The sequence below is a fragment of the Periplaneta americana genome, chromosome 15, assembly GCF_040183065.1.
Source record: "Periplaneta americana isolate PAMFEO1 chromosome 15, P.americana_PAMFEO1_priV1, whole genome shotgun sequence".
NCBI lineage: Eukaryota > Metazoa > Arthropoda > Insecta > Blattodea > Blattidae > Periplaneta > Periplaneta americana.
In genome coordinates this window covers 184,893,541-184,965,629 of record NC_091131.1, presented here as the reverse complement: position 1 = coordinate 184,965,629, position 72,089 = coordinate 184,893,541, and positions in this window count along the sequence as shown.

Below are 72,089 nucleotides of genomic sequence, written 5' to 3'. Positions count from 1 at the left end.
TATAAATTACATAAAATATTGTAAGTAATTTTAATACGTAATCAATTGATCGCAGCTGCTCTTTACGTTGCCTGATTTATAGGAAACAGATATTGACCTGTTTGTTTCTCTTCATCGCAAGATGCTATTACGTACTTGCTTAATAATATTTCTTTCGCCACTCCGTGCTACAGTGTTCATGTTGAGTTGACAACACTGGACTGCAAGTGCAAATAAACTGTCCCGCAAGAAGGCTCAAAATTGTGAGTAGTGGGAGAGAGAAAGGGAGAGAGCTAGAAAAGAGAGAGATAGGAATGCAGGGAGAGAAATGAATTACCGAGGCTGAGAAGGAATTACGGTTCAGTTCGCATATCTTACGGGGGCACAGATCAGATGGTCCGACAATATTTTCCTCTACCTCAACATCCTCACAAACAAAAATAACATCTTCACAACCACATTCCACAACAGCATCTAAATCTCCCCTGTAGTTGCAATCATCTCCACTCCCATTTTGAAGGGATTCTTAAAAGTAGACGTTAGTCGTCCATTACATATTTCTCTAGCATGTTCCAGTTGATTCTATTGTTGTCTGAAATGAGAGTGGTACCTCGAAAACCGCACTGATTCAGGATATTTACAATTGTTACTGCAAACTCGTAAAGCTTTCCTGAAGTCAAATTTTTTACGGGGAAAAGACTTTATGATGTATCTTTATTGTTTGACAGAGTGACGTAATCATCAAAGCTCGGAACTTGGGGACGTGTCGTGCGCATGAGTAAGGTTACAGATACAACGTACACAAAGCTCACGCTGCAAGTCAGGGATAGTCGTGTGTACTAAGAAAGTGGTCACATCGAATGACAGGAAGACGGACGAGGAAACTGTGGCATGTCGAAGCCAATGGCATTCAGAGAATTACAAGTAAACGGTCTGTTTGAGGAATTAGAAAATACGTGTTATTCGAATGGGTATTATAGAAGTTTGAAAATACATTTCTTAAATTTTAGGTACAGAATTTCGTTTAGGATTTCGAAGGATATACATTATTTCTTCGAATGGAGAGTTTATATTTTGTAAGTTGTGCCACACACAAACTAGAGACTGGAAACCGGCATTCATTGAAAAACATTGCAGTCCCTTAAATTGGTGGAAGATTTGTCCATATCCATGGATCAAGTAGCAGAGGAACCTACCGTAGAACAAATTGAAAACTATTTTTGAGAAAAGTTTAGGATATACTTATCCTTCTCACATACGAGATCAGCTAGCAATTACTGAAAATCAAACAGAAAACAGTGACAGTGAAAACATTCAGTATTTTAAGTTTGCTCCCGTCACTTCATGAGACTTGGAAATAAGTTTTTCTCGTTTCATATCAGCGAAGAAGTTATGGATCCGAAAACCTTCGAATGTACGTAGTCATACACTGTAATAAAATGTACAGAGCAGAACAGTAAATTTGATATATTTCTCATGTTTATTTTTATTATATATGCTATAAAATTAAGTGTTTCAACCTACCATAATACTATCAATATGTTGTTCCAGTCAGAAACCACTTTTATAACAGACCTGACAGTACCTCCGTGCTGGAAGCGGGAGTTTGTTGACATTGAAGTCCTGTCGCTTAGCCACGTGCAAAGACACAAGTCCCCAAGTTCCGAGCTTTGGTAATCATAAATGCTTGCACTGTGGTAACAGGTTCAATTTATCTGCGAAATCCTGTATTTTGCCACCCTTGTAAGAAATTGCAGGTTTAACATAAATTTCATCCAGTAATAAGTTAACAACTTTCTCGTGATCTTCTAATATCTAAGCTTTTTCAGAAAGATATTTTAATCAATAGGGATTTGAGCATTCTAGACTCAAGACGTGGGATAGCTGTCTTAGATAGTTAGGATGAGGATGGTGGAACTCCATAATTGTCTACAGCAGCCGTGGCGAAAGTGTGGTAGTGCGCCGAGCCACTGTGTAACCTGCAACGTGCATAGCACCTATGGAGGGAGTCGGACACCCGAAGGGGAAGTGAAGCAACTGTCTGACTTATTAACGGATTTTCATTTTCCTTACGTCAAGCACTTAAATATAATTTTATACAGTACAGGGCTTCAAACTAATGTTTAGCACGTGTAACGAAGAAAGAAATGAACAAGGAAACATTATCACAACCTAAAATTAACTGTCTTCAGAATGTTCTGCGATAGAGTTTCAAAATCAGGATTTAAGTCACTTACTGCCAGTCGTAGTTGATCACGATCACGATCACGATCACGTAGTCTGTCAATCGTGATCTAAATTTGGTTTTTACTATTTTTATTGTTGAAAATAATTTTTCACAAACGTAAGTTGCAGCGAACATGGCTTGAACAGAGCAAGCGAAAGAACGAAAATTGGGATATTTATTTTTTGGCAAGATTTGAAAAGTTCAACATTTGTGAAATCCTTACATCTAGCTTACATTTAACATCACATTGTAAATCTGTTAGTTTAAACTGAAGATATAACCTCATTATTCGTACATCTGCTGAAAAAGGTTCGACGTACAGAGATAATAATAATAATAATAATAATAATAATAATAATAATAATAATAATAATAATAATAATAATAATAATAATAATAATAATAGTAAAAACACTTAACCTTTTAATGTTTCATCAGTAACATGTAGTAAAATGGCGTTTTATGTTATACAACCGTTTTCCTCGTAATACTTGTGAACAATTCATATATTTAATATTCTCATCATATTGGCAGAAAAAAAATCTTTCGTTTTTGTAGAGGTACATGGTTTCGAGAGAGACACTGCGATGATACGCCACTCGCAGGTCAGAGACAAATACAAATGGAACGGAGTTTGACTCCAGTGAGTGAGAGGGTGGGGGTTGGGGAAGGCAGGAAGCAAGAGAAATGCACAGATATCATTGCGAGCCACAATGTGCTCATGAGTCATATTTTCGATGGCGGATTTGAAAAATAATTCAAGGATGCCCGTACTAAAATATCAATCGAGTATTACGGCGCTTTTGTTGTTAACAGTGATACTTGCTCCCATAGGTTGAGAGAGAACCGTTTTCTTGGGGGGGGAAGCAAAACCATAGAATCCCCAATATAACAGAGTTATGGGGGACATCATTTACTTTCGGGGCATTTGTTTCTTACATTTACATCCATATCCGCGATGTTTCAGACGGAGTTGTATAGGGCTTGAACTGTAGGTCTACTACATATTATAATAGGGCATAACTTAAAACAATCTCCCTCTTTTTGTCTTTCATACAGAAATACATGCATACATCAATAAAATTACGTAACAGTGCTAACAAAATTGTTTATATGAAGCTTACTTTCCTGAAGATATCATAACAATTAATGTAAATTCCAATTATTTTATTTATCTCGTCTTTAAGTTTACACATTATACCGGAATCACTTTTCTTTTTTCTGCAATGTTGTGCAGTATGTTATTCATATTTCTCCAAGTGGCGGCCTGAACACCTACAGACTTCTAACACATGAGTACAGGCTGTTACAAAAGATACATTACAATGCTTTCATTCCTCTAATGAATGGGAATATTGAGAAACCCCAAATGTCCACTTTTTTATGAAATTGAGTTACATGCCATTTTGTATTCTACACACCAGAACGCATCACTCTGAAGAGAGACACTACCAGTGGCGACTCGTGATATTTTTTGTTTGTAGGATATGAGATTGACGACTGATGACCAAGACAGAAAATAATAATAATAATAATAATAATAATAATAATAATAATAATAATAATAATAATAATAATAATGACAATAATAATAACAATAATAATGGCAATAATAATAATAATAATAATAATAATAATAATAATAATAATAGAGCATGCGCAACTAATTTCTTGCTCCAGTTAAATTATTCTAAATGATCAAATACAACTCAGATATTCTTTCGGCAGTCCTGTCATCTGAAAGTCCTGTTAATTCTTGTGTTTTATTAGCCTACAGCTTATTTTTTTATTTTTATGTAATTTTGGTTTTGATTCATTTTATTTTTTATGTTATATCATTTTAAATTATTATTTCGTTTATTCTGGTCTTTTAAAGTGACCAATGAACTGCAATTAAGGAGGCTACAAGGGTACTTGAAATTCGTATTGTAGTCTCTGATAGGGTTTCCACACCACCACCCAGAAAGAAGGGTCGTAGTATTAGGATATACGGTCATATCCTCAAATGCGGTTAAAGGCAAGCCATACCCCGCCCTCCGCACTCACCCCTGTCCGTAACTTCACTGCTAGAAAAAACCGTTTGCTGTAATATTAATTGTAAGATATTTGGATGGTTCCTCGGAAAGTTTTCCTAAGGTCTGTGATGTGCAGTGGCGACAACTCACGACAGAAAGTGAAAGTTTGAAGAAAATTATTACATCGGGAAGCATTAAAAATAAATTATGTAATTAAAATGTTTTCTATTCTCAGAGGCACGAAATTAAACTGTAGGATCATCCTCATATCCTTTATGGAGGAATCGCCACTGAACACTACATCTTCCATCATATCCTATGCCAGAATTCAGCTCAATTTATTTCCAATATGAAGAGAAACCACACATGTTCAGGACTTGTGGGGTTTCTCAATATTTTAGATTCTTAGATTGGCAGCACATGCATAAGATTTACCATCAATTAATTAAAAATAATTATTACGGTTTGGTAACATTGTATATTAAATACAATTTTCCCCACCACAGGGGAGGTTTGAAACAATCACACATTACTTCCCCATAAGAGGCCATTCCTTCCTCCCCCAGGACCGTGATTTTGGCGTTATGGAATGGAAACTGAAAAGGACAATCTAGTTCAAAAAGTAACTTTAAGTTATAGTTCCAGAAAGAACTGAAATATTGATTTTAAAAAATGGTGGCTCACTATTATCGCAAGAATACATAGTCTCTGGAAACTCAAGTGAGAGGAACCCCACGTTCTCAGTAAGAACCATTTCAAACTGAATTCCATCAGTCTCATTACTCCAGTGAAAATCCCGGAGTTGTGAAAGCAAAAGTACACATAGATAGAAGAATAATGGAACATACTTTTGTATTATCAGAACACTCATTGATTCCTCATACCATATAAAGGAAGTTTGCCAATTAAAAAAAAAAAAAGAAAAAAAAAAGACGAATCATCTGAAAAAGTCCCACAGATTCCTTCCAGAAAACGAAGGGGTGCAGGAAGTTTACAGTATGATTACACATGAAAATGATTGAATATTATAATATGATATTTATTATTTGTGAAGGATTTGCAATATGTACCCTTTGTTCTGAGGAATGCGCGCTTCCCCCCCATGAAATTTCGGCTAGTGTAGGCCTGTGGGACCGATGTGCACCCAGCATCGTGATGTACTTGGGGAGCTGCGATAGGTAGCGAAAATCCGGTTTCGCAAACCAGCTATAACGACTGGGGGCATCATCAATCTAACCACACGATACCAGTCCACACCTGTGGGTTAATGATTAGCGTGTCTGGCCGCGAAACCAGGTGGCCCGGGTTCGATTCCCGGTCGGGACAAGTTACCTGGTTGAGGTTTTTTCTGGGGGTTTCCCTCAACCCAATATGAGCAAATGCTGGGTAACTTTCGGCGCTGGACCCCGGACTCATTTCACTGGCATTATCACCTTTATGACATTCAGACGCTAAATAACCTAAGATGATGATAAATCGTCGTAAAATAACCTACCTAAAAATACCATACGATACCTCTATTCTGGTTGGATGATCGTCTACCTCTGTTTCAGCAACCGGCTGGTCGGTCTTGGTCCTTCATATGTTGTAGCGCCACGGATTTACTTTTTTATTATTGTTTTAGTAGCAATTACAAAATGTTATTCGCTAACAGACGTAATTAATAGACCTAACCTCAACTCCTCTGCTTTCAGTAATGTCAATATCCTATGACGTCATGTTTTAAACAGCTGATAGGGGAATCCGATGAGGCGATGCCGTTACAGTGAACGCACTGCACTTAAAATATCCGTTGCGTGCGATTCGTACGAGGAGTGCGATACGATGTAGTGAACGCTTACCTTTACTGTATAGTCCTGGACTTTCGTCAATTTCAACGCAGTAGTTGCGCAACAAGTTTGAAGCTAGTTCAATTTTATGTTTTGGTGATAAATTCCAAATTTTGTAAGACTTCAAATGACTCAAAAGAGTGTCGAATTTAGACCACTTTGCGAAGTACCCAATTAAATTTAGAACTAGCAATGGAAATGTCGTTGTTAGAAATATTAATTCTAAGTTCGTTAATTACTTTTAAACTCGCGATAATATTTGGCACAACAGAAGTACTGCCAATTTTAAAAAATACAACGTTCAATATCATTTACTATTACCGTGAACCCATCAATTTTCATATTTTCGATCCTACTTCTGTACTGGTTAAAATCTGAAATCACGTCATTTGCCAACCACTTGCTAAACGCATCTTCATCTCTCGCCTCTGCTTCTTTCCTCTTTCTTCTGGTTCTTCACGTTTTTGTTTGCATTCAGAGGACAAATATGATGGTTGATTTGGAAGTTTTGAAGGGACTGCATCATCTGTGAGTTTAGGTATTTTTCTGGTCACTACAAGTACACTACCGTCACTTCGAACTGCTCTTCCAGATTTTAACCAGTTCAAAATTAGGATCGAAAATATGATAAGTGTCTCTGGTAATCGACTTGGATACCACGAAACCTGCGACATGAATAGCACAAAGGAAACTGGACTCTATTCACTATGTGAAGACGGTTGTGCACCACTCAATGACAGTGAAACGGTGTGTGAACTAGATCCATTTAATGAGCATCGCCACAGATACACTTGATTGTACTTGTCAGTATATCTTGTAACTAGAAAGTTATTGAAATTTATATTTTCCCCGCCATTCATAAAATATTTTGATATGATACTTCTTGCACAAAAGGAGAGATCTATAACTGAAACTCGATTAATATATTTCAGTATTATTTGTATTTATCCTGGTAATAATGAACAGTCTGACTCGTAGACATTTTGTTTTTTCTGCCTTAACTTCCCATGATTTTACGAGAAGATTCGAAGAGAACGGCAGTTACGTAGACTTTCAGCTCCCCACTACTTCCATTAATGCACAACACAATGTCAATACGGCGGTTGCCGTCGTCTGCGATACAACGAACTTTTCTGTTGGTTTTCGAGTTTGGCATTTTTTCCGGTTATTATATGCTCATTTAAGTTGTGTTAACTCTCGCTAGTGGTTTTATATTTTATTTTATCCGTCTTAGTATTTATTTTATTATTGTAAATATTTTTGTTTTATCACTATTATTATTATTATTATTAATGAATTATTTTGTATTACAATCTTTGTATCATTTCTGTCACGATTATTCTATTATTATTATTATTATTATTATTATTATTATTATTATTATTATTTATTATTATTGTTACTATTATTTATATCATCAGCATTATTATTTGAACCCTGTAAAATTTATGTAGACTACTGGACTGTACCCGAGCACGAGCATTATGCTCATTTCGGGTATCTATTCATATGTATTCAATTCAAATGTAAATTGTAAATAAATTTGAAATTTGAAATTTGAATTTGAAATATTATGAAATTGGAATTTGTGGAATACTACTAAAAACGTGTTATAAATGCTCTACGCCAACTAGCAAAATCAAACAATCTAGGTTGTAGGGGGGGGGGCTAATGCACAAACTTATCGACAACCTCCAGAATTACTTTGGTATTGCTTTGAGGGCCAATACTGGCAATGTAGAAGATATGTGTAGAGCAATCTGGGCTTCCTTGTTCCTTATCGCAGCAGATGATAATCAGCCTCTCCATGCTAAGTGTCCAGTGGGTCAAGGGAGTTGGTGTTCTTACCAAGTAGCGGAAGCCAAAGGAGAAACATGAAAGGACCTAGCATGAAAATAGATATCTAAGAGCGATTAAACTTCTATTTATTTATATGTATTTTGTATTTAACATGTATTTTTGTAGTTTCCTGATTATAATAATTGTAAAATCGCCCATACATGATTGTTTCCTAAATAAATTGGAAAAAAATAATACTAATAATAATAATAATAATAATAATAATAATAATAATAATAGTAATAATAACAATAATAATAACATAGAACAATAAGGTTAAAAATAATAGTAACCTACCTAAAATAATAATATAATAATGGTAATAATAATAATAATAATAATAATAATAATGATAATAATAATAATTAATAATAATAATGATGATGATAATAATAATAATAATAACTAATAATAATAATAATAAAAAGCAAAATAAAATTAACTATGTTAATATTAATTTAAAAGTGATCCGCAACGGAACCAGTTTCTGAAACACTGGCATAATATCTTACAATAAGTTTGTAATTCATTTTGAATCTTGCGTACACTATTTTAACACTTGAATATAAGCAATTGATTAACTAGCGGACTTACTCGTGTTAATTATGTAAGTCTGTGGGGCTTACAGCTGTTTCGGTGCTTCATTACACCATACTCAGAGCCTACTAGATTGTTGAAAGGTGTTGAAAAATGGAGTGGAGTCAAATAGTGTGTGTGTACTGAAATTTATCTATTTGACTCCACTTTTCAACACCTTTCGACAATCAAACGCACCCACATAACAGGCAGAGAAGTTCAAGATGACGCCGAGATCTAGTAGGCTCTGAGGATGGTGTGATGAAGCACCGAAACAGCTGTAAGCCGCACAGACTTACATAATTAACACGAGGAAGTCCGCTAGTTAATCAATTACTTAAGTCTGTAATTATTATTAAATCTAATACAAATTCAAGAAACAGTTACGAAAATCTTCATTAATTTCTAATTTAACAGGAATATATTGTACGAATGAATAATTGCTTCGAAATGTTTGTAATTTTTCACCACGTTACGAACTCGCAATATCAGAGGTCTTACAGGTGGCCACGAACTGATCACAGATCCCTCGAATAACGGCTAAATTGACACGAACTCATCTTTCTTCTTTGGTGCTCCTATTATCGAAGCGGTCACAACGTTGATAGAAATTGAAATAGATCAAATCCCTTAAATCCTTGTATCCCACTTGGTCTGATCACTTGTTTGGATCACATAATCCCGTAGCTTATCATGGATTCATTTTGCCTTAATATCACCTCCATTCCACCAATTCAGCCAGCGCTGAGGGACCTCGTTAAATAACAGGTTTACAAGTTGCCGGAAAGAAAAAAAGAGCATACTTTTTAACTTTCCACGTTCGAATGTGGAAAGCTGCACTGTGTGTACTGCATTTTCGGCACTACCTCCGAAATCGTGGAAAGAAAAAAATATACGCACATTATAATCTGTCAGCCAGAGTGTAATCATCCCTAACACACAAGTCCCTTTCCATACTCCATCCACTTACGCCAGTTATCACTAGCTGTGTTAAAATAAATTCCAAGCGTTCCGAAAATTTTAGGAGGCTTTTACAAATCTTTCAGAACTTTCGAAACAATTTCAGGAATTAAATGTATGAAAGTAATGTATGAAGTTTCTTGCAATATTACAGAGTCATTTACCTGCGACAGAGAAAATTTTCAGAGAAAGTGACATCTAAATGTTTCATAGAATCCACTCATTTAGGAATAAGACTAATTTAAACGCGTCAATCTACATCTTGGGACACTCAACTTTAGTTCTGTTCTGTAGTGAGGCAAATTACGGCTTTATAGCCCTTAAAACTTCTCCATCCTCGATTACTTACTTACTTACATACTTACATATTGGCTTTTAAGGAACCCGGAGGTTCATTGTCGCCCTCACATAAGCCTGCCATTGGTCCCTATCCTGAGCAAGATTAATCCATTCTCTATCATCATATCCCACCTCCCTCAAATCCATTTTAATATTATCTTCCCATCTACGTTTCTGCCTCCCCAAAGGTCTTTTTCCCCCCGGCCCCCCAACTAACATTCTATATGAATTTCTGAATTCGCCCATACGTGCTACATGCCCTGTCCATCTCAAACGTCTGGATTTAATGTTCCTAATTATGTCAGGTGAAGAATACAATGCGTGCAGTTCTGTGTTGTGTAATTTTCTCCATTCTCCTGTAACTTCATCCCTCTTAGCCCCAAATATTTTCCTAAGCACCTTATTCTCAAACACCCTTAACCTATGTTCCTCTCTCAAATTGAGAGTCCAAGTTTCACAACCACAAAGAACAACCGACAATATAACTATTTTATAAATTGTAACTTTCAGATTTTTTGACAGCAGACTGAATGATAAAAGCTTCTCAACGGAATAATAACAGGCATTTCCCATATTTATTCTGTGTTTAATTTCCTCCCGAGTATCATTTATATTTGTTATTGTTGTCCCAAGATATTTGACCTTCTCCACCTCTTCAAAAGATAAATTTACAATTTTTATATTTCCATTTCGTACAATATTTTGGTCAAGAGTCATAATTACATACTTTGTCTTTTCGGGATTTACTTACAAACCTATCTCTTTACTTGCTCCCAGTAAAATTCCCGCTTTTTTTCCCTAATCGTTTGTGGATTTTCTCCTAATATATTCACGTCATCCGCATAGACAAGCAGCTGATGTAACCTGTTCAATTCCAAACCCTCTCTGTTATCCTGGACTTTCCTAATGGCATAATCTAGAGTAGAGATAAAATGTAAAGGTGATAGTGCATCTCCTTGCTTTAGCCCACAGTGAACTGGAAACTCATCTGACAGAAAATGATCTATAGGAACTCTGCTGTACGTTTCACTGAGACACATTTTAATTAATCGAACTAGTTTCTTGGGAATACCAAATTCAATAAAAATATCATATAAAACTTCTGTCTTAACCGAGTCATATGTCTTTTTGAAATCTATGAATAACTGATGCACTGTACACTTATACTCGCATTTTTTCTCCATTATCTGTCGAATACAAAATATCTGGTCAATAGTTGATCTATTACGCTAAAACCACACTGATGATCCCCAATAATTTCATCTACATATGGAGTTAATCCTCGATTAAAACTTTAAAATTCATTATTCCACATTTCTGAAATTTTCTAGGAACATCAGGAGCCCATGGAGTTGAAAGGCATCGACGCTAAGAATGACCTGCAGCTCAAGGAGTGGCAGTCTGCAACAAACCCAGTCGAACATCTGGCTACAACAGAATACCAGACAATGGAATGGGATACCCAATGGAAGTAATGCTAGTGAAGTAATCGTTTCGCCAACAAGGTAAGACCTTGCGGCTTTCATCTTCTTTATTAGGTCACATAACTTAATTAGCATAAACTATTACTCCAGCAGTATTTCTGGTCCGCATTGCACTAGCAGGAACTGAGGGTTTAAGATTATTTACCTCCAGAAATATAAGGCTTTTGTTTTGAGAATTATTCTAGTTATAGTCCCGTCGCTCTAATTTCCGGTAGCCAATCACGTTGCAGGTCGGCTACATTTAAACGTGTGCGTCTTGTGATTCACTGCTGATCACGTTATGCACTTTCTAAGGCTCGATAAATACTTAATATAATCGCCCGCCATTTTGGCTCTTTTGTTGGCGCTCGTAGAAAGCACACGAGGACGTTATTTACCGCTCAATTATTTGCTCAATTACAGTGCGTTTGATTTATTATCATAGGAGCTACGGCATGATAATATTTAACGGTGTGACAAATAGATTCCTCGTCTGGTGCTCGGCAACGTAGGAACAAAAATGACGAATTATGTTACTTACCTAGACTTTATAGAGCCTTCACTTCCTAAGGTGTAAGCAAAGAGGAGGAGTCACGCCGGAAATAACAGCGTCGCAACTATAAATGATTGCATTTTCATAACGTCTTGAACGGGCAATTTTAACGACGATAGAACACTATGTTCTTTCGTATAGGTTTTGTGTCTTTTGCGATTTAGGCAGAACCAACTGTTACAGGCCGCGTACAAAAGTATCAATCACAGATCTACGAGTATGTACTGTATAGATAGCCTACGGAAAAAAAAAAATTGGAGCTCCCTTATTGTTCAAGTTTCGCTTACAACACACTGCGCATGTGCAGTAAACAAGTGCCCCTGTAATATGCTACTTGTCGACAGTCGTGCGAAACTGTTGCCTACTTACCAGTGGACTTCCATCAAGACTCGCTCCATGAAAGAATTTCGAGAAGAATAAGTACTCAGCGCGTATGAGAATGCGTAGCACTTCTGTTTCATTACGATTTTATTGAGACGGGCTGTTTGCTCCTAGTAGCGCCTGTTCGGTCTGCTTAGCTATGCTTTTTCTACGTGAATCATCAGAGGACTGAAAGCAAGTAACGGTCTCTTACACCAAATTATAGTAATTTAGCAATTCCTTCTGATGACAAAACATAGGAACTTCACCAATTTTAATACCTTTCATAGCATGTATTGAAACAATTATAAACATAATTCGACCTGGTGTGTACAACAAATACAGAAAGGCGGGAGTAAGATTATTCCAATATTCATGTTAAACAGTGTGACGTACACAAATTTACAATATGAATAACACTGGGCAATTCTGTAAAGCATAGCCCAGAGATGTCAAAGCAAGCGCATTTTTCTTACCTTGATGTACGCGGGCAGCAAGCGCTAAGTATGGAAAGAGGAAGGGTTGTGTATATGAATAAGCAACCTGTTGGATTAAGAAAACAGTGGTGCACAAACTTCACACGGAAGGTGAAATTTTATGTCGTTATTTTTATATGGCTTCTTTCTGTTTAATGTTATCTATATTGTCTGTAAAACAGAAGTACTAACACTGATTTCTTAATATTGTATTTGTGTTTTAAATCTTAATAACATAATAGATAGTTAAGAAGGAATATTCACTTAAATTCCATAGTAATATAATATTATACTGTATTAAGTGGATGAAACACATCATTCATAAATAAAGTGATATTCCAAAGAAAGAGACTGATTATGACATGATAAGTTGGAATTTATATTGATTGTATCTTTAGCCTTACAAAAGTAATCAATAAACTAATCAGGTTCAATTTATATTGTGATGAGTAGTCAAACCAAATGAAAAAATACTGAAGCTCCACTGGCAATACCTCAGTCTGGTAAGATGCTGATTTTACTGCATCTACAAAGTCTGCAAAATCATATACTTTATATCCACGTCTTTTCACTGACTGTTCTACTTTGTGATGAAAGGATCAGAAGCCATTAACGAATGGCCTGGTTCAAAATATCTCATCAAAACTTCATTAGTACTTACTTCATTTGAATTAACAATGTAAATCAAAAATGAAAAGAATGTCCAGTTTTTGTTGTGGACCGTGCAGTTGTCCAACCATAGAGTAATTTTGAACAATCTCTCTTGTACTTGAAAAAATTGTAGAAAGTACTTACTATTTCTTCTTTGCTCCTTTTAAAGAGAGCCTCGTGCCGGACAGCTGCAAACGGCTTGCACATTTTTTTCCCCCAAGAGGAACGAAGCTCTCATGTAGACAGTCAAACACTTGTGAATATAGCTACCTTAAATGTGTCCAGTCTTGGCAACAAGATAAGTTTTTGAAGATCTGCATAATAAATTATTTTGTTAACCTCTTCAATTTTTTCAGCATCTTCTCTGTATTTGGCCCGAGATTTTGATGCTCTCTCAATATGTTTTCCACATTTTACAAGTTTAAAAATTAGTGTCCAAATTTTCCTTTGTGTGGCATTGAAGATTTCACAGTTTATCAAAAGATATGTCCATTTCACTGGCTACCGTTCTGTACTTTTCATATGAACATTTTTAATTAACATTCTGAGTAATAAAATCATGGTGCATGGCAGTCAGAGTTATATCACTTGGTAAATAAAGACGATTAGATGCATGTTCCCTCCGGTAATATACTAATGTGATATGGTAGGATTAAATGAATGTATGTATTTACGAATAAATTCATTGTCCATTTCGTTGTCTCTAAACATATGTGCATATGAACTATCAGTCCAATAGTGATAAAAATATATATTATTTTACTTACATGGTGATTATAATGGTGTTTCTAAAATAAGGTTGAGTAGAATCAATATTCTGCGTCTTGGCTACACAACAACTAACAAGCAAATGAAAATTGACATGTTTTCAATAATAAGCTAGAAAGATTAATCGGAACTCACCTTGCATATTAATTTTCATGATCAACAATGAATTAATTATAAGAACTATGTTTAAACTATGGGAACTGAGCATTCGGGTAGTGGCGATTACATGCTGAGAACGGATTAAAACACGAAGGATTTGTCACTAATGCAGTTACGTCTAATTTGACTAGAATGGCAAATAGGAAATACTAAACGAAAAGAACGTATGCCTGAGAAACGGCCTTTTTGCTTAGAAAAATGAACTTCCTCCAAATTCGCTTAGGAATTCATATTAATTTTGAGATACGGCTTTCATTAAATCACATCTTAAAGGCACAATTTATTGAGAAACGGCCATTTCCTTTAGGAAATATATATATTAGCATCAGAACTATCCAATTATTTCAAAAACTGATTTTCAGAAAATCCTTGAGATACGCCCTTTTGGCTTGGGAGGGCAGAATATGCAAGCTTAATAATGAACTGATGGTGTGGCTGTGTTTTCTTTGGGATATGGGATTGAAATTGAAGTAACAATATGTATACTTACTACTAATTTCGGAAGTTTCCTATTACCCGGTTCTCGTTGCATAAGCCATTAAGTCAGCCATTGTTGTATATTCATAAAAAGATGTATATTGTCCCTGGACCAAAAATATTTTACAAACTGACTAAAATCACATCTAGTAACAAACTATTAAAATTCTTTTCAGGAGAAACATTAAATAAATTAGGCGTTACATAAACCCTGATATGAATCCGAAAATTAACCTACAACAAAACTGTTTTATGTGGAAAATGAAGATACTATGTGCTACGTTAGACTTTAATCTCTGAGTATTATGATAATAATAAATCTCTTTTATTAAACCCTTTTATACTCGTAATTTGACGGTCTTTCCCCTGTAATTGGGAGATCATTTTAGGTGAATTAAAGGCAAAGCTTTAATTTTATTAGAGTGGTAATTATTTTATTTTTTCAGAAAGTAAAAGAATTTAATTTGTGACGGTTTTCCACATCAAATTAAAATTATGGGAAAATAAAAAATGATGATTTTTGAGTTGTGACTATCTTATTCCAAGGCAACGATTTGTCACCAACAGATGTTTATAACGGTCATTATGAAAATTGTTTTTAATTTACATTATCGTTATTTTAAATGTTATGTATTATTATTATTATTATTATTATGTTACAGTATTATTTATTTTTATTATGTAGCACTTATGGCCGAATCCAGAAATGCATATAGTGTGTTGGTTGGGAAACCGAAGGAATAAGACTTTTGGGGAGGCCGAGACGTAGACGGGATGAACTTGAGGGAGGTGGGATATGATGGTAGAGACTGGATTAATCTTGCTCAGGATAGGGATCGATGGCGGGCTTATGCGAAGGCGGCAATGAACCTCCGGGTTCTTTAAAAGCCATAAGTAAGTAAGGTATTTATTTATTAATATTGTACTGTTTTAATAGAACATATTCTTGAATATCCTTATAAAATCTTTGAATCGTAATTTTTTCACAGTTATCTAATTTTTAACAAATTTCAACTTCTGTTTAATTTTGTATAATAAAAAATACTTGTGTTATTATTACACTTACATTAAAAGTTTAAATTAAAGATATGAACTGTCAAATGCACAAAACGTTAAACGAACGTTTCACAATAAAGTCAGAACTCTAACTAACGAACGGGTGAATACCACTCTTAAGATTAATTTAAAATCGGCAATGCACAATATTTAACATCTGCACTGTATAACTGACAAAACAAGCTTTTCAATATGTTTCACAAGAAGTTAGATTTGATATTGTGTTGTCTTTATTTTATTTGGCTGTAGGTCCCTTTATAATAAAGATAGCATGATTGTAATTCGTACGTGCCGCGGCATCAAACACAGGGATTATATTGAACAAGGGTTAGGAGGGCTATGTCTTATGTCGATGTAGATTTTGTTACTCTGGCAGTGAAAAATTAGACAAAAGAAAACGATTATGGATACAAAAATACTCAAATCTAAATATGCCATTTTTTAAGTTCAAGGGGGGGGGGTTAAAATCCCGTAACCCCCTCTTACGTACGGCCGTGTTAGGACCTGATGATGCTCGACATAAGTGAAGACGTTAGTTCAAATGATATAACATTGTATTAAACATGAGTTATTGACGGAAATAAAAACTTGTAAGTAAGATTATTTAAGTTATCGGAACCACAATGTCATCAAACTATGACTCATTCATTGATTCATTCATTGTTCTGTCCAAGGGCAGATCTTTCACTGCAAACCCAGCTTTCTCCAATCGTTCCTATTTTCTGAATTACTCTTAGTCTCCACATATGATCCACATATCTTAATGTCGTCTATCATCTGATATCTTCTTCTGCCCCGAACTCTTCTCCCGTTCACTGTTCCTTCCAGTACATCCTTTAGCAGACAGTTTGTTCTCAGCCAGTGACTCAACCAATTCCTTCTCCTCTTCCTGATCAGTTTCAGCATCATTCTTTCTTCACCCACTCTTTCCAACACAACTTCATTTCTTATACTGTTTGTCCACTTCACACACTCCATTCTTCTCCATATCCACATTTGAAATGGTTCTATTCACTTCTCTTCACTTCGTCGTAATGTCCATGTTTCTGCCTCGTACAATGCCATCTCCATATAAAGCACTTCACTAGTCTCTTCCTTAGTTATTTTTCCAGGAATCCGCAGAAGATGCTCCTTTTTCTATTAAAAGCTTCCTGAGCCATTATTATCCTTTTTTTGACCTCGTGGCAGCAGTTCATATTACTGCTTACAGTACACTCCAAGTATTTGAAGCTGTTCACTTACTGTACTGCCTCATTTAGAATTTGAAAGTTTACCTTTTTTATTTTTCTTCATCGATATTTTAAATTTGTGTTTTGTTATTATTATTATTATTATTATTATTATTATTATTATTATTATTATTATTATTATTATTATTATTATGTTGGGTATTATTTATTAATATTGTACTATTGTAATAGAACATATTCATAAATATCTTTATAAAATCTCTGTAACGTGATTTTTTCATAGTCAACTGTTAACAAATTTTAACTTCTGTTTAATTTTGTATAATAAAATACTTGTGTCATTATACTTACATAAGAAGTTTATACTGTATTAAAGATATGAACTGTCAAATGCACAAATGTTAAACGAACTTTTCATAATAACTAAGGAACGGATGAATACCGCTCTGAAAATGATTTTAAAATCGACAATGCACAATATTTAACGTCTGCACTGCAGAACTGTCAAAACAATCTTTTCAGTATGTTTAACGAGTTAAATTTCATATTGTGTCAGATTCATTTTATTACAAGGTCGGTACTAGGCGGTATAATAAGGATAGCATTGTTATAATTCGAACGTGCCGAAGCATCAAGCACAGGAATTGTATTGAAGGAGAGGTAGGAGGATTATACCTTATGTCGATGTAGTTTTTGTTACTCTGACGTGAAAAATTAGAGGGAAAACGATTATGGATTAAAAATACTCAGATCTAAATATGTCTTTTAGTTTAAAGGGGGTTCGAACCCCCTCCACTCTTTGCGTATGTCTCTGTTAGGACCTGATAATAATCACATCAGTGAAAACGTTAGTTCAAATATAAATTTGTATTAAACATAAGTTATGAAGGAAATAAAAACTTGCAAGTAAAATTATTTAAGCTATCGGAACCACAAAGTTAATCAAGCTTTGATTAAAGAGTGTTTATTGGCGTAATGGAAGCGAGAGGATTACAGGATGTTGACTGGAAAGGTAAATTGAATGCAGGAAGAAAATTTCAATTGTAGTATAACAATAAGGCACAGGGAGATGATATATCTGTATATATAATTTGAACTGGTAATGGAAGTTACAGGAAAGCGGCTGAACGGATTTTAATAAATGACCCCTCATTTTGAAGCTTGGAACCCAAAGTTTTTCAGAAAAATAGTAGTTTTCAGTGAAATTTCAATTTTCCTACATCATTTTCCTATTTTCCAAAATCCATCTTTCGTCAGTTTTGAGAACTAATTAATTGCATATGAGAATAAAACAAGACACACACTACAATAAACAATAGACTATTACACGGAGGCCATGACCTACAGGATTGCTGACATAGAGTTCAGATGGCTCAGATTATTTCACATCATAATTCAATATGTCTATCTTTATTTGTGTAATTTTTTGATAACCTATAAAAAATAATTTACATGTCTGATTCTCTAGTCTTAGTCTGTAGTTTTCTGAGTACAGCTTGTATTGGATATTAAGAACTATAAAACTTAAGAATGTTTTATGACATTATTACCATTAAAATTAAATATTATTATAGTTAATGCAACACATAATGATATACTGATGATATGAAAGTGAATCCTTTTCGGGATTTAAGTAAGTAGACGCAGAGAGACTTTTGATCAGTTACCTAGATATCACATGAAAATTTTATTGGGGGATTTCAATGCTAAAGTAAGACGGGAGGATATTTTTAAACCGACTATTGGAAAAGAGAGCCTACACATATCTAGTAATGATATTGGAGTTAGGTTAGTCAACTTTGCCACATCAAAAAATTTAATTGTTAAAAGTACAACATTCCCCCATAAGGATATACAATCGGTTAAGAGAGAAGTTTTATATGATATTCTTATTGAATTTGGTATTCCCAAGAAACTAGTTCGATTAATTAAAATGTGTCTCAGTGAAATGTACAGCAGAGTTCGTATACGCCAGTTTCTGTCAGATGCGTTTCCAATTCACTGTGGGCTGAAGCAAGGAGATGCACTATCACCTTTACTTTTTAACTTTGCTCTAGAGTATGCCATTAGGAAAGTTCAAGATAACAGAGAGGGTTTAGAATTGAACGGGTTACATCAGCTGCTTGTCTATGCGGATGACGTGAATATGTTAGGAGAAAATCCACAATGGATTAGGGAAAACACGGAAATTTTACTGGAGGCAAGTAAAGAGATAGGTTTGGAAGTAAATACCAAAAAGACAAAGTATATGATTATGTCTCGTGACGAGAATATTGTACGAAATGGAAATATAAAAATTGGAAATTTATCTTTTGAAGAGGTGGAAAAATTCAAATATCTGGGAGCAACAGTAACAAATATAAATGATACTCGGGAAGAAATTAAGCACAGAATAAATATGGGAAATGCCTGTTATTATTCGGTTGAGAAACTTTTATTATCCAGTCTGCTGTCAAAAAATGTGAAAGTTAGAATTTATAAAATAGTTATATTACCGGTTGTTTTATATGGTTGTGAAACTTGGACTCTCACTTTCAGACAGGAACATAGGTTAAGGGTGTTTGAGAATAAGGTGCTTAGGAAAATATTTGGGACTAAGAGGGATGAAGTTACAGGAGAATGGAGAAAATTACACAACACAGAACTGCACGCATTGTATTCTTCACCTGACATAATTAGGAACATTAAATCCAGATGTTTGAGATAGGCAGGGATGTAGCACGTATGGGCGAATCCAGAAATGCATATAGAGTGTTAGTTGGGAGGCCGGAGGGAAAAAGACCTTTAGGGAGGCCGAGACGTAGATGTGAAAATAATATTAAAATGGATTTGAGGGAGGTGAGATATGATGATAGAGACTTGATTAATCTTGCTCAGGATAGGGACCAATGGCGGGCTTATGTGAAGGCGGCAATGAACCTCCGGGTTCCTTAAAAGCCAGTAAGCAAGCAAGTAAGGTAAAATGGAAGCGGTTTTGGTTACATTAATCATTTTCAGAAAGAGTGTTGTTTTATTGGAGAGATTATGGATGCAGTGAAAGACCTGGCCTTGGACAGAACACTATGAATGAATGAATGAATGAATGAATGAATGAATGAATGAATGAATGAATGAATGAATGAAAGTGCAATTTGAATATGGTAATTTTGTGATAGGCTATATTGTTGTAGTCATCTCTTGTCCCCAAGGTATCACTTTTGCCATCTTCAAAATAGTGTAAAATCTTCAATGCTTTGTGTAACGTAACACAATGTAGACCTTACTGATGAGCCCTACACCTCTTAGCTGAGAAAAATAATTATCTCCACCTCGTACAAGTGCACTCATATATTTACTGGATATATTTGCTCTACAAACCTACATATTTAAATTGATTTTTTTAATTTTTAGTAGGTTATTTTACGACGTTTTATCGACATCTTAGGTTATTTAGCTTCTGAATGAGATGAAAGTGATAATGCCGGTGAATTGAGTCCGGGGTCCAGCACCGATAGTCACCCAGCAAATGGTCATATTGGGTTGAGGGAAAATCCCGGATAAAACTTCAATCAGGTAATTTGCCCCGACCGGGAATCGAACCCGGGCCACCTGGTTTCGCGGCCAGACGCGCTAACCGTTACTCCACAGATGTGGACATATGATCTTATATCGTTATATGGACACTGACACCGATTATGAAAGAAATGTCCTGTAAATGATGTTTTTACACGATAGTGTGTTTTTTCGTCGTTACTGCAAACGCCGCACTTCCTTTTTATGAGAAGTTTTTTTATTATTTTCACCTAATTTTCTTCTAATTTCATTCAAAATTCCTCAAAATTCCCCTTTTAGTCATCCATAATCTAACCTTTTCTATTTTCTGCCTTCTCTTTGTTTCCACATAATATGTCCATATATCTCAATCATCTGATATCTTCTTCTGCCCCGAACTCTTTTCTCGTTTACCATTCATTCCAATGCATCATCCAGTAGGCAGTTTCTTCTTAGCAAGTGACCCAACCAATTGTTTTTCCTCTTCCTGATCAGTTTCAGCATCATTCTTTCTTCACCCACTCTTTCCAACACAGCTTCATTTCTTATTCTGTCTGGCCACTTCAACCTTCCATTCTTTTCCATATCCACATTTCAAATGCTTCTATTCGCTTCTCTTCACTTCGTCGTAACGTCTATGTTTCTGCCGTCAAACAATGCTACACTCCACACAAAGCACTTCACTGGTCTCTTCCTTAGTTCGTTTTCCAGAGGTCCGCAGAAGATGCTCCTTTTTCTATTAAAAGCTTCCTTGGCCATTGCTATCCTCCTTTTGACTTCCTGGCAGCAGCTTTTACTTTAATATGTACAAATTATTTACCTAGTGACAGATTTGTTCCGGTTGTCAAACTGCATGCTGCGTGCGTCCACTCTGATTTTTATGAATGAATCAAAAACCTATTTCGTTATTTCATTCAGCTGTGCGCTCCGCTGAGTTGCTGTACAGGAGAAGCTCGCAGTCGCTCCGTTGGCGACTTTAAACTTCCGAAGTTTCCTAGTTTTCACGTTATGAAGTATACACGAATGTGATGTTCATGAAACCTAATGCATTTCCTCAAAGTTTCGTGGTACGGACAAGAGACTTTCACACGGATAGTAGCAGTGTTGATGCCTCTATTCGGTGCTCAGAGTTAATTGGCCTGATATGTGGGAAATGCTATAGGCTTTCCTACAAAAATTGCTTATGGCAGAAAATTGCGGTTAAATAAATAAGAATGTGTGAAATAGTACGTACTTTCTTTTTAAATATTTGACGAAGTAACTAAAAGTAGCTCTTTAAATAATATTTTGGTAAATTAATTTTTCACGATAATTTCTACATGCTCTTCTTAGAAGGAGAATAATTGTGTGCTATGTATAAGAAGGAACTAAATACTTAGGTAACCTATTACAATATTCACAGAGATAATAGATCAAATCATGCGAACCAGTTTTGACAGGTAATTTTCTTGATACGTCATAGTTTTGGGAGTACGAAACATAACGTGTTTCAACGCTCCTTGAGGTCATTGCTCCGCAGTGGGGACGAGTGTAACTCCAAGACTTGCGAGAGGAGAATGTAAACAAAAACGTCTCATCACATACGTTTCGATCAAATTACTGTACTATCGTAACACTTAACACATTATTTAACAATACTGTAAACTTAATTTCTTTTCTAAATTAATTTATTTTTAATTCCTTCAAAGATAATAACTTGAATGAAGATTGAGTTATAGGATGTGTATTCGTAATAATGTTATTTTGAGTTTACATCTAATGCAAAGGAATCTTTAATGGAAATAGATACAGTGAATGTTAAATTAAGTTTCATGGCACTAAACTTAAAGTTAAAGTGGTTATAACGTCATAAAGAATATTATTTTGATGTACCGAAGTACGTGCTGTTGGTGACTGGTAAATCCGGCCCTGTAACGAATTTCACCCACTCCACTTCTAACAGTCCGCAAGCTGTCAACAAACACGTGACAAACCGAGGTAGAGGGTAGAGAAGAGACTGCCCTGCTACTGCTACTATTGATAAAGAAAACATATTACTCACCGGTGAATCATAATGCTGTTGCTTCAATTACATTAGCCTCAGAAACCGTTTTAGCTGTATTTGGTAACCGCCATCCCATTAAACTGAACACATTCACCTGTTCAAATATTTTATTTACTATTACATATTACTTGCTTATTTTCTGTTACAAAAAAAAAGGCGCTGTTTAAAAAAAAACAGCACTATATGAACGGTTGGATACACTTAGATAAATCACACGAGAAATGCGGAAATTCAAACATTAACCAAAATGACATATTGCAAGAAAGCGACGAATTCACATTGCATATTTCTGACAACAAAATCATAAAGAAAATAAGTTTGAAAAGATTTCTGGTAAATTACTACGTGCATTAATTCGCCGAAATTAACTATTTCATCAAACATTTGTGACCAATGGTAATTAAAACATTATCGGAAACTTAGGACTGCAGTGTCCTAAGTGTAATACATCAAATAGCAAATACACATTAAAGCGATCTGAGGGTATTCTGAAAATGACTATAACTACATCTAAATAGTAAATACTAGTTCGCTATTATGTAGTTTAATTAGTAACGGGAAAACGTTTTGCCTATCCAGTCGCAGTCCTTTCAGCAGCTGTAAATGAATTAACATACTCCTATAATAAATTGCGAGTTAATCACACTCATCAGTAATTTCAAAATTGTTTCCATAAACTAACTGCAAATTAAGAGAAAGTGCCAGCCAGCACTTTGCTGTAAAAATAGAATAAACTAATACTTTTAAGAAGTCGCATTGTGAAAGTAGCTAGCATTAAATTTTCACAGGAAAGAAGTGTAGGATCCGCAGTTACAACAGCGTGTGCTTCACAACTAGGCAGTCCGTGGTTCCATTCCTGACGTGGGGTGAAATTTTGTCTCTATGCCACAGGACTCGGTAGGTCTTGCACTTGTCCTGTAATGTCTTCACGATGGTCCTGTATTGTGAGAGATATGCCATCCCCTACATCTCGTTGGCTTGTTGAGTCGGTTAAGGCGGAGATAAAACAAGACAAAGAAAGAAGGCCTGCCGAAGGATAGCGAGACTCCCTCGAATCATGAAGAAATGGACAAAGGGCTAAAGTAACGAAGAAGTTCATTACCCGTCATCATGAGTAATTATCAAATCAGGCTTGGCATTGAAATCAGATTCCCGCTTTCAAACTAGGCAGAGGGAGTCGGATGTTAACACCGAATGAGTAAGTCCAAGGCGACATTTATTATAACTAAAAACTTGAAACAATTATAAAGAAGAACACACTAACTAAACTAAATTGTTATAACAAAAACTAAAGAGCTAGTAATATATTACAGAACGCGAAAGCGAAAGATCATCAAACCAAATGTTTTCAACACGTACAACACACAGGCAGGCAAGACTGAGGACCTGACCACCTGACAACCATAAACTGACTGACAAACTCTCGCTACTGAAGCGTGTGGTGGGTGGAGAGCAATTTTCACCCCTAACTTCTCCAAGTTCTAGGGTCGGATTTACCAGTCACTAACAGTATGATATTTCCGTGCAGAAAGTCTGCGTTACCACATGATAAAGGATAGATAGAACAGAGAAAAATTCTCTCCGGCACCAGAACTCGAATCTGCGTTTTCAGTTCTACGTGCTGACGCTTTATCTACTAAGCCACACTGGATTATAGTTCCGATGCCTGATCGAATCCGTCTCAGTTAAGTTCTACCTCTCAGTTTTCCTTTGGTGGCCTACCCTCATGTACTGTGTCACAGAATATGTGACATTGGCATAATGTCCAATGCACTGTGTACAGAGGTGCACTCATTACGAGTGACTAAGTGGCCGGAATCCGATGGGATGAACGCCATCTTGAATCACTAAGTGATTACTTACGCATATCATATTATTATGATGTACAGACTGAAGTACATAATGATATTTCCGTGCAGGAATTCTGCGTTACCATGTGATTAAGTACTAAAGAATGCTAAAAACCAAACAATTTGCGTAATTAATTGATTCAATACTTTTCTTTCATCTACAGTAACTTTATTGAAATGTATTTGATGAGACATTTTTGTTTACATTCTCCTCTCACAAGTCTTGCAGAGTGGATGATTGCAGTTACACTCACCCACCCATACTGAGTAGCAATGACCTCAAGGAGCGTTGCAGCGTTGCAACATCTTGCATTTCTTATTCTCAAATTATTGGACGTATCAAAAACTTATTTGACAAAACTGGTTCGCATTGACTTCATCTATTACCACTGTGATTTAGTACAATAGGTTCCCTTCCACTCTGTATAATGGTATAATTCATTCCATGTATGCGAAATATGTATCTTATTGGATGGAATTAGATTTAAATACTATAAATACAACAGTATTGACACTTTTAGGGTAATTCTGTACTACATAGAGTAATTCTAAGGTAAGGTTACTCTTAGTGTAATTTTAGGGTAATAATGAAGAAACTAGAAGCTTTGATATGGAAAAAGAAATTGCTTATTAAAGCATTATTTTACTATTAATATTGAACTATATCAGTCTTATTTCCAGTTCTGCTGTAACAGTTTTTTGCGGGTTCAAATTTAACACAGTCCTGAACACCATTTTTGGTACGCATAATTTCACTCGTCGTGTCTGTTTTTAGCTGATTTCTGTGACGAGTTTTTATTAGCTTTAGCTGGCTAAAAACTCTCTCTACTGATGCATTTGGCGATGGCAGACAGTAAATAGTCTTCAGATTCGGGAACACCTGATGGTCTGCAGCATTTTTCAGAGAACAAAAAACATTTTCCAATAATCTGAAACACTTATATCAGGGTTTAAACCTAAAGATTTAGGATAAATAAGGCTATGTTGCCTCAATTCATTGAAAGTATTTTGTAATTTGACATCATGCAAATACCGATAAGTGTGAAACTAAGATGAAATTATTCTCTTGTTTTAATATTCATGTATTTCTTTTAATATAGGGTAATTTAGGATAAATCTTTGATAATGTCGGTTTACAAGCAAAACAATTTAAGTAAAAAATATTAATTAATTTTGAGAAACGGCGTTTGTATGTTCTTGGAAAAACTGAATCCTCAAAGTATTATTTTTATTAAGTTGTTCTCTTTATGTGTATATGATTGTTCAATTCTAAGTTTAGACACATAGACTGCATTGTGCACATTATATACGCCTTTTTCTCAGAAGTTATATTTTTGACTTAATGTGTTTTGCTTCTAAACCGACGATATAAAGAAAACGAATCAGGAAGATTGTTCTTTCACACATTGTTAATATGATTTTGTAACCCAGTTATGTCAGATTGCATTACTTTCTTACAATATCGGATTGGCACTGCTCCAACCACACATAATATGAGATTTGCAATATCTGTATTGAATTGCCCTCTTCCAAGACAATTACTTGAGTAAATTACTTTAACGCGTCAACCTATAGCCCTAGTACATAGCCTAACACAGCGATCATCAGAACACTGCACTCTCGGGCTAGCGTCACTTACCCGCGGACAGACACTGCCCTAGCGTGCAATCGTCGCTGCTGGCGGGTATGCTATCTCTCTATTCCTTGTGCACGAAGGAGCAGAGTTCCTTACCCTCCATTAAATCTACCCATTTCAGCGAGTGCTGACGACCACTGGCCTAACAGAATTGGAAAGCCTATACTGTTTGTGCAGCAACATTTAATGGCATCCCTTTGATGAAGCGGTTGTTTGTAAATTTAACTGCATTATTTCTCGATATAAGTACTGAATTTTATGATCTTCGAAAATATTCTCGTATGTTCCACAGTTGTAGTTTGAGTGTTCTGGTTTGAAAACCTCTCGTTTTTTGATAATTTCAATATTAGTCTATTATTATTATTATTATTATTATTATTATTATTATTATTATTATTATTATTATTATTATTACCTATATACTGTATTTTAATTGGCCAACGGGTGTTGACCAGCACATAAATAAATAAATAAATAAATAAATAAATAAATAAATAAATAAATAAATAAATAAATAAATAAATAAATAAATAAATAAATAAGTAAATAAAAATAAGTAAATAAGTAAATAAAACAGACGAACAAACGAACCAAGGAACCAACGAACGAGCGAGTGAGCAAGCATTGAGAATATTCCTCACTACAGAGGTTCTTCTCCTGCCAGAACAGTATGACATTACAGCCACACAAGCTTCACTCTTTTTTTCCATTTATTAACTGCCTCCATCGATCTCTATCTTTAGCATCGTCCTCTGTGATCTCAATATTCCTCATAGGTTGCTGCATATTCTGTTTCCAGTAAGTCTGTGATCGTTGTCTTCTTCTTCCCTCCAACTGCCATTCTTATACCATCTTAGGAGTACATGTCTCATCCATTCTGCTTAAATGTCCATACCTATCACTTAAGTCGTCCTCTTTCAATTCAGCGATTTCAACGATGTCTATTTTTTTCGTATTCAGCGTATAACGATTTCAACGTTTTCTCTCTTTTTCGTATTCACGTACAGCGATTTCAACGATTTCTCTTTTTTCGTATTCGGCGTACAACGAATTCAACGGTTTTTTTTTCAGCGTACAGCGATTTCAATGATTTTTTTTTATTTCACCGTACAGATATTGCAACGATTTTCTTTCATATTCAGCGTATAGCCATTTCAACGATTTCTTTTCTTCGTATTCAAAGTACAGCGATTAAAACGATTTCTCTTTTTTTCGTATTCAGCTTACTGCGATTTCAACGATATTTTTTTCGTATTCAGCGTACAGCTATTTCAACGATTTTCTTTCGTATTCAACGTACAGCGATTTCAACGATTTTTTTTCGTATTCGGCCTACAGCGATTTCAACGATTTCTCTTTTTTTCGTATTCAGCGTACAGCGATTTCAACGACTTTTTTTTTCATATTCAGCGTTAGACATTTCAACGGATTTTTTTCGTATTCAGCGTACTGCGATTTCAACGATTTCTCTTTTTTTTAATATTCAGCGTAGGGCGATTTCAACGATGTCTCGTTTTTTCTTATTCAACGTATGGCGATTTCAACGATTTCTCTTTTTTCGTATTCAGCGTACAGCGATTTCAACGATTTGCCTTTTTCGTATTCTGTGTACAGATATTTCAAGGATTTCTCTTTTTTTCGTATTAGCGTATAGCGATTTCGACGATCTCTTATTTTCGTATTCAGCGTAAAGCGATTTCAACGATTTTTTTTATGATCACCGCACAGCGATATCAACGATTTGTCTTTTTTTCTGATTCAACATACACCGATTTCAACGAATTCTCTTACTTCATGTTCACCGCATAGCGATTTCAACGATTTCTCTTTTTTTTCGTATTCAACGTACAGCGATTTCAACGATTTCTATTTTTTCATGTTCACGGCAAAGCGATTTGAACGAATTCTCTTTTTTCCGTATTCAGCGTACAGCGATTTCAACGAATTCTCTTTTTTCCGTATCAACGAACAGCGTTTTCAAAGATTTCTCTTTTTTCGTATTCTGCGTACAGAGTTTAGAACGATTTTTTTTGTAATCAGCGTACGGCTATCTCAACGACTTTCTTTCATATTTAGCGTATAGCCATTTCAACGATTTTCTTTTTTTCGTAATCAAATACAGCGATTAAAACAATTTTCCATTTTTTCGTATTCAACTTACAGCGATTTCATCGATATTATTTTCGTATTCAGCGTACAGCTATTTCAACGATTTTATTTTTTTTTCTGCGTACAGCGATTTCAACGACTTTTTTCGTATTCGGCCTACAGCGATTTCAAAGATTTCTCTTTTTTTTCGTATTCAGCGTACAGCGATTCAACGATATTTTTTCGTATTCAGCGTACAGAAATTTCAACGATTTTTTTCGTATCCAGCGTATACAGCGATTTCAACTATTTCTCTTTTTTCCGTATTTGGCGTACAGCAATTTCAACGATTTCTCTTTTTTCGTATTCAGCGTACAGCGATTTCAACGATTTCTCTTTTTTTCTTATTCAACGTATAGCGATTTCAACGATTTCTCGTTTTTTCTTATTCAGCGTATAGCGATTTTAAAGATTTCTCTTTTATACGTATTCAACGTACAGATATTTCAATGATTTCTCTTTTTTTCTTATTCAGCTTACAGCGATTTCAACGATTTCTCTTTTTTTTCGCATTCAGCGTACAGCGATTTCAACGTTTTTTTCGTATTCAGCGTACAGCGATTTCAACTTTTTTTTGTATTCAACGTACAACCATTGCTACTATTTTTTCTCTTTCATTGTTCAGCAATTTAAATTATTTTTTGTCCGTTCACCATTCCTTCCATTTCATCCTTCAGTAGGCAGTTTCTTCTTAGGCCCTGACCAAGGCAATTCCTTTTTTTCATCCTGATCATTTTCAGCATCATTCTATCTTCACCCTTTCTTTCCAACACAGCTTCATTTCTTATTCTGTTTGTCAGTTTCACACCCTCCATTGTTCTCAATATCTACATTTCAAGTGACTCTAGTCTCTTCAATACACTTCGTCGTAATTTCTGTGTTTCCTCTTTATACAATGTCATACTCCACAAAAAGCACTTCACTAGTCTCTCCGTTGTTCCGTAGAATGCCCTTTTTCTCTATTAAATATTTATTATTATAAATGCAACTAAGTGTATATGAAAAAGGATTTGCTTTCCTAAAGCACTGTGTAACTCTGTTGACTTAGTCTTTTGTATTCGTTTATTATGCATTAACTTTTACTCTAGTTAGTTAGATATAATACACTTTGTAATATGTACAGTATTATTACTCTTCTTTACTTTAGGATATATTTTTATTGTAATTATATATATTTTGAAAATTAAAAAAGAAGGAAAGAACAATTGGCGAGGTAAGGTCGGCTAGAGGGGAGGAGGAGGCCGAAATAGGAGTAATAATACTGTACTGTTTAAATAATATTGCGTGTTAGTTTTAATAATAATAATAATAATAATAATAATAATAATAATAATAATAATAATAATAATAACATTTTTAGAGAACGGCCTGGGACGCGATGAAAATTGTCAGGGAATGCTGGTTGAAGAAGTTATTAATTCTGTAGGTAGCCTACCCTGCATTACTGTAAATCCTAATATTCTTCACAGTTCGTCAGAAGTAGTCGCTGTCCTCGAAAATTATTCAGACTTCTTCCCTATTACACGTAATTCGTAATTATGCGTCACCCATTATAATTACTAATTATATTACTTTATTCATTGTAGTCATCCTCTATTACTCGTCAACGTAGGTCATCGTCATCAGACATTATACGTCACCATAGTTCGTCATTCAACATTATTAATTATCATAGGTTGTCTGCCACAATTCATCGTAAGTTATCCACCACAATTCTTCATAGTCATCCCCGTAACTCGTCAATATTGGTCATCAATCACCATTCATCAGTCATGCTCCATTATTCGTCGTACTGGATCATCGTATCATATAATTCATCTGTAATCCTCCATTAAGCGTCATAATACATCATCAATCTTAACTCGTCATAATCATCCTCCTCGTCGTCATAGCCCATCATCAATCACAGTTCACCATTGTCATCCTTTATTATGCGTCATTTCAAATTGTTTTTTAGCCAACAGTCCTAAAACAGATCTGAACCTCATAATTCATTACTCATGAGGCAATTAAGCCAAGAGATAATGGGGTAGAGTGGCAAGTTCATTTCCCCTTCCATTGCATACATCGCTGATTAGTTAGATATTACACTGATCAGACTATTATTTTTTAGTAGGTTATTTTACGACGCTTTATCAACATCTTAGGTATTTAGCGTCTGAATGAGATGAAGGTGATAATACCGGTGAAATGAGCCCGGGGTCCAGCACCGAAAGTTACCCAGCATTTCCACATATTGTGTTGGGGGAAAACCCCGGAAAAAACCTCAACCAGGTAAATTGCCCCGACCGGGAATCGAAACGGGCCACATGGTTTCGCGGCCAGCGCGTCGCTGACAGTTACTCCACAGATGTGCACTCAGACTATTATGAGACACAATTAATATAATTCGTCATACTTCGTTGGTATCCTCTGAAATTAGTCAGTTTTTTTCCGCAAACACAAGGTAAATAACATAAAAGGACGTCCAGCTCAATTTACGAATTGCATTCAGCGTTTAGTGGTCGTACTTTTTTTTTGTATTCAGCGTATAGCGATTTCAACGGTATCTTTTTTTTCGTATTCAGCATACAGCTATTTCAACGATTTCCTTTTTTTTTCGTATTCTGCGTACCGCTAATTCCACATTTTTTTTTCGTATTCAGTGTACAGCGATTTCTTTTTTTTTTCTTATTCAACGTATAGCTCCTTCAACGATTTCTCTTTTTTCCTATTGAACGTACTCTATTTCAATCATTTTTTTCCTGTTCAGCGTGCAGCGATTTCAATGAATTCTCCTTTTTCGTATTCAGCGTACAGCGATTTCAATGGTATCTTCCTTCTCGTATTCAGCGTACAGCGATTTCTACGGTGCTTTTTTTGTTTAGTATTCAACGTACAGCTATTTCAACTATTTCTCTTTCTTTCGTATTCAGCCTACCGCTATTTCAAATATTTTTTTTCGTATACATTGTACAGCGATTTCTCTTTTTTTTCGTATTCAACGTACAGCTATTTCAACGACTTCTCATGTTTTTCGTATTCAACGTACAGCAATTTTAACCATTTTTTTCCTATTCAGCGTACAGCGATTTCAATGAATTCTCTTTTTTCGTATACAGCGTACAGCGATTTCAACGATTCCTCTTTCTTTCGTATTCAACGTACAGCTATTTCAACCATATTTTTTGTATTCAGGGTACAGCAATTTCAAGGATTACTTTTTTCCGTATTCTGCGTAAAGCGTGTTCAACTATTTCTATTAGTTTTCGTATTCAGCGTACAGCAATTTCAACGATTTCTCTTTTATTGTGTTCAGCGTACAGCTATATCAACGATTTTTTTTCGTATTCAGCGTACAACTATTTCAGTGTTTATTTTCGTATTCATCGTACAGCTATTTCTATGAATTTTTCTAATATTCAGCGCACAGCGACTTCAACGATTTTTTTTAGTATTTAGCGTAGGCCTACTGCGATTTCAACGATTTTTTTCGTATTCAGCGTACAGCGATTTCAACGATTTTTTTCGCATTTAGCATACAGTTATTTCAACGATTGTCTTTCATATTCAGCGTACAGCTATTTCAACGATCTCTTTTTTTCTTACTTAGCGTACAGCGATTTCAACGACTTCACTTTCTTCATATTCAGCGTACAGAGATTTTAAAGATTTCATTTTTTTCGTATTCAGCGTACAACGATTTCAACGATTTCTCTTTTTTCGCATTCAGGCTACAGCGATTTCAACGATTTGTCTTTTTTTCGTATTCAGTGTACAGCGATTTCAACGATTTCTCTTTTTTTCGTATTAGCGTACAGCGATTTACACGATTTCTCTTTTTTTCGTATTCAGCGCAAAGCGATTTCAACGATTTCTCTATTTTTCGTATTCAACGTGCGGCGATTGCAACGATTTCTCTTTTTTTCGTATTGGACGTAAAGCGATTTCAACGCTTTCTCTTTTTTCATGTTCACCACACATCGATTTCAACGATTTCTCTTTTTTATGATCACCGCACAGCGATTTCAACGATTTCTCGTTTTTTTCGTATTCAACGTACAGCGATTTCATCGAATACTCTTTCATGTTCACCGCACAGCGATTTCAACGATTTCTCTTTATTTCTTAATCAACGTACAGCGATTTCAACGATTTCTCTTTTTTCATGTTCAGCGGACAGCGATTTGAAAGAATTATCTTTTTTCCGTATTCAGCGTACAGCGATATCAATGAATTCTCTTTTCTTCGTATTCAGCGTAGCGCGATTTCAAAGATTTCTCTTTTTTTTCCTATTCAACGTTCGGCGATTTCAACGATTTCCCTTTTTTCGTGTTCAGGGCACAGCGATTTCAATGAATTCAGTTTTTTCGTATTCCGCGTACAGCGATTTTAACGATTTCTATTTTGTCGTATTCAGTGTACAGCGATATCAACTTTTTCTCTTTTTTTTCGTATTCAACGTACAGCGATTTCAGCGATTTCTCTTTTTTCGTGTTCAGCCTACAGCGACTTCAACGATTTATATTTTTTTGTATTCAGCGTACAGCGATTTCAACGATTGCTCTATTTTTCGTATTCAGCGTACAACGATTTCAACGATTTCTCTCTTTTTCCTATTCAATGTACAGCGATTTCATCGATTTCCCTTTTTTCATAATCTACGTACAGCGATTTTAACGATTTCTCTTTTTACGCGTTAAGCGCTCAGCGATTTCAAAAATTTCTCTTTTTTTCGTATTCAGCGAACAGCGATTTCAACGATTTCTCTTTTTTCGTATTCAGCGTTCAGCGATTTCAACGCTTTCTCTTTTTTTCGGATTCAACGTACAGCGATTTCATCGACTTCTCTTTTTTCGTGGTCAGAGCACAGGGCTAGAATGGTTTCTCTTTTTTTCGTATTCAGCGTACAGAGATTGCAACGACTTCTCTTTTTCTCGTATTCAGCGTATAGCGATTTCAGCTATTTGTCTTTTTTCATATTCAACGTACAGCGATTTCAACGATTTCTCTTTTTTCGTATTGAGCGTACAGCGATTTCAATGTTCTTTTTCGTATTCAGCGTACAGCGATTTGAAATATTTTTTTGTGTAGTCATCGTACAGCTATTTCAACGATTTTCTTTCATGTTCAGCGTATAGCCATTTCAACGATTTCTCTTTTTTTCGTGTTCAAAGTACTGCGATTAAAACAATTACTGTTTTTTTCGTATTCAGCGTACAGCTATTTCAACGATTTTCTTTCGTTTTCAGCGTACAGCGATTTCAACTATTTTTTTTCGTATTGGGCCTACAGGGATTTAACTATTTCAAGTTTTTTTTCGCATTCAGCGCAGAGCGATTTCGAGGATATTTTTTCGTATTCAGCATACAGAAATTTCAACGAATTTTTCGTATTCAGCGTACAGCTATTTCAACGACTTCTCTTTTTTCCGTATTCAGAGTACAGCTATTTCAACGAATTTTTCTCATTCAGCGTACAGCGATTTCAACTTTTTTTGTATTCAGCGTACAGTGATTTCAACGGTTTTTTTCGTATTCACCGTACAGTCATTCCTACAATTTTTCCCTATCATCGTTGAGCAATTTCAAATATTTTATTTCGCCCGTTCACAATTCCTACCAGTGGATCCTTCTGTAGACAGTTTCTTCTTAGCCCTTGACCAGGCAAGTCCTTTTTTTTCATCCTGATCATTTTCAGCAGCATACCTTCTTCACCCTTTCTTTCCAACACAGCTTCATTTCTCATTCTGTCTGTCTGTTTCCCACCATCCAATCTTCTCCATATCTACATTTCAAATGACTCTAGTCTCTTCTCTTCACTTCGTCGCAATGTCTATGTTTCCTCCTTATACAATGTTACATTCCACACAAAGCAATTCACTAGTTTCTCCATTAGTAGTTTTTCTAGAGTTCCGTAGAATGCTCTTTTTCTCTATTAAATATATATTGTTATTATAAATGCAACGAATGGTTTAAGAAAAAGGATTTGTTCTCCTAGAGGACTGTGTAACTCTGTTGACTAAATCTATTGCATGCATATATATTACAGCAACTTGTCCTCTAGTTAGTTAGATATATTACACTTTGTAATATGTACAGTATTATTACTCTTCTTTACTCTAGGATATATATATATATGTTTATTGTAATTATATATATTTTGAAAATAAAAAAGAAGGAAAGAACAATTGGGGAGGTAAGGTCGGCTAGAGGGGAGGAGGAGGCCGAAATAGGAGTAATAATACTGTACAGTTTAAATAATATTGCGTGTTAGATTTAATAATAATAATAATAATAATAATAATAATAGTAATAATAATAATAACAACAACAATAGTAATAATAATAATAATAACAATAACTATAATAATATATTTTTTGAGAACGGCCTTGGAACGCGATGAACATTGTCAGGGAATGTTGGGTGAAGAAGGTATTAATTCTGTAGGTAGCCTACCCTGCATTACTGTAAATCCTAATATTTTTCACAGTCCGTCAGAAGTAGTCGCTGTCCTCGAAAATTATTCAGACTTCTTCCCTGTTACTCGTAATTCGTAATTATCCGTCACCCATTATAATTACTAATTATATTATTTTATTCATTGTAGTCATCCTCTATTACTCGTCATCAGACATTAGACGTCACCATAGTTCGTCATCCAACATTATTAATTATCATAGGTTGTCTGCCACAATTCGTCGTAAGTTATCCACCACAATTCTTCATAGTCATCCCCGTAACTCGTCAATATTGGTCATCAATCACCATTCATCAGTCATGCTCCATTATTCGTCGTACTGGATCATCGTATCATATAATTCGTCTGTAATCCTCCATTAACCGTCATAATACATCATCAATCTTAACTCGTCATAATCATCCTCCTCGTCGTCATAGCCCATCATCAATCACAGTTCATCATTGTCATCCTTTATTATGCGTCATTTCAAATTGTTGTTTAGCCAACAGTCCTAAAACAGATCTGAACCTCATAATTCATTACTCATGAGGCAATTAAGCCAGGAGATAATGGGGTAGATTGGCAAGTTCATTTCCCCTTCCATTGCATACATCGCTGATTAGTTAGATATTATACAGATCAGACTATTATTTTTTAGTAGGTTATTTTGCGACGCTTTATCAACATCTTAGATATTTAGCGTCTGAATGAGATGAAGGTGATAATACCGGTGAAATGAGTCCGGGGTCCAGCACCGAAAGTTACCCAGCATTTCCTCATATTGGGTTGAGGGAAAACCCCGGAAAAAACCTCAACCAGGTAAATTGCCCCGACCGGGAATCGAAACGGGCCACATGGTTTCGCGGCCAGCGCGTCGCTGACCGTTACTCAACAGATGTGCACTCAGACTATTATGAGACACAATTAATATAATTCGTCATTCTTCGTTGGTATCCTCTGAAATTAGTCAGTTTTTTTTCCGCAAACACAAGGTAAATGACTTAAAAGAACGTCCAGCTCAATTTACGAATTGCATTCAGCGTTTAGTGGTCGTACTTTTTTTTTGTATTCAGCGTACAGCGATTTCAACGGTATCTTTTTTTTTCGTATTCAGCGTACAGCTATTTCAACGATTTCCTTTTTTTTTTTTTCGTATTCTGCGTACCGCTAATTCCAGAATTTTTTTTTTATTCAGTGTACAGCGATTTCTATTTTTTTCGTATTCAACGTACAGCTACTTCAACGAATTCTCTTTTTTTTCGTATTCAACCTACAGCTATTTCAACCATTTTTTTCCTATTCAGCGTGCATCGATTTCAATGAATTCTCCTCTCGTATTCAGCGTACAGCGATTTCAATGTTATCTTCATTCTCGTATTCAGCGTACTGCGATTTCCACGGTGTTTTTTTCCTTTGTTTTTCTATTCTGCGTATGGCTATTTCAACGATTTGTCTTTTTTTCGTATTCAGCGAACCACTATTTCAACTATTTTTTTCTTATTCTGTCATCAGCGATTTCTCATTTTTTCGTATTCAACGTGAAGCTTTTTCAACGATTTCTCTTTTTTCCTAATCAACGTACAGTTATTTCAACTATTTTTTTCATATTCAGCGTGCAGCGATTTCAATGAATTCTCTTTTTTCGTATTCATCGTACAGCTATTTCAACGAATCCTCTTTCTTTGGTATTCAACGTACAGTTATTTCAACCATACTTCTTTGTATTCAGAGTAGAGCGATTCGAAGAATTATTTTTTTCCGTTATCAACGTACAGCGTTTTAAAATATTTCTGTTTTTTTCGTATTGAGCGTACAGCAGTTTCAACGATTTTTTTTTGTCGTATTCAGCGTACAGCGACTTCAGCGATTTTTTTCTTATTCAGCGTACAGTTATTTCAACGTCTTTTCCGTATTCATCCTACATCTATTTCAATGAATTTTTCTCCTATTCAGCGTATAGCAATTTCAATGATTTTTTTCGTATTCAACGTACTGCGATTTCAACGATTTTTTTCGTATTCAGCGTAGAGCTATTTCAACGATTTTCTTTCATATTCAGCGTAGAGCTATTTCAAAGATTTCTCTTTTTTTTCTTATTTGGCGTACAGCGATTTCAACCATCTCTCTTTTTTTCAAATTCAGCGTACAGAGATTTCAAAGATTTCATTTTTTCTTATTCAACGTACAGCGGTTTCAACGTTTTCTTTTATTCGTATTGAGCGTACTGCGATTTCAACGATTTGTCTTTTTTTCGTATTCTGTGTAGATATTTCAACGATTTCTCTTTTTTCGTATTAGCGTAGAGCGATTTCGACGATTTCTCTATTTTTCGTATTCAACGTACAGCGATTGCAAAGATTTCTCTTTTTTTCATATTTAACGTACAGCGATTTCAACGATTTCTCTTTTTTCTTTGATCACGCACAGCGATTTCAACAATTTCTATTTTTTCTCATTTAACGTATAGCGATTTCAACGAATTCTCTTTCTTCTTTTCACCGCACAGCGATTTCAACGATTTCTTCTTTTTTCGTATTCAACGTACAGAGATATCAACGATTTCTCTTTTTTTCGTATTCAACGAACAGCGTTTTCAAAGATTTCTCCTTTTTTCGTATTCTGCGTACAGCGATTTCAACCATATTTTTTCGGTATTCAGCGCATATCTATTTCACCGATTTTCTTTCGTATTCAGCCTACAGCGATTTGAACGATCTCTTTTTTTCGTATTCAGCTTACAACGCTTTCAACGATTTCTCCCTTTTTGCTATTCATCGTACAGCGATTTCATCGATTTCTCTCCTTTTCATATTCTACGTACAGCGATTTTAAAGATTTCTCTTTTTACGTGTTCAGCGCACAGCGATTTCAAAGAACTCTATTTTTTCGTATTCAGCGTAAAGTGACTTGAAACAGTTTATTATTTTTCTTATTCAGCGTTCAGCTATTTCAACGATTTCTCTTTTCTTTTCGTATTCAACGTACAGTGATTTTAACGATTTCTTTTTTTTCGTATTCGGAGTACAGCGATTTCAACGATTTCTCTTTTTTCGTATTCAGCCTACAGCAATTTCAACGATTTCCCTTTTTTCGTGTTCAGGTAACAGGACTTGAACGGTTTGTCTTTTTTCCGTATTCACCCTACAGAGATTTCAACGATATCTCTTTTTTCGTATTCAGCGTACAGCGATTTCAACGATTTCTCTTTTTTACGTACTCAACGTACAGCGATTTCAACGATTTGTTGCTTTTTGGTATTCAGCTTACACCGATATCAACGATTTTTCAGTTTTTCGTATTCAGCGTACAGCTATTTCAACGATTTTTTCTCATTCAGCGTACATCGTTTTCAGCGATTATTTTTCTTATTCTGCGTACAGCTATTTCAACGATTTTCTTTCATATTCAGCTATTTGAACGTTTTCTCTTTTTTCTTATATGGGTTACAGCGATTTCAACGATTTCACTTTTTATTCATATTCTGCGTGCAGAGATTTCAAAAATTTTATTATTTGGTATTCAGCGTACACCGGTTTCAACGTTTCCTTTTTTTCGTATTCAGCGTACAGCGATTTCAACGATTTGTCTTTTTTTCGTATTCAGTGTATTCAGCGATTTCATTTGTATTCGTATTAGCGTAGAGCGATTTCGAAGATTTCTCTTTTTTTCGTATTCAGCGTAGAGCGATTTCAACGATTTCTCTATTTTTCGTATTCAACGTACGGAGATTGCAACAATTTCTCTTTTTTTCGTATTCACCCTACAGCGATTTCTACGATTTCTCTATTTTTATGATCACCGCACAGCGTTTTCAACGATTTCTCTTATTTTCTCATTCAACGTACAGCGATATCAACGAATTCTCTTTCTCCATGTCTACCGCACAGCGATTTCTACGATTTCTGTTTTTTTTTCCTAATCAAAGTACAGAGATATCCACGATTTCTCTTTTTTCATGTTCACCGCAAAGCGATTTGAACGGATTCTCTGTTATCCGTATTCAGCGTACGGCGATTTCAACGAATTCTCTTTTTTTCTTATTCTGCGTAGAGCGATTTGAACCTTTTCTCTTTTTTCGTATTCAGCGTACAGCGATTTCAACGATTTGTCTTTTTTTCCTAATCAGTGTACAGATATTTCAACGATTTTTTTCTCGTATTAGCGTAGAGCGATTTTGACGATTTCTCTTTTTTTCGTATTCAGCGTAAAGCGATTTCAAAGATTTCTCCATTTTTCGTATTCATCGTACAGCGATTGCAACGATTTGTCTTTGTTTCGTATTCAACGTACAGCGATTGGAACGATCTCTTTTTTTATGATCACCGCACAGCGATATCAACGATTTGTCTTTTTTTCTTATTCAATGTACAGCGATTTCAACGAATTCTCTTTCTTCATGTTCACCGCATAGCGATTTCAACTATTTCTCTTTTTTCCTAAGTCAACGTACAGCAATTTCAACGATTTCTCTTTTTTCATGTTCACCGCAAAGCGAATTGAATGAATTCTCTTTCTCCGTATTCAGCGTACAGCGATTTTAAGAAATTCCCTTTTTTTCTTATTCAGCATGCAGCGATTTCAACGATTTCTCTTTTTTTCTTATTCAAGGAACAGCGTTTTAAAAGATTTATCTTTTTTCGTATTCTGCGTACAGCGATTTCAAAGATATTTTTTCGGTATTCAGCACATACCTATTTCAACGATTTTTTTTCGTATTCAGCCTACAGCGACTTGAACGTTTTCTCTTTTTCTCGTATTCATCTTTCATCGATTTCAATGATGTCTGTCCTTTACCCATTCAACTTACAGCGATTTCATCGATTTCTCTTTTTTTCATATTCTACATACAGCGATTTTAACGATTTCTCTTTTTACGTGTTCAGCGCACAGCGATTTCAAAAAACTCTTTTTTTCGTATTCAGCGTACAGTGGTTTGAAACAGTTTACTATTTTTCGTATTCAGCGTTAAGCTATTTCAACGATTTCTCATTTTTTCGTATTCAACGTACAGTGATTTTAAGGATTACTTTTTTTTTCGTATTCAGTGTACAGCGATTTCAACGATTTCTCTTTCTTCGTACTTAGCCTACAGCAGTTTCAACGATTTCCCTTTTTCGTGTTCAGCGCAGAGAACTTGAACGGTTTCTCTTTTTTCCGTATTCAGCGTACAGATATTTCAACGATATCTCTTTTTTCGTTTTCAGCGTACAGCGATTTCAAAGATTTCTCTTTTTTACATATGCAACGTACAGCGATTTCTACGATTTCTCTCTATTTGGTATTCAGCTTACAGCGATCTCAACGATTTTTCTGTTTTTCGTATTAAGCGTGCAGATATTTCAACAATTTCTTCTCATTCAGCGTACAGCAGTTTCAACGATCCTTTTTCCTATTCTGCGTACATCTATTTCAACGATTTTCTTTCGTATTCAGCTTACAGGTATTTCAAAGATTTCTCTTTTTTTCTTATTTGTCGTACAGCGATATCGACGATTTCTCTTTTTGTTTCATATTCAGCGTGCAGAGATTTCAAAGATTTTATTATTTGTTATTCAGCGTACAGCGGTTTCAACGTTTTCTTTTTTTTCGTATTCAGCGTACAGCGAATTCATCGATTTGTCTTTTTTTCGTATTCAGTGTATTCAGCGATTTCATTTGTATTCGTATTAGCGTAGAGCGATTTCGAAGATTTCTCTCTTTTTCGTATTCGGCGTAAAGCGATTTCAACGATTTCTCTATTTTTCGTATTCAACGTACAGAGGTTGCAACGATTACTCTTTTTTTCGTATTTAACCTACAGCGATTTCAACGATTTCTCTTTTTATATGATCACCGCTCAGCGATTTCAACGATTTCTCTTTTTTTCTCATTCAACGTTCAGCGATATCAACGAATTCTCTTTCTTCACGTCCACCGCACAGCGATTTCAACGATTTCTGTTTTTTTCGTAATCAAAGTAGAGAGATATCCACGATTTCTCTTTTTTCATGTTCACCGCAAAGCGATTTGAACGAATTCTCTTTTATCCGTATTCAGCGTATGGCGATTTCAACGAATTCTCTTTTTTTTCTTATTCAATGTACAGTGATTTCAACCTTTTCTGTTTTTTCGTATTCTGCGTAGAGCGATTTCTACGATTTGTCTTTTTTTCGTATTCAGTGTACATATATTTCAACGATTTTTCTTTTTTTCGTATTAGCGTAGACCAATTTGGACGATTTCTCTTTTTTTCATATTCAACGTAAAGCGATTTCAACGATTTCTCTATTTTTGTATTCAACGTACAGCGATTGCAACCATTTGTCTTTTTTTCGTATTCAACGTACAGCGATCTCAACGTTTTCTCTTTTTTTATGATCACCGCACAGCGATTTCAACGATTTCTCTTTTTTTCTCATTCAACGTACAGCGATTTCAACGAATTCTCTTTCTTCATGTTCACCGCATAGCGATTTCAACGATTTCTGTTTTTTTCGTAATCAAAGTACAGAGATATCAACGATTTCTCTTTTTTCATGTTCACCGCAAAGCGATTTGAACGATTTCTCTTTTTTTGCGTATTCAGCGTACAGCGATTTCAACGAATTCTCTTTTTTTCTTATTCAGCGTACAGCGATTTCAACAATTTCTCTTTTTTTCTTATTCATCGAACAGCGTTTTCAAAGATTTCTCTTTTTTCGTATTCTGCGTACAGCGATTTCAAAGATAATTTTTCGGTACTCAGCGCATATCTATTTCAACGATTGTCTTTCGTATTCAGCCTACAGCGATTTGAACAATTTCTCTTTTTCTCGTATTAAGCTTACAATGATTTCAACGATTTCTGTCTTTTTCATATTCATCGTACAGCGATTTCATCGATATCTCTTTTTTTCATATTCTGCGTACAGCGAAAATAAGGATTTCTCTTTATAAGTGTTGTTCGCACAGCGATTTCAAAAACTTGTCTTTTTTCGCATTCAGCGTAGCGCGATTTCAAGGATTTTTTTTTGTATTCAACGTACTGCGATTTCAATGTTTTTTTTCGTATACAGCGTACAGCGATTTCAACGATTTTTTCGTATTCTGCGTAGTTATTTCAACGATTTTCTTTCATATTCAGCGTACAGCTATGTCAACGATTTCTCTTTTTTTCTTATTTGGCGTACAGCGATTTCAACGATTCCCTTTTTTTCATATCCAGCGTGCAGAGTTTTAAAAAATTTCATTTACTCGAATTCAGCGTACAGCGGTTTCAACGATGTCTTTTTTTCGTATTCAGCGTACAGCGATTTCAACGATGTCTTTTGTCGTATTCAGTGTACAGATATTTCAACGATTTCTCTTTTTTCGTATTAGCGTAGAGCGATTACGAAGATTTCTCTTTTTTTCGTATTCTGCGTAAAGCGATTTCAAAGTTTTGTCTTCTGTTCGTATTCAGTGTACAGATATTTCAACGATTTCTCTTTTTTTCGTATTAGCGTAGAGCAATTTCGACGATTTGTCTTTTTTTCGTATTCAGCGTAAAGCGATTTCAACGATATCTCTACTTTTCGTATTCAACGTACAGCGATTGCAACGATTTGTCTATGTTTCGTATTCAACGTACCGCTATTTCAACGATTTCTCTTTTTTATGATCACCGCACAGCGATATCAACGATTTCTCTTTTTTTCTTATTCAACGTACAGCGATTTCAACGAATTCTCTTTCTTCATGTTCACCGCATAGCGATTTCAACGATTTCTCTTTTCTCGTATTCAACGTACAGCGATTTCAACGATTTCCCTTTTTTCATGTTCACCGCAAAGCGATTTGAACGAATTCTTTTTTTTCCGTATTCAGCGTACAGCGATTTCAACGAATTCTCTTTTCTTCTTATTCAGCGTACAGTGATTTCAACGATTTCTCTTCTTTTCGTATTCAACGAACAGCGTTTTCAAAGATTTCTCTTTTTTTCGTATTCTGCGTACAGCGATTTCAGAGATATTTTTTCGGTATTCAGCGCATATCTATTTCAACGATTTTTTTTCGTATTCAGCCTACAGTGACTTGAACGATTTCGCTTTTTTCGTATTCAGCTTACAACGATTTCAACGATTTCTCTCTTTTTGCTATTTATCGTACAGCGAATTCATCGGTTTCTCTTTTTTTCATATTCTACTTACAGCGATTATAAGGATTTCTGTTTTTAAATATTTATCGCATAGCGATTTCAAAGATGTGTCTTTTTTTCTTATTCAGCGTAGCGCGATTTCAACGATTTCTCTTTCATTCCTATTCAGCTTTAGCGATTTCATCGATTTCCCTTTCTTTTTCGTATTCTATGTACAGCGATTTTAACGATTTCTCCTTTTTTCTTATTCAGTGTACAGCGATTTCAACGACTTCTCTATTTCTTATTCTACGTACAGTGATTTCAACGATTTCCTTTATTTTGTGCTCGGCGCACAGCGATTTTAACGAGTTCTTTTTTTTCGTATTCCGCGTACAGCGATTGCAACAATTTCTCTTTTTTTGTATTCAGCGTACAGCGATTTCTATTTTTTTTCGTATTCGAAGAACAGCGATTTCAAAGGTTTCTCTTATTTCGTGTTCTGCGTACAGCGATTTCAAAGATATTTTTTCGGTATTCAGCGCATATCTATTTCAACAATTTTTTTTCGTATTCAGCCTACAGCGACTTGAACGATTTCTCTTTTTCTCGTATTAATGTTTGAACGATTTCAACGATGTTTGTCCTTTACCTATTCAACTTACAGCGATTTCATCGATTTCTCTATTTTCATATTCTACATATAGCGATTTTAACGATTTCTGTTTTTTAGTATTCAGTGTACAGCGAATTCAACGATTTCACTTTTTTCGTATTCAACGGATAGCAATTTCAACGATTTCTCTTTTTTCTCATTCAACTTATAGCCATATCAACGATTTCTAATTTTTTCTTATTGTGCGTACAGCGATTTCAACGAATTTTCTTTTTTTCTTATTCAAGGTACACCGATTTCAACGATTTCTCTTTTCTCGTATTCAACGTACAGCGATTTCAACGATTTGTCTATTTTCGTATAAAACGTTCAGCGATTTCAACGATTTCTCTTTTTTCAGGTTCACCGCACAGCGATTTCAAAGATTTATAATTTTTTTCTAATTCAGCGTAAAGCGATTTCCACAAGTTCTCTTTTTTTCTTATTTAGCCTACAGCGATTTTAACGAGTTCTTTTTTTTCGTATTCATCGTACAGCGATTTCAACGAGATCTCAATTTTTCTTATTCAGCGTATAGCTATTTCAACGAGTTCTCTTTTATTCGTATTCAACGTACATCGATTTCAACGATTTCTCTTTTTTCCGTATTCAGCGTACAGATATTTCAACGATATCTCTTTTTTCGTATTCAGCGTACAGCGATTTCAAAGATTTCTCTTTTTTACGTATGCAACGTACAGCGATTTCTACGATTTCTCTCTATTTGGTATTCAGCTTACAGCGATCTCAACGATTTTTCTGTTTTTCGTATTAAGCGTGCAGATATTTCAACAATTTTTTCTCATTCGGCGCACAGCAGTTTCAACGATTCTTTTTTTCGTATTCTGCGTACATCTATTTCAACTATTTTCTTTCGTATTCAGCTTAAAGCTGTTTCAACGACTTCGCTTTTTTTTTCTTATTTGTCGTACAGCGATATCAACGATTTCTCTTTTTGTTTCATATTCAGCGTGCAGAGATTTCAAAGATTTTATTATTTGTTATTCAGCGTACAGCGGTTTCAACGTTTTCTTTTTTTTCGTATTCTGCGTACAGCGATTTCATCGATTTGTCTTTTTTTGTATTCATTGTATTTAGCGATTTCATTTGTATTCGTATTAGCGTAGAGCGATTTCGAAGATTTCTCTCTTTTTCGTATTCAGCGTAAAGCGTTTTCAACGATTTCTCTATTTTTCGTATTCTACGTACAGAGGTTGCAACGATTTCTCTTTTTTTCGTATTCAACCTACAGCGATTTCAACGTTTTCTCTTTTTTTATGATCATCGCACAGCGATTTCAACGATTTCTCTTTTTTTCTCATTCAACGTACAGCGATTTCAACGAATTCTCTTTCTTCATGTTAACCGCACAGCGATTTCCACGATTTCTGTTTTTTTCTTAATCAAAGTACAGAGATATCAACGATTTCTCTTTTTTCATGTTCACCGCAAAGCGATTTCAACGATTTCTCTTTTTTCGTATTCAACGTACAGCGATTTCAACGATTTCTCCCTTTTTGCTATTTATCGTACAGCGAATTGATCGGTTTCTCTTTTTTTCATATTCTACTTACAGCGATTATAAGGTTTTCTGTTTTTAAATGTTCATCGCATAGCGATTTCAAAGATTTGTCTTTTTTTCTTATTCAGCGTAGCGCGATTTCAACGATTTCTCTTTTATTCCTATTCAGCTCTAGCGATTTCATCGATTTCCCTTTCTTTTTCGTATTCTATGTACAGCGATTTTAACGATTTCTCCTTTTTTCTTATTCAGAGTACAGCGATTTCAACGACATCTCTATTTCTTATTCAACGTACAGTGATTTCAATGATTTCCTTTATTTTGTGCTCAGCGCACAGCGATTTTAACGAGTTCTTTTTTTTTTTTCGTATTCCGCGTACAGCGGTTTCAACAATTTCTCTTTTTTTTGTATTTAGCGTACAGCGATTTCAATTTTTTTTTCGTATTCTACGAACAGCGTTTTCAAAGGTTTCTCTTTTTTCGTGTTCTGCGTACAGCGATTTCAAAGATATTTTTTCGGTATTCAGCGCATATCTATTTCAACAATTTTTTTTCGTATTCAACCTACAGCGACTTGAACGATTTCTCTTTTTCTCGTATTAATCTTTGAACGATTTCAACGATGTTTGTCCTTTACCTATTCAACTTACTGCGATTTCATCGATTTCTCTTTTTGATATTCTACATATAGCGATTTTAACGATTTCTGTTTTTTAGTATTCAGTGTACAGCGAATTCAACGATTTCACTTTAATCGTATTCAACGGATAGCGATTTCAACGATTTCTCTTTTTTCTCATTCAACTTATAGCCATTTCAACGAATTCTAATTTTTTCTTATTGTGCGTACAGCGATTTCAACGAATTTTCTTTTTTTCTTATTCAACGTACACCGATTTCAACGATTTCTCTTTTCTCGTATTCAACGTACAGGGATTTCAACGATTTGTCTATTTTCGTATAAAACGTACAGCGATTTCAACGATTTCTCTTTTTTCAGGTTCACCGCACAGCGATTTCAACGATTTATAATTTTTTTCTAATTCAGCGTAAAGCGATTTCCACAAGTTCTCTTTTTTTCTTATTTAGCGTACAGCGATTTTAACGAGTTCTTTTTTTTTCGTATACATCGTACAGCGATTTCAACGAGATCTCAATTTTTCTTATTCAGCGTACAGCTATTTCAACGAGTTCTCTTTTATTCGCATTCAACGTACATCGATTTCAACGATTTCTCTTTTTTCCGTATTCAGCGTACAGATATTTCAACGATTTCTCTTTTTTCGTATTAGCGTAGAGCGATTACGAAGATTTCTCTTTTTTTCGTATTCAGCGTAAAGCGATTTCAAAGTTTTGTCTTCTGTTCGTATTCAGTGTACAGATATTTCAACGATTTCTCTTTTTTTCGTATTAGCGTAGAGCAATTTCGACGATTTGTCTTTTTTTCGTATTCAGCGTAAAGCGATTTCAACGATATCTCTACTTTCCCCATTCAACGTACAGCGATTGCAACGATTTGTCTATGTTTCATATTCAACGTAACGCTATTTCAACAATTTCTCTTTTTTATGATCACCGCACAGCGATGTCAACGATTTCTCTTTTTTTCTTATTCAACGTACAGCGATTTCAACGAATTCTCTTTCTTCATGTTCACCGCATAGCGATTTCAACGATTTCTCTTTTCTCGTATTCAACGTACAGCGATTTCAACGATTTCCCTTTTTTCATGTTCACCGCAAAGCGATTTGAACGAATTCTTTTTTTTCCGTATTCAGCGTACAGCGATTTCAACGAATTCTCTTTTCTTCTTATTCAGCGTACAGTGATTTCAACGATTTCTCTTCTTTTCGTATTCAACGAACAGCGTTTTCAAAGATTTCTCTTTTTTTCGTATTCTGCGTACAGCGATTTCAGAGATATTTTTTCGGTATTCAGCGCATATCTATTTCAACGATTTTTTTTCGTATTCAGCCTACAGTGACTTGAACGATTTCGCTTTTTTCGTATTCAGCTTACAACGATTTCAACGATTTCTCTCTTTTTGCTATTTATCGTACAGCGAATTCATCGGTTTCTCTTTTTTTCATATTCTACTTACAGCGATTATAAGGATTTCTGTTTTTAAATGTTCATCGCATAGCGATTTCAAAGATTTGTCTTTTTTTCTTATTCAGCGTAGCGCGATTTCAACGATTTCTCTTTCATTCCTATTCTGCTCTAGCGATTTCATCGATTTCCCTTTCTTTTTCGTATTCTATGTACAGCGATTTTAACGATTTCTCCTTTTTTCTTATTCGGAGTACAGCGATTTCAACGACTTCTCTATTTCTTATTCAACGTACAGTGATTTCAACGATTTCCTTTATTTTGTGCTCAGCGCACAGCGATTTAACGAGTTCTTTTTTTTTTTTCGTATTCCGGGTACAGCGATTTCAACAATTTCTCTTTTTTTTTGTATTCAGCGTACAGCGATTTCTATTTTTTTTTTCGTATTCTACGAACAGCGTTTTCAAAGGTTTCTCTTTTTTCGTGTTCTGCGTACAGCGATTTCAAAGATATTTTTTCGGTATTCAGCGCATATCTATTTCAACAATTTTTTTTCGTATTCAGCCTACAGCGACTTGAACGATTTCTCTTTTTCTCGTATTAATCTTTGAACGAGTTCAACGATGTTTGTCCTTTACCTATTCAACTTACAGCGATTTCATCGATTTCTCTTTTTTCATATTCTACATATAGCGATTTTAACGATTTCTGTTTTTTAGTATTCACTGTACAGCGAATTCAACGATTTCACTTTTTTCGTATTCAACGGATAGCGATTTCAACGATTTCTCTTTTTTCTCATTCAACTTATAGCCATTTCAACGATTTCTAATTTTTTCTTATTGTGCGTACAGCGATTTCAACGAATTTTCTTTTTTTCTTATTCAACGTACACCGATTTGAACGATTTCTCTTTTTTCGTATTCAATGTACAGCGATTTCAACGATTTGTCTATTTTCGTATAAAACGCACAGCGATTTCAACGATTTCTCTTTTTTCAGGTTCACCGCACAGCGATTTCAACGATTTATAATTTTTTTCTAATTCAGCGTAAAGCGATTTCCACAAGTTCTCTTTTTTTCTTATTTAGCGTACAGCGATTTTAACGAGTTCTTTTTTTTTCGTATTCATCGTACAGCGATTTCAACGAGATCTCAATTTTTCTTATTCAGCGTACAGCTATTTCAACGAGTTCTCTTTTATTCGCATTCAACGTACATCGATTTCAACGATTTCTCTTTTTTCCGTATTCAGCGTACAGATATTTCAACGATTTCTCTTTGTGCGTATTAGCGTAGAGCGATTACGAAGATTTCTCTTTTTTCGTATTCAGCGTAAAGCGATTTCAAAGTTTTGTCTTCTGTTCGTATTCAGTGTACAGATATTTCAACGATTTCTCTTTTTTTCGTATTAGCGTAGAGCAATTTCTACGATTTGTCTTTTTTTCGTATTCAGCGTAAAGCGATTTCAACGATACCTCTACTTTTCGTATTCAACGTACAGCGATTGCAACGATTTGTCTATGTTTCGTATTCAACGTACCGCTATTTCAACGATTTCTCTTTTTTATGATCACCGCACAGCGATATCAACGATTTCTCTTCTTTCTTATTCAACGTACAGCGATTTCAACGAATTCTCTTTCTTCATGATCACCGCATAGCGATTTCAACGATTTCTCTTTTCTCGTATTCAACGTACAGCGATTTCAACGATTTCCCTTTTTTCATGTTCACCGCAAAGCGATTTGAACGAATTCTTTTTTTTCCGTATTCAGCGTACAGCGATTTCAACGAATTCTCTTTTCTTCTTATTCAGCGTACAGTGATTTCAACGATTTCTCTTCTTTTCGTATTCAACGAACAGCGTTTTCAAAGATTTCTCTTTTTTTCGTATTCTGCGTACAGCGATTTCAGAGATATTTTTTCGGTATTCAGCGCATATCTATTTCAACGATTTTTTTTTCGTATTCAGCCTACAGTGACTTGAACGATTTCGCTTTTTTCGTATTCGGCTTACGATTTCAACGATTGCTATCTTTTTGCTATTTATCGTACAGCGAATTCATCGGTTTCTCTTTTTTTCATATTCTACTTACAGCGATTATAAGGATTTCTGTTTTTAAATGTTCATCGCATAGCGATTTCAAAGGTTTGTCTTTTTTTCTTATTCAGCGTAGCGCGATTTCAACGATTTCTCTTTTATTCCTATTCAGCTCTAGCGATTTCATCGATTTCCCTTTCTTTTTCGTATTCTATGTACAGCGATTTTAACGATTTCTCCTTTTTTCTTATTCAGAGTACAGCGATTTCAACGACTTCTCTATTTCTTATTCAACGTACAGTGATTTCAATGATTTCCTTTATTTTGTGCTCAGCGCACGGCGATTTTAACGAGTTCTTTTTTTTTCTTATTCCGCGTACAGCGATTTCAACAATTTCTCTTTTTTTTGTATTCAGCGTACAGCGATTTCTATTTTTTTTTTCGTATTCTACGAACAGCGTTTTCAAAGGTTTCTCTTTTTTCGTGTTCTGAGTACAGCGATTTCAAAGATATTTTTTCGGTATTCAGCGCATATCTATTTCAACATTTTTTTTGTATTCAGCCTACAGCGACTTGAACGATTTCTCTTTTTCTCGTATTAAACTTTGAACGATTTCAACGATGTTTGTCCTTTACCTATTCAACTTACAGCGATTTCATCGATTTCTCTTTTTTCATATTCTACATATAGCGATTTTAACGATTTCTGTTTTTTAGTATTCAGTGTACAGCGAATTTAACGATTTCACATTTTTCGTATTCAACGGATAGCGATTTCAACGATTTCTCTTTTTTCTCATTCAACTTATGGCCATTTCAACGATTTCTATTTTTTTCTTATTGTGCGTACAGCGATTTCAACGAATTTTCTTTTTTTCTTATTCAACGTACACCGATTTCAACGATTTCTCTTTTTTCGTATCCTACGTACAGCGATTTCAACGATTTGTCTATTTTCGTATAAAACGTACAGCGATTTCAACGATTTCTCTTTTTTCAGGTTCACCGCACAGCGAATTCAACGATTTATAATTTTTTTCTAATTCAGCGTAAAGCGATTTCCACAAGTTCTCTTTTTTTCTTATTTTGCGAACAGCGATTTTAACGAGTTCTTTTTTTTCGTATTCATCGTACAGCGATTGCAACGAGATCTCAATTTTTCTTATTCAGCGTACAGCTATTTCAACGAGTTCTCTTTTATTCGCATTCAACGTACATCGATTTCAACGATTTCTCTTTTTTCCTTATGCAGCGTACAGATATTTCAACGATTTCTCTTTTTTCGTATTAGCGTAGAGCGATTACGAAGATTTCTCTTTTTTTCGTATTCTGCGTAAAGCGATTTCAAAGTTTTGTCTTCTCTTCTTATTCAGTGTACAGATATTTCAACGATTTCTCTTTTTTTCGTATTAGCGTAGAGCAATTTCGACGATTTGTCTTTTTTTCGTATTCAGCGTAAAGCGATTTCAACGATATCACTACTTTTCCTATTCAACGTACAGCGATTGCAACGATTTGTCTATGTTTCGTATTCAACGTACCGCTATTTCAACGATGTCTCTTTTTTATGATCACCGCACAGCGATATCAACGATTTCTCTTTTTTTTCTTATTCGACGTACAGCGATTTCAACGAATTCTCTTTCTTCATGTTCACCGCATAGCGATTTCAACGATTTCTCTTTTCTCGTATCCAACGTACAGCGATTTCAACGATTTCCCTTTTTTCATGTTCACCGCAAAGCGATTTGAACGAATTCTCTTTTTTCCGTATTCAGCGTACAGCGATTTCAACGAATTCTCTTTTCTTCTTATTCAGCGTACAGTGATTTCAACGATTTCTCTTCTTTTCGTATTCAACGAACAGCGTTTTCAAAGATTTCTCTTTTTTTCGTATTCTGCGTACAGCGATTTCAGAGATATTTTTTCGGTATTCAGCGCATATCTATTTCAACTATTTTTTTTCGTATTCAGGCTACAGTGACTTGAACGATTTCGCTTTTTTCGTATTCAGCTTACAACGATTTCAACGATTGCTCTCTTTTTGCTATTTATCGTACAGCGAATTCATCGGTTTCTCTTTCTTTCATATTCTGCTTACAGCGATTATAAGGATTTCTGTTTTTAAATGTTCATCGCATAGCGATTTCAAAGATTTGTCTTTTTTTCTTATTCAGCGTAGCGCGATTTCAACGATTTCTCTTTTATTCCTATTCAGCTCTAGCGATTTCATCGATTTCCCTTTCTATTTCGTATTCTATGTACAGCGATTTTAACGATTTCTCCTTTTTTCTTATTCAGAGTACAGCGATTTCAACGATTTCTCTATTTCTTATTCAACGTACAGTGATTTCAACGATTTCCTTTATTTTGTGCTCAGCGCACAGCGATTTTAACGAGTTCTTTTTTTTCGTATTCCGCGTACAGCGATTTCAACAATTTCCCTTTTTTTTGTATTCAGCGTACAGCGATTTCTATTTTTTTTTCGTATTCTACGAACAGCGTTTTCAAAGGTTTCTCTTTTTTCGTGTTCTGCGTACAGCGATTTCAAAGATATTTTTTCGGTATTCAGCGCATATCTATTTCAACATTTTTTTTGTATTCAGCCTACAGCGACTTGAACGATTTCTCTTTTTCTCGTATTAATCTTTGAACGATTTCAACGTTGTTTGTCCTTTACCTATTCAACTTACAGCGATTTCATCGATTTCTCTTTTTTCATATTCTACATATAGCGATTTTAACGATTTCTGTTTTTTAGTATTCAGTGTACAGCGAATTCAACGATTTCACTTTTTTCGTATTCAACGGATAGCGATTTCAACGATTTCTCTTTTTTCTCATTCAACTTATGGCCATTTCAACGATTTCTAATTTTTTCTTATTGTGCGTACAGCGATTTCAACGAATTATCTTTTTTTCTTATTCAACGTACACCGATTTCAACGATTTCTCTTTTTTCGTATCCTACGTACAGCGATTTCAACGATTTGTCTATTTTCGTTTGAAACGTACAGTGATTTCAACGATTTCTCTTTTTTCAGGTTCACCGCACAGCGATTTCAACGATTTATAATTTTTTTTCTAATTCAGCGTAAAGCGATTTCCACAAGTTCTCTTTTTTTCTTATTTAGCGTACAGCGATTTTAACGAGTTCTTTTTTTTTTCGTATTCATCGTACAGCGATTTCAACGAGATCTCAATTTTTCTTATTCAGCGTACAGCTATTTCAACGAGTTCTCTTTTATTCGTATTCAACGTACATCGATTTCAACGATTTCTCTTTTTTCCGTATTCCGGGTACAGCGATTTCAACGATACCTTTTTCTTATTCAGCGTGCAGCTCTTTCCAAGATTTTCTTTCGTATTCACCGTACAGCGATTGTAACGGTTTTTTTTCGAATTCAGCCCACTGCGATTTCAACGATTTCTCTTTTTTTATTCAGCTTTCAATGTCATCAACAATGTCTCACCTTTACCTAATCATCGTACAGCGATTTCATCGATTCCTCTTTTTTTCATATTCTGCGTACAGTGATTTTAACGATTTCTCTTTTTACGTGTTCAGCGCACAGCGATTTGAAAGATTTCTTTTTTTTTTTTCGTTTTCGGCATACAGTGATTTCAAAGAATTAATTATTTTTCGTATTGAGCTTTCAGCTATTTCACCGATTTCTCGTTTTTTTGTATTCAACCTACAGCGATTTTAACGATTTATTTTTATTTTCAAATTCGGTTTACAGCGATTTCAACGATTACTCTGTTTTCGTATTCAGCCTACAACAATATCAACGATTTCCCTTTTTCCGTGTTCAGAGCACAAGACCTTAACGGTTTCTCTTTTTTCCGTATTCAGCGTACAGCGATTTCAAAGATATCTCATTTTTCGTATTCAGCGTACAGCGATTTCAACGATTTCTCTTTTTTACGTATGCAACGTACAGCGATTTCAACGATTTCTCTCTTTTTGTTATTCAGCTTACGGCGATTTCAACGATTTTTCTCCTTTTCGTATTCAGCGTACGGCTATTTCAATGATTTTTTCTCATTGAGCGTACAACGGTTTCAACGATTTCTTTCGTATTCTACGTACAGCTATTTCAACGATTTTCTTTCATATTCAGCGTACAGCTATTTCAATGATTGCTCTTTTTTTTCTTATTTGGTGTACAGCAATTTGAATGATTTCTCTTTTTTTCATATTCAGCGTGCAGAAATTGCAAAGATTTCATTTTTTCTTATTAAGCATACAGCGGTTTCAACGTTTTCTTTTTTTTCCTATTCAGCGAATAGCGATTTCAACGATATGTCCTTTTTCTTATTCAGTGTACAAATATTTCAACGATTTCTCTTTTTTTCGTATTAGCGTAGGGCGATTTTGAAAATTTCTCTTTTTTTCGTATTCAGCGTAAAGCGATTTCAACGATTTCTCTATTTTTCGTATTCAACGTACAGAGATTGCAACGATTTCCCTTTTTTTCTTATTCAACGTACAGCGATTTCAACGATATCACTTTTTTATGATGACCGAACAGCGATTTCTACGATTTCTCTTTTTTTGTCATTCAGGGTACAGCGTTTTCAACGAATTCTCTTTCTTCATGTTGACCGCACAGCGATTTCAACGATTTCTCTTTTTTCCTATTCAACGCAGAAAGATATCAAAGATTTCTCTGCTTTCATTTTCACCGCACAGCGATTTGAACGAATTCTCTTTTTTCCGTATTCAGCGTACAGCGATTTGAACGAATTCTCTTTTTTTCTTATTCAGCGTACAGCGATTTCAACGACTTCTCTATTTCTTATTCAACGTACAGCGATTTCAACGATTTCCTTTATTTTGGGTTCAGCGCACAGCGATTTTAACAATTTCTTTTCTTTTCGTATTCAGTGTACAGCGATTTCAACGTTATCTCCATTTCTCGTAATCAAAGAACAGCGATTTGGGCGGTTTCTCCTTTTTCGTGTCCAGCGATTTGAACGGTTTCTATTCTTTCGTATTCCGCGTACAGCGATTTCAACAATTTCTCTTTTTTTCGTATTCAGCGTACAGCGATCTCTCTTCTTTTTCGTATTCAACATAGAATGATTTCAACGATTTCTTTTTTTCGTATTCGCTGGATAGCAATTTCAACGATTTCTCTTTTTTCGTATTCAACGTACAGCGATTTCAACGATTTCTGTTGTTTAGTATTCAGTGTACAGCGAATTCAACGATTTCTCATTTTACTTATTCAACGTAGAGCGATTTCAGCGATTTCTATTTTTTCTTATTCAACTTATAGCCATTTCAACGATTTCTCTTTTTTTCTTATTCTGCGTACAGCGATTTCAACGATTTTTCTTTTTTCTTATCCAACGTACAGCGATTTCAACGATTTCTCTTTTTATCGTATTCAACGTACAGCGATTTCAACGATTCGTCTATTTTCGTATAAAACGTACAGCGATTTCAACGATTTCTCTTTTTTCAGGTTCACCGCACAGCGATTTCAACGATTTATAATTTTTTTCTAATTCAGCGTAAAGCGATTTCCACAAGTTCTCTTTTTTTCTTATTTTGCGAACAGCGATTTTAACGAGTTGTTTTTTTTCGTATTCATCGTACAGCGATTTCAACGAGATCTCAATTTTTCTTATTCAGCGTACAGCTTTTTCAACGAGTTCTCTTTTATTCGCATTCAACGTACATCGATTTCAACGATTTCTCTTTTTTCCTTATGCAGCGTACAGATATTTCAACGATTTCTCTTTTTTCGTATTAGCGTAGAGCGATTACGAAGATTTCTCTTTTTTTCGTATTCTGCGTAAAGCGATTTCAAAGTTTTGTCTTCTGTTCGTATTCAGTGTACAGATATTTCAACGATTTCTCTTTTTTTCGTATTAGCGTAGAGCAATTTCGACGATTTGTCTTTTTTTCGTATTCAGCGTAAAGCGATTTCAACGATATCTCTACTTTCCCTATTCAACGTACAGCGATTGCAACGATTTGTCTATGTTTCATATTCAACGTAACGCTATTTCAACGATTTCTCTTTTTTATGATCACCGCACAGCGATGTCAACGATTTCTCTTTTTTTCTTATTCAACGTACAGCGATTTCAACGAATTCTCTTTCTTCATGTTCACCGCATAGCGATTTCAACGATTTCTCTTTTCTCGTATTCAACGTACAGCGATTTCAACGATTTCCCTTTTTTCATGTTCACCGCAAAGCGATTTGAACGAATTCTTTTTTTTCCGTATTCAGCTACAGCGATTTCAACGAATTCTCTTTTCTTCTTATTCAGCGTACAGTGATTTCAACGATTTCTCTTCTTTTCGTATTCAACGAACAGCGTTTTCAAAGATTTCTCTTTTTTTCGTATTCTGCGTACAGCGATTTCAGAGATATTTTTTCGGTATTCAGCGCATATCTATTTCAACTATTTTTTTTCGTATTCAGCCTACAGTGACTTGAACGATTTCGCTTTTTTCGTATTCAGCTTACAACGATTTCAACGATTGCTCTCTTTTTGCTATTTATCGTACAGCGAATTCATCGGTTTCTCTTTCTTTCATATTCTGCTTACAGCGATTATAAGGATTTCTGTTTTTAAATGTTCATCGCATAGCGATTTCAAAGATTTGTCTTTTTTTCTTATTCAGCGTAGCGCGATTTCAACGATTTCTCTTTTATTCCTATTCAGCTCTAGCGATTTCATCGATTTCCCTTTCTATTTCGTATTCTATGTACAGCGATTTTAACGATTTCTCCTTTTTTCTTATTCAGAGTACAGCGATTTCAACGATTTCTCTATTTCTTATTCAACGTACAGTGATTTCAACGATTTCCTTTATTTTGTGCTCAGCGCACAGCGATTTTAACGAGTTCTTTTTTTTCGTATTCCGCGTACAGCGATTTCAACAATTTCTCTTTTTTTTTGTATTCAGCGTACAGCGATTTCTATTTTTTTTTTCGTATTCTACGAACAGCGTTTTCAAAGGTTTCTCTTTTTTCGTGTTCTGCGTACAGCGATTTCAAAGATATTTTTTCGGTATTCAGCGCATATCTATTTCAACATTTTTTTTGTATTCAGCCTACAGCGACTTGAACGATTTCTCTTTTTCTCGTATTAATCTTTGAAGGATTTCAACGTTGTTTGTCCTTTACCTATTCAACTTACAGCGATTTCATCGATTTCTCTTTTTTCATATTCTACATATAGCGATTTTAACGATTTCTGTTTTTTAGTATTCAGTGTACAGCGAAATCAACGATTTCACTTTTTTCGTATTCAACGGATAGCGATTTCAACGATTTCTCTTTTTTCTCATTCAACTTATGGCCATTTCAACGATTTCTAATTTTTTCTTATTGTGCGTACAGCGATTTCAACGAATTTTCTTTTTTTCTGATTCAACGTACACCGATTTCAACGATTTCTCTTTTTTCGTATCCTACGTACAGCGATTTCAACGATTTGTCTATTTTCGTTTGAAACGTACAGTGATTTCAACGATTTCTCTTTTTTCAGGTTCACCGCACAGCGATTTCAACGATTTATAATTTTTTTTCTAATTCAGCGTAAAGCGATTTCCACAAGTTCTCTTTTTTTCTTATTTAGCGTACAGCGATTTTAACGAGTTCTTTTTTTTTCGTATTCATCGTACAGCGATTTCAACGAGATCTCAATTTTTCTTATTCAGCGTACAGCTATTTCAACGAGTTCTCTTTTATTCGTATTCAACGTACATCGATTTCAACGATTTCTCTTTTTTCCGTATTCCGGTTACAGCGATTTCAACGATACCTTTTTCTTATTCAGCGTGCAGCTCTTTCCAAGATTTTCTTTCGTATTCACCGTACAGCGATTGTAACGGTTTTTTTTCGAATTCAGCCCACAGCGATTTCAACGATTTCTCTTTTTTTATTCAGATTTCAATGTCATCAACAATGTCTCACCTTTACCTAATCATCGTACAGCGATTTCATCGATTCCTCTTTTTTTCATATTCTGCGTACAGTGATTTTAACGATTTCTCTTTTTACGTGTTCAGCGCACAGCGATTTGAAAGATTTCTTTTTTTTTTTTTCGTTTTCGGCATACAGTGATTTCAAAGAATTAATTATTTTTCGTATTGAGCTTTCAGCTATTTCACCGATTTCTCGTTTTTTTGTATTCAACCTACAGCGATTTTAACGATTTATTTTTATTTTCAAATTCGGTTTACAGCGATTTCAACGATTACTCTGTTTTCGTATTCAGCCTACAACAATATCAACGATTTCCCTTTTTCCGTGTTCAGAGCACAAGACCTTAACGGTTTCTCTTTTTTCCGTATTCAGCGTACAGCGATTTCAAAGATATCTCATTTTTCGTATTCAGCGTACAGCGATTTCAACGATTTCTCTTTTTTACGTATGCAACGTACAGCGATTTCAACGATTTCTCTCTTTTTGTTATTCAGCTTACGGCGATTTCAACGATTTTTCTCCTTTTCGTATTCAGCGTACGGCTATTTCAATGATTTTTTCTCATTGAGCGTACAACGGTTTCAACGATTTCTTTCGTATTCTACGTACAGCTATTTCAACGATTTTCTTTCATATTCAGCGTACAGCTATTTCAATGATTGCTCTTTTTTTTCTTATTTGGTGTACAGCAATTTGAATGATTTCTCTTTTTTTCATATTCAGCGTGCAGAAATTGCAAAGATTTCATTTTTTCTTATTAAGCATACAGCGGTTTCAACGTTTTCTTTTTTTTCCTATTCAGCGAATAGCGATTTCAACGATATGTCCTTTTTCTTATTCAGTGTACAAATATTTCAACGATTTCTCTTTTTTTCGTATTAGCGTAGGGCGATTTTGAAAATTTCTCTTTTTTTCGTATTCAGCGTAAAGCGATTTCAACGATTTCTCTATTTTTCGTATTCAACGTACAGAGATTGCAACGATTTCCCTTTTTTTCTTATTCAACGTACAGCGATTTCAACGATATCACTTTTTTATGATGACCGAACAGCGATTTCTACGATTTCTCTTTTTTTGTCATTCAGGGTACAGCGTTTTCAACGAATTCTCTTTCTTCATGTTGACCGCACAGCGATTTCAACGATTTCTCTTTTTTCCTATTCAACGCAGAAAGATATCAAAGATTTCTCTGCTTTCATTTTCACCGCACAGCGATTTGAACGAATTCTCTTTTTTCCGTATTCAGCGTACAGCGATTTGAACGAATTCTCTTTTTTTCTTATTCAGCGTACAGCGATTTCAACGACTTCTCTATTTCTTATTCAACGTACAGCGATTTCAACGATTTCCTTTATTTTGGGTTCAGCGCACAGCGATTTTAACAATTTCTTTTCTTTTCGTATTCAGTGTACAGCGATTTCAACGTTTTCTCCATTTCTCGTAATCAAAGAACAGCGATTTGGGCGGTTTCTCCTTTTTCGTGTCCAGCGATTTGAACGGTTTCTATTCTTTCGTATTCCGCGTACAGCGATTTCAACAATTTCTCTTTTTTTCGTATTCAGCGTACAGCGATCTCTCTTCTTTTTCGTATTCAACATAGAATGATTTCAACGATTTCTTTTTTTCGTATTCGCTGGATAGCAATTTCAACGATTTCTCTTTTTTCGTATTCAACGTACAGCGATTTCAACGATTTCTGTTGTTTAGTATTCAGTGTACAGCGAATTCAACGATTTCTCATTTTACTTATTCAACGTAGAGCGATTTCAGCGATTTCTATTTTTTCTTATTCAACTTATAGCCATTTCAACGATTTCTCTTTTTTTCTTATTCTGCGTACAGCGATTTCAACGATTTTTCTTTTTTCTTATCCAACGTACAGCGATTTCAACGATTTCTCTTTTTATCGTATTCAACGTACAGCGATTTCAACGATTCGTCTATTTTCGTATAAAACGTACAGCGATTTCAACGATTTCTCTTTTTTCAGGTTCACCGCACAGCGATTTCAACGATTTATAATTTTTTTCTAATTCAGCGTAAAGCGATTTCCACAAGTTCTCTTTTTTTCTTATTTTGCGAACAGCGATTTTAACGAGTTGTTTTTTTTCGTATTCATCGTACAGCGATTTCAACGAGATCTCAATTTTTCTTATTCAGCGTACAGCTTTTTCAACGAGTTCTCTTTTATTCGCATTCAACGTACATCGATTTCAACGATTTCTCTTTTTTCCTTATGCAGCGTACAGATATTTCAACGATTTCTCTTTTTTCGTATTAGCGTAGAGCGATTACGAAGATTTCTCTTTTTTCGTATTCTGCGTAAAGCGATTTCAAAGTTTTGTCTTCTGTTCGTATTCAGTGTACAGATATTTCAACGATTTCTCTTTTTTTCGTATTAGCGTAGAGCAATTTCGACGATTTGTCTTTTTTTCGTATTCAGCGTAAAGCGATTTCAACGATATCTCTACTTTCCCTATTCAACGTACAGCGATTGCAACGATTTGTCTATGTTTCATATTCAACGTAACGCTATTTCAACGATTTCTCTTTTTTATGATCACCGCACAGCGATGTCAACGATTTCTCTTTTTTTCTTATTCAACGTACAGCGATTTCAACGAATTCTCTTTCTTCATGTTCACCGCATAGCGATTTCAACGATTTCTCTTTTCTCGTATTCAACGTACAGCGATTTCAACGATTTCCCTTTTTTCATGTTCACCGCAAAGCGATTTGAACGAATTCTTTTTTTTCCGTATTCAGCGTACAGCGATTTCAACGAATTCTCTTTTCTTCTTATTCAGCGTACAGTGATTTCAACGATTTCTCTTCTTTTCGTATTCAACGAACAGCGTTTTCAAAGATTTCTCTTTTTTTCGTATTCTGCGTACAGCGATTTCAGAGATATTTTTTCGGTATTCAGCGCATATCTATTTCAACTATTTTTTTTCGTATTCAGCCTACAGTGACTTGAACGATTTCGCTTTTTTCGTATTCAGCTTACAACGATTTCAACGATTTCTCTCTTTTTGCTATTTATCGTACAGCGAATTCATCGGTTTCTCTTTTTTTCATATTCTACTTACAGCGATTATAAGGATTTCTGTTTTTAAATGTTCATCGCATAGCGATTTCAAAGATTTGTCTTTTTTTCTTATTCAGCGTAGCGCGATTTCAACGATTTCTCTTTCATTCCTATTCAGCTCTAGCGATTTCATCGATTTCCCTTTCTTTTTCGTATTCTATGTACAGCGATTTTAACGATTTCTCCTTTTTTCTTATTCAGAGTACAGCGATTTCAACGACTTCTCTATTTCTTATTCAACGTACAGTGATTTCAACGATTTCCTTTATTTTGTGCTCAGCGCACAGCGATTTAACGAGTTCTTTTTTTTTTTCGTATTCCGGGTACAGCGATTTCAACAATTTCTCTTTTTTTTTGTATTCAGCGTACAGCGATTTCTATTTTTTTTTTCGTATTCTACGAACAGCGTTTTCAAAGGTTTCTCTTTTTTCGTGTTCTGCGTACAGCGATTTCAAAGATATTTTTTCGGTATTCAGCGCATATCTATTTCAACAATTTTTTTTCGTATTCAGCCTACAGCGACTTGAACGATTTCTCTTTTTCTCGTATTAATCTTTGAACGAGTTCAACGATGTTTGTCCTTTACCTATTCAACTTACAGCGATTTCATCGATTTCTCTTTTTTCATATTCTACATATAGCGATTTTAACGATTTCTGTTTTTTAGTATTCAGTGTACAGCGAATTCAACGATTTCACTTTTTTCGTATTCAACGGATAGCGATTTCAACGATTTCTCTTTTTTCTCATTCAAGTTATAGCCATTTCAACGATTTCTAATTTTTTCTTATTGTGCGTACAGCGATTTCAACGAATTTTCTTTTTTTCTTATTCAACGTACACCGATTTCAACGATTTCTCTTTTTTCGTATTCAACGTACAGCGATTTCAACGATTTGTCTATTTTCGTATAAAACGCACAGCGATTTCAACGATTTCTCTTTTTTCAGGTTCACCGCACAGCGATTTCAACGATTTATAATTTTTTTCTAATTCAGCGTAAAGCGATTTCCACAAGTTCTCTTTTTTTTATTTAGCGTACAGCGATTTTAACGAGTTCTTTTTTTTTTCGTATTCATCGTACAGCGATTTCAACGAGATATCAATTTTTCTTATTCAGCGTACAGCTATTTCAACGAGTTCTCTTTTATTCGCATTCAACGTACATCGATTTCAACGATTTCTCTTTTTTCCGTATTCAGCGTACAGATATTTCAACGATTTCTCTTTGTGCGTATTAGCGTAGAGCGATTACGAAGATTTCTCTTTTTTCGTATTCTGCGTAAAGCGATTTCAAAGTTTTGTCTTCTGTTCGTATTCAGTGTACAGATATTTCAACGATTTCTCTTTTTTTCGTATTAGCGTAGAGCAATTTCTACGATTTGTCTTTTTTTCGTATTCAGCGTAAAGCGATTTCAACGATATCTCTACTTTCCCTATTCAACGTACAGCGATTGCAACGATTTGTCTATGTTTCATATTCAACGTACCGCTATTTCAACGATTTCTCTTTTTTATAATCACCGCACAGCGATATCAACGATTTCTCTTTTTTCTTATTCAACGTACAGCGATTTCAACGAATTCTCTTTCTTCATGATCACCGCATAGCGATTTCAACGATTTCTCTTTTCTCGTATTCAACGTACAGCGATTTCAACGATTTCCCTTTTTTCATGTTCACCGCAAAGCGATTTGAACGAATTCTTTTTTTTCCGTATTCAGCGTACAGCGATTTCAACGAATTCTCTTTTCTTCTTATTCAGCGTACAGTGATTTCAACGATTTCTCTTCTTTTCATATTCAACGAACAGCGTTTTCAAAGATTTCTCTTTTTTTCGTATTCTGCGTACAGCGATTTCAGAGATATTTTTTCGGTATTCAGCGCATATCTATTTCAACTATTTTTTTTCGTATTCAGCCTACAGTGACTTGAACGATTTCGCTTTTTTCGTATTCAGCTTACAACGATTTCAACGATTTCTCTCTTTTTGCTATTTATCGTACAGCGAATTCATCGGTTTCTCTTTTTTTCATATTCTACTTACAGCGATTATAAGGATTTCTGTTTTTAAATGTTCATCGCATAGCGATTTCAAAGATTTGTCTTTTTTTCTTATTCAGCGTAGCGCGATTTCAACGATTTCTCTTTCATTCCTATTCTGCTCTAGCGATTTCATCGATTTCCCTTTCTTTTTCGTATTCTATGTACAGCGATTTTAACGATTTCTCCTTTTTTCTTATTCAGAGTACAGCGATTTCAACGACTTCTCTATTTCTTATTCAACGTACAGTGATTTCAACGATTTCCTTTATTTTGTGCTCAGCGCACAGCGATTTAACGAGTTCTTTTTTTTTTTTCGTATTCCGGGTACAGCGATTTCAACAATTTCTCTTTTTTTTTGTATTCAGCGTACAGCGATTTCTATTTTTTTTTTCGTATTCTACGAACAGCGTTTTCAAAGGTTTCTCTTTTTTCGTGTTCTGCGTACAGCGATTTCAAAGATATTTTTTCGGTATTCAGCGCATATCTATTTCAACAATTTTTTTTCGTATTCAGCCTACAGCGACTTGAACGATTTCTCTTTTTCTCGTATTAATCTTTGAACGAGTTCAACGATGTTTGTCCTTTACCTATTCAACTTACAGCGATTTCATCGATTTCTCTTTTTTCATATTCTACATATAGCGATTTTAACGATTTCTGTTTTTTAGTATTCAGTGTACAGCGAATTCAACGATTTCACTTTTTTCGTATTCAACGGATAGCGATTTCAACGATTTCTCTTTTTTCTCATTCAAGTTATAGCCATTTCAACGATTTCTAATTTTTTCTTATTGTGCGTACAGCGATTTCAACGAATTTTCTTTTTTTCTTATTCAACGTACACCGATTTCAACGATTTCTCTTTTTTCGTATTCAACGTACAGCGATTTCAACGATTTGTCTATTTTCGTATAAAACGCACAGCGATTTCAACGATTTCTCTTTTTTCAGGTTCACCGCACAGCGATTTCAACGATTTATAATTTTTTTCTAATTCAGCGTAAAGCGATTTCCACAAGTTCTCTTTTTTTTATTTAGCGTACAGCGATTTTAACGAGTTCTTTTTTTTTTTTCGTATTCATCGTACAGCGATTTCAACGAGATATCAATTTTTCTTATTCAGCGTACAGCTATTTCAACGAGTTCTCTTTTATTCGCATTCAACGTACATCGATTTCAACGATTTCTCTTTTTTCCGTATTCAGCGTACAGATATTTCAACGATTTCTCTTTGTGCGTATTAGCGTAGAGCGATTACGAAGATTTCTCTTTTTTCGTATTCAGCGTAAAGCGATTTCAAAGTTTTGTCTTCTGTTCGTATTCAGTGTACAGATATTTCAACGATTTCTCTTTTTTTCGTATTATCGTAGAGCAATTTCTACGATTTGTCTTTTTTTCGTATTCAGCGTAAAGCGATTTCAACGATACCTCTACTTTTCGTATTCAACGTACAGCGATTGCAACGATTTGTCTATGTTTCGTATTCAACGTACCGCTATTTCAACGATTTCTCTTTTTTATAATCACCGCACAGCGATATCAACGATTTCTCTTTTTTCTTATTCAACGTACAGCGATTTCAACGAATTCTCTTTCTTCATGATCACCGCATAGCGATTTCAACGATTTCTCTTTTCTCGTATTCAACGTACAGCGATTTCAACGATTTCCCTTTTTTCATGTTCACCGCAAAGCGATTTGAACGAATTCTTTTTTTTCCGTATTCAGCGTACAGCGATTTCAACGAATTCTCTTTTCTTCTTATTCAGCGTACAGTGATTTCAACGATTTCTCTTCTTTTCGTATTCAACGAACAGCGTTTTCAAAGATTTCTCTTTTTTTCGTATTCTGCGTACAGCGATTTCAGAGATATTTTTTCGGTATTCAGCGCATATCTATTTCAACGATTTTTTTTCGTATTCAGCCTACAGTGACTTGAACGATTTCGCTTTTTTCGTATTCGGCTTACGATTTCAACGATTGCTCTCTTTTTGCTATTTATCGTACAGCGAATTCATCGGTTTCTCTTTTTTTCATATTCTACTTACAGCGATTATAAGGATTTCTGTTTTTAAATGTTCATCGCATAGCGATTTCAAAGATTTGTCTTTTTTTCTTATTCAGCGTAGCGCGATTTCAACGATTTCTCTTTTATTCCTATTCAGCTCTAGCGATTTCATCGATTTCCCTTTCTTTTTCGTATTCTATGTACAGCGATTTTAACGATTTCTCCTTTTTTCTTATTCAGAGTACAGCGATTTCAACGACTTCTCTATTTCTTATTCAACGTACAGTGATTTCAATGATTTCCTTTATTTTGTGCTCAGCGCACGGCGATTTTAACGAGTTCTTTTTTTTTCTTATTCCGCGTACAGCGATTTCAACAATTTCTCTTTTTTTTGTATTCAGCGTACAGCGATTTCTATTTTTTTTTTTTTCGTATTCTACGAACAGCGTTTTCAAAGGTTTCTCTTTTTTCGTGTTCTGCGTACAGCGATTTCAAAGATATTTTTTCGGTATTCAGCGCATATCTATTTCAACATTTTTTTTGTATTCAGCCTACAGCGACTTGAACGATTTCTCTTTTTCTCGTATTAAACTTTGAACGATTTCAACGATGTTTGTCCTTTACCTATTCAACTTACAGCGATTTCATCGATTTCTCTTTTTTCATATTCTACATATAGCGATTTTAACGATTTCTGTTTTTTAGTATTCAGTGTACAGCGAATTCAACGATTTCACATTTTTCGTATTCAACGGATAGCGATTTCAACGATTTCTCTTTTTTCTCATTCAACTTATGGCCATTTCAACGATTTCTATTTTTTTCTTATTGTGCGTACAGCGATTTCAACGAATTTTCTTTTTTTCTTATTCAACGTACACCGATTTCAACGATTTCTCTTTTTTCGTATCCTACGTACAGCGATTTCAACGATTTGTCTATTTTCGTATAAAACGTACAGCGATTTCAACGATTTCTCTTTTTTTCAGGTTCACCGCACAGCGATTTCAACGATTTATAATTTTTTTCTAATTCAGCGTAAAGCGATTTCCACAAGTTCTCTTTTTTTCTTATTTTGCGAACAGCGATTTTAACGAGTTCTTTTTTTTCGTATTCATCGTACAGCGATTTCAACGAGATCTCAATTTTTCTTATTCAGCGTACAGCTATTTCAACGAGTTCTCTTTTATTCGCATTCAACGTACATCGATTTCAACGATTTCTCTTTTTTCCTTATGCAGCGTACAGATATTTCAACGATTTCTCTTTTTTCGTATTAGCGTAGAGCGATTACGAAGATTTCTCTTTTTTTCGTGTTCTGCGTAAAGCGATTTCAAAGTTTTGTCTTCTCTTCGTATTCAGTGTACAGATATTTCAACGATTTCTCTTTTTTTCGTATTAGCGTAGAGCAATTTCGACGATTTGTCTTTTTTTCGTATTCAGCGTAAAGCGATTTCAACGATATCACTACTTTTCCTATTCAACGTACAGCGATTGCAACGATTTGTCTATGTTTCGTATTCAACGTACCGCTATTTCAACGATTTCTCTTTTTTATGATCACCGCACAGCGATGTCAACGATTTCTCTTTTTTTTCTTATTCAACGTACAGCGATTTCAACGTATTCTCTTTCTTCATGTTCACCGCATAGCGATTTCAACGATTTCTCTTTTCTCGTATCCAACGTACAGCGATTTCAACGATTTCCCTTTTTTCATGTTCACCGCAAAGCGATTTGAACGAATTCTTTTTTTTCCGTATTCAGCGTACAGCGATTTCAACGAATTCTCTTTTCTTCTTATTCAGCGTACAGTGATTTCAACGATTTCTCTTCTTTTCGTATTCAACGAACAGCGTTTTCAAAGATTTCTCTTTTTTTCGTATTCTGCGTACAGCGATTTCAGAGATATTTTTTCGGTATTCAGCGCATATCTATTTCAACGATTTTTTTTCGTATTCAGGCTACAGTGACTTGAACGATTTCGCTTTTTTCGTATTCAGCTTACAACGATTTCAACGATTGCTCTCTTTTTGCTATTTATCGTACAGCGAATTCATCGGTTTCTCTTTCTTTCATATTCTGCTTACAGCGATTATAAGGATTTCTGTTTTTAAATGTTCATCGCATAGCGATTTCAAAGATTTGTCTTTTTTTCTTATTCAGCGTAGCGCGATTTCAACGATTTCTCTTTTATTCCTATTCAGCTCTAGCGATTTCATCGATTTCCCTTTCTATTTCGTATTCTATGTACAGCGATTTTAACGATTTCTCCTTTTTTCTTATTCAGAGTACAGCGATTTCAACGATTTCTCTATTTCTTATTCAACGTACAGTGATTTCAACGATTTCCTTTATTTTGTGCTCAGCGCACAGCGATTTTAACGAGTTCTTTTTTTTCGTATTCCGCGTACAGCGATTTCAACAATTTCCCTTTTTTTTTGTATTCAGCGTACAGCGATTTCTATTTTTTTTTTCGTATTCTACGAACAGCGTTTTCAAAGGTTTCTCTTTTTTCGTGTTCTGCGTACAGCGATTTCAAAGATATTTTTTCGGTATTCAGCGCATATCTATTTCAACATTTTTTTTGTATTCAGCCTACAGCGACTTGAACGATTTCTCTTTTTCTCGTATTAATCTTTGAACGATTTCAACGTTGTTTGTCCTTTACCTATTCAACTTACAGCGATTTCATCGATTTCTCTTTTTTCATATTCTACATATAGCGATTTTAACGATTTCTGTTTTTTAGTATTCACTGTACAGCGAATTCAACGATTTCACTTTTTTCGTATTCAACGGATAGCGATTTCAACGATTTCTCTTTTTTCTCATTCAACTTATGGCCATTTCAACGATTTCTAATTTTTTCTTATTGTGCGTACAGCGATTTCAACGAATTTTCTTTTTTTCTTATTCAACGTACACCGATTTCAACGATTTCTCTTTTTTCGTATCCTACGTACAGCTATTTCAACGATTTGTCTATTTTCGTTTGAAACGTACAGTGATTTCAACGATTTCTCTTTTTTCAGGTTCACCGCACAGCGATTTCAACGATTTATAATTTTTTTTCTAATTCAGCGTAAAGCGATTTCCACAAGTTCTCTTTTTTTCTTATTTAGCGTACAGCGATTTTAACGAGTTCTTTTTTTTTTCGTATTCATCGTACAGCGATTTCAACGAGATCTCAATTTTTCTTATTCAGCGTACAGCTATTTCAACGAGTTCTCTTTTATTCGTATTCAACGTACATCGATTTCAACGATTTCTCTTTTTTCCGTATTCCGGGTACAGCGATTTCAACGATACCTTTTTCTTATTCAGCGTGCAGCTCTTTCCAAGATTTTCTTTCGTATTCACCGTACAGCGATTGTAACGGTTTTTTTTCGAATTCAGCCCACTGCGATTTCAACGATTTCTCTTTTTTTATTCAGCTTTCAATGTCATCAACAATGTCTCACCTTTACCTAATCATCGTACAGCGATTTCATCGATTCCTCTTTTTTTCATATTCTGCGTACAGTGATTTTAACGATTTCTCTTTTTACGTGTTCAGCGCACAGCGATTTGAAAGATTTCTTTTTTTTTTTTTCGTTTTCGGCATACAGTGATTTCAAAGAATTAATTATTTTTCGTATTGAGCTTTCAGCTATTTCACCGATTTCTCGTTTTTTTGTATTCAACCTACAGCGATTTTAACGATTTATTTTTATTTTCAAATTCGGTTTACAGCGATTTCAACGATTACTCTGTTTTCGTATTCAGCCTACAACAATATCAACGATTTCCCTTTTTCCGTGTTCAGAGCACAAGACCTTAACGGTTTCTCTTTTTTCCGTATTCAGCGTACAGCGATTTCAAAGATATCTCATTTTTCGTATTCAGCGTACAGCGATTTCAACGATTTCTCTTTTTTACGTATGCAACGTACAGCGATTTCAACGATTTCTCTCTTTTTGTTATTCAGCTTACGGCGATTTCAACGATTTTTCTCCTTTTCGTATTCAGCGTACGGCTATTTCAATGATTTTTTCTCATTGAGCGTACAACGGTTTCAACGATTTCTTTCGTATTCTACGTACAGCTATTTCAACGATTTTCTTTCATATTCAGCGTACAGCTATTTCAATGATTGCTCTTTTTTTTCTTATTTGGTGTACAGCAATTTGAATGATTTCTCTTTTTTTCATATTCAGCGTGCAGAAATTGCAAAGATTTCATTTTTTCTTATTAAGCATACAGCGGTTTCAACGCTTTCTTTTTTTTCCTATTCAGCGAATAGCGATTTCAACGATATGTCCTTTTTCTTATTCAGTGTACAAATATTTCAACGATTTCTCTTTTTTTCGTATTAGCGTAGGGCGATTTTGAAAATTTCTCTTTTTTTCGTATTCAGCGTAAAGCGATTTCAACGATTTCTCTATTTTTCGTATTCAACGTACAGAGATTGCAACGATTTCCCTTTTTTTCTTATTCAACGTACAGCGATTTCAACGATATCACTTTTTTATGATGACCGAACAGCGATTTCTACGATTTCTCTTTTTTTGTCATTCAGGGTACAGCGTTTTCAACGAATTCTCTTTCTTCATGTTGACCGCACAGCGATTTCAACGATTTCTCTTTTTTCCTATTCAACGCAGAAAGATATCAAAGATTTCTCTGCTTTCATTTTCACCGCACAGCGATTTGAACGAATTCTCTTTTTTCCGTATTCAGCGTACAGCGATTTGAACGAATTCTCTTTTTTTCTTATTCAGCGTACAGCGATTTCAACGACTTCTCTATTTCTTATTCAACGTACAGCGATTTCAACGATTTCCTTTATTTTGGGTTCAGCGCACAGCGATTTTAACAATTTCTTTTCTTTTCGTATTCAGTGTACAGCGATTTCAACGTTTTCTCCATTTCTCGTAATCAAAGAACAGCGATTTGGGCGGTTTCTCCTTTTTCGTGTCCAGCGATTTGAACGGTTTCTATTCTTTCGTATTCCGCGTACAGCGATTTCAACAATTTCTCTTTTTTTCGTATTCAGCGTACAGCGATCTCTCTTCTTTTTCGTATTCAACATAGAATGATTTCAACGATTTCTCTTTTTTTCGTATTCGCTGGATAGCAATTTCAACGATTTCTCTGTTTTCGTATTCAACGTACAGCGATTTCAACGATTTCTGTTGTTTAGTATTCAGTGTACAGCGAATTCAACGATTTCTCATTTTACTTATTCAACGTAGAGCGATTTGAACCTTTTCTCTTTTTTTCGTATTCAGCGTACAGCGATTTCAACGATTTGTCTTTTTTTCCTAATCAGTGTACAGATATTTCAACGATTTTTTTTCTCGTATTAGCGTAGAGCGATTTTGAAGATTTCTCTTTTTTTTGTATTCAGCGTAAAGCGATTTCAACGATTTCTCCATTTTTCGTATTCATCGTACAGCGATTGCAACGATTTGTCTTTGTTTCGTATTCAACGTACAGCCATTGGAACGATCTCTTTTTTTATGATCACCCCACAGCGATATCAACGATTTGTCTTTTTTTCTTATTCAATGTACAGCGATTTCAGCGAATTCTTTTTCTTCATTTTCACCGCATAGCGATTTCAACTATTTCTCTTTTTTCCTAAGTCAACGTACAGCGATTTCAATGATTTCTCTTTTTTCATGTTCCCCGCAAAGCGATTTGAATGAATTCTCTTTCTCCGTATTCAGTGTACAGCGATTTTAACGAATTCTCTTTTTTTCTTATTCAGCATACAGCGATTTCAACGATTTCTCTTTTTTTCTTATTCAACGAACAGCGTTTTAAAAGATTTCTCTTTTTTCGTATTCTGCGTACAGCGATTTCAAAGATATTTTTTCGGTATTCAGCACATACCTATTTCAACGATTTTTTTTCGTATTCAGCCTACAGCGACTTGAAAGTTTTCTCTTTTTCTCGTATTCATCTTTCATCGATTTCTATGATGTCTGTCCCTTACCCATTCAACTTACAGCGATTTCATCGATTTCTCTTTTTTTCATATTCTACATACAGCGATTTAACGATATCTCCTTTTACGTGCTCAGCGCACAGCGATTTCAAGGAACTCTTTTTTTCGTATTCAGCGTACAGTGATTTGAAGCAGTTTACTATTTTTCGTATTGAGCGTTCAGCTATTTCAACGATTTCTCATTTTTTCGTATTCAAGGTACAGTGATTTTAAGGATTTATTTTTTTTTTCGTATTCAGCATACAGTGATTTCAAAGAATTAATTATTTTTCGTATTGAGCTTTCAGCTATTTCACCGATTTCTCGTTTTTTTGTATTCAACCTACAGCGATTTTAACGATTTATTTTTATTTTCAAATTCGGTTTACAGCGATTTCAACGATTACTCTGTTTTCGTATTCAGCCTACAACAATATCAACGATTTCCCTTTTTCCGTGTTCAGAGCACAAGACCTTAACGGTTTCTCTTTTTTCCGTATTCAGCGTACAGCGATTTCAAAGATATCTCATTTTTCGTATTCAGCGTACAGCGATTTCAACGATTTCTCTTTTTTACGTATGCAACGTACAGCGATTTCAACGATTTCTCTCTTTTTGGTATTCAGCTTACGGCGATTTCAACGATTTTTCTCCTTTTCGTATTCAGCGTACGGCTATTTCAATGATTTTTTCTCATTGAGCGTACAACGGTTTCAACGATTTCTTTCGTATTCTACGTACAGCTATTTCAACGATTTTCTTTCATATTCAGCGTACAGCTATTTCAATGATTGCTCTTTTTTTTTCTTATTTGGTGTACAGCAATTTGAATGATTTCTCTTTTTTTCATATTCAGCGTGCAGAAATTACAAAGATTTCATTTTTTCTTATTAAGCATACAGCGGTTTCAACGTTTTCTTTTTTTTTCCTATTCAGCGAATAGCGATTTCAACGATATGTCCTTTTTCTTATTCAGTGTACAAATATTTCAACGATTTCTCTTTTTTCGTATTAGCGTAGAGCGATTTTGAAAATTTCTCTTTTTTTCGTATTCAGCGTAAAGCGATTTCAACGATTTCTCTATTTTTCGTATTCAACGTACAGAGATTGCAACGATTTCCCTTTTTTTCTTATTCAACGTACAGCGATTTCAACGATATCACTTTTTTATGATGACCGAACAGCGATTTCTACGATTTCTCTTTTTTTGTCATTCAGGGTACAGCGTTTTCAACGAATTCTCTTTCTTCATGTTGACCGCACAGCGATTTCAACGATTTCTCTTTTTTCCTATTCAACGCAGAAAGATATCAAAGATTTCTCTGCTTTCATTTTCACCGCACAGCGATTTGAACGAATTCTCTTTTTTCCGTATTCAGCGTACAGCGATTTCAACGAATTCTCTTTTTTTCTTATTCAGCGTACAGCGATTTCAACGACTTCTCTATTTCTTATTCAACGTACAGCGATTTCAACGATTTCCTTTATTTTGGGTTCAGCGCACAGCGATTTTAACAATTTCTTTTCTTTTCGTATTCAGTGTACAGCGATTTCAACGTTTTCTCCATTTCTCGTAATCAAAGAACAGCGATTTGGGCGGTTTCTCCTTTTTCGTGTCCAGCGATTTGAACGGTTTCTATTCTTTCGTATTCCGCGTACAGCGATTTCAACAATTTCTCTTTTTTTCGTATTCAGCGTACAGCGATCTCTCTTCTTTTTCGTATTCAACATAGAATGATTTCAACGATTTCTCTTTTTTTCGTATTCGCTGGATAGCAATTTCAACGATTTCTCTGTTTTCGTATTCAACGTACAGCGATTTCAACGATTTCTGTTGTTTAGTATTCAGTGTACAGCGAATTCAACGATTTCTCATTTTACTTATTCAACGTAGAGCGATTTGAACCTTTTCTCTTTTTTCGTATTCAGCGTACAGCGATTTCAACGATTTGTCTTTTTTTCCTAATCAGTGTACAGATATTTCAACGATTTTTTTTCTCGTATTAGCGTAGAGCGATTTTGAAGATTTCTCTTTTTTTTGTATTCAGCGTAAAGCGATTTCAACGATTTCTCCATTTTTCGTATTCATCGTACAGCGATTG